We start from the raw sequence: 71326 nt of genomic DNA, 5'->3' as shown, positions 1-71326 counted from the left end.
GCTGCTGAGTGAGCCCTCCACATTTGTTTGTTTTGTTCACGCAAGGCCGCCCGCGTGTGGGTGTGTGTCAGGAAGGAGGTGTCGGGAGTGCATTCACGGCCATCAGGTGTGTGTTTTCTTACCGAGCGCTATCAGACAATTACGTGTGGATGCGAGCTATTCATGGATTTGGCCTTTGTGTGGAAAAAGGAACAAAGATGCCTCTCTAGATACACCCGGTTTGTTTAACAGCCATGCAAACAGGCTCGCGCAGGGCGGGGGGGGGGAATACCCACCACGAGTGATAATCAAAGGCTTGTTATGGTCATGGGAATGCAAATAGAAGTGTGTGCGTGTGTAAATGCGTGTGTGTGTGTGTGTGTGTTAGTGTGTGTGTGCAGGCTCTCCTCGGCTGTCGTGCTAATCCAAGAGACGGGCTTAGACACTGAGACTCTTGCGACCCTTTAAGTAAGCACTAATACTGTTAAACCACAACTGAGCTCTTACACGTATTGAGAGAGCAGATAAAGATAGAAGAAGCTTTCGGTGTGTGTGTGCGCTCTCCTCTCCCTCTCACACACACACACACACACACACACATTTACTGTATAAGCCTCTAATCAACTTCTTAACAAAACAATGGCTTTTCAGTTGCGGCGGCGTCGGTTCTGATCATGTGTGTACTTTTAAGGACCCCTGCGTCAAAGGGGCCGGTCAGGTGGTGCAGTCAGAACAAACAGGGTTAAAGCCCTCATGACACAGGAATCCACTTTGCTTATGTGTCCTTGAGCCAGACACGGAATCCCTAAAGGTTACGTAGGGATGCCGGACTTTCAGTGGCACGTTACGAAAGAGATCGTTATGCAGCAAATAATTTAGGAGACAATGTAATTCCCCCTGAAGGATTAAGAAAACACTGTCATTAAATGTGGAATCATCAATATAAGGGTCCAACTATAAACACCACATTAAGGCTGATTTATGGTTGCACGCAGAGCCTAAGACGTAACCTACACCATAGAGAGCATTTATATTTGTGTGTTGGTATGTCTGTGTTGTTGCCGGTGTTAAGCAGATTGTAGCTGTACTTCCCCGTGGTTAACACGCTGACCTCTTTGGCTATTAACTGATTCCGATTCTTTGGGCTCTGCAGAGACACTGCAAAAACTGAAGAGGTTGGTGTGTTTACTGGGGAATATACGGGACAATCACAGTCCGTTGGGCTGCGGCATAAAACCACGCAGAGGTTACACAATCGACGACAACGGATGATATAGCAGGGTCTTCCAGGGTTGTCCCCGTTTACCCCTTGTAACGTCATTCCGAAGGGCAAGGGAACACCCGAAAACGAGGGGTAAAGGTAAAAATTAGAAGTGGGTGATGAAGGAGGGATGGAGGGAGCGAGAGACGAGAAGATGAGCCGATGGAGAGAGATGAAGGCTGTGGATGAGCGAGCAGACTAAGAAGATTTACTGAAACTGAGTTATTCAACACCGATGTGAAAGAGGCTTATGATTCCTGCATCGCTCCCACCTACACACACAGCCACACACACACACACACAAATGTATGTACACAATGATAGACACACACACACACACACACACACTTGCCTGTCTGTCATCATCTTACTGTCCTCATGACGACCTCAACAACCGTGTGTGTGTGTGTGAGAGAGAATTGCAGTCTTTTGCATAACAGCCGATAGGATCAGTGTGAAGTAGACTGGACTAAGAACTGACCCCTGCACTCAATGTTAATCAGTCTAAGAGAGGGGAAAGTACACACACACACACACACACAGAAGCATGTATTAGCTTTTTTTGCGTTTCCCATTTAATAATGCTCAGGAGGAGTGTTGGTATACTGTGCTACAAAAGTAACACACTACATTACCTGAAGCAGCTACAGAGTTACATAACTTGTTTCTTGCATGATTTCGGTATAACCTTAGCTGCTATGTCTGCATTTTTATAGCACTTTACCAGCCTAACGACAGCTCAAAGTGCTGTACACTTTCGCGCCATACCACATTCACGCCATGCAAGGCGCCAACTGCTCATTTGGCAATTTCAGTATCTTGCTCAAGGACACTTTGACATGCAACTAGGGGGAGCCTGGATTCGAACTGGTGACCTTCCGATCACTAGACTAGAACCACTCTACCCACTGAGCCACAGCCGCCCCAATGTGCTACCACCACAGGATATATCCACACCACGGCACCGCAATTTTTAAATATGCAGGTAGCGAGAAACAGCAGGTACCAAGCGCGTTAGCCTCTGAGTAAAGTCAGAACTCACCAGAGGCTCCAGATGTTTCAGTGCATTGCGTGGATTTTGGCATTTCTGTGGCTCATCGCTGCTGACTGCAGAGAAACATGAGTGAGGATGATTCCACTTTTCACTCTCAAGGGTTTAAAGCATAAACTCTGTGCTCCTCTCGCCTCCGGGTGTTTATTCCTTCAGAAGCTCCCGGCGCCGTCCATGGCAGCTCCAGCAGCTGCCTACCACTAAACAGGGTCACTCGTTTACTTGAACCAGCGGCGTCCTTGTTGACCGACAGCATCAGAATCAGAAACAGATTTATTGCCAAGAAGGGTTGAAGAAGGAAGAAGAAATTTGTCTTGGGGAATAAGGTGCATGCATTTAAGACAATAAACTATAAACAAACAATGACTATTATTTATACATTATGAAATAAACAATATGAACAAACAGAGACATAAGTGTGGGATGATAAATTAAGACAGAATAGAATAAAAATACTTTAACACACAGTTGAAGCCGACAATGCAGCATATTTCACATATTCCTCGCACATGAAGGATCCAAAAGACAATTACGTGCCAGCAAAACTCTGGCATAATATAACATTAGTTGTGTGAAGAGTCTTGAATGGATCACGGTCTCGTCTTGAGGCAAATTTTGTTTGGCTGCATCCCAGTAAAATGGTGGAAAAGCAGCCGGTCTGAAACGGCCCTTGCGTACGTGAGCATTTACCTTTTTATGTAAGTAAAATATGCAGGTAGAGGTTGACGCAGCAAAGAAACATCAAGTCTTTAAACAACGCTGGTCTGTCTTCAGTCATGGTTCAGAGAGACATACAGTACATATCCTCATGTTAAAAGAGCTATGCGCTCAGCACCACAACAAAGGCAAGGGGATAAAACACCAAATACTCAGTGATGTAACACCAGAGACAACACAGGAAATGAGCAAAGCGGGTGGATTTCTTTCTTTTAAGTCGGTTCTTATGAGAGCACGTTATGACACCAGTATCCACAAAGCATGCAGAGGAAGAGGTCTCTCCTTTGACCTTTTGTTCACCTTGCCAACCGCTTTACAGCCTCACAGATCAATGCTAAATCTATTAGGACAGATTAGCATTAAGGCGGTGTGTAGTGGCTAGCCCTGCATCTGATGGGATCTCAGGTGTAAATACAGACTAGCGCTAATGTCACCACCAGCATTAGACCTGCCGTTGGGCCGCTGCTAAAAGCCATTATAAAACCGAGGCAGCTTTAACAAGGTCAGCGGATGTGGGCCAATTATCAAGCTGGGAGACGGTCACATGACAAAAGCGGCAAGAGGGAGTTAAACTGACTGGTCATGTAGGTCAAAGTTCATTTAAAAAGACCATCAGACCAGCGATCGAGGTTTGGGGTTTCTTCTTCCCTGAACACACTCGTTTCCCCACGTTCCTCCTCTTCGCTCAGACAGGATATTGAGCCGTCGAGCTGCGAGACATAAAAGCTGCACACAAACCTTTTCTGAATTAGCAGCGTGTCTTTAATGTGGAGGAGCGAGAGGGATGGACGTGGAGGAACAGACGAGAGGGGAAGAAAAGAGATGAAGGGGAGAATTCGGCAGCTTCGTGGGTTGTTTTTTTTCGAACGGAAAACCACAGTCCAACTTTTCAGCCCCTTTTTTCAACCAGAGCAGTTAACCGACAGCATATTTGTATTTACAGTAACAGCCACAGGGAGGGTTCGAAAAAAGGAAAAAGAGGGTTTCTTTACGAGTTTACACATGCTGTACACATCCTGGGAGGATTCTGGTGATGGAGGCGGTCACGGAGCCTCATAAACAAGAATGTCCAGGCTCATTACCATCGGAATACTCTGACATTTCTTCTTCTTTTTCGAGTTGATTTCACCATCTGATGGATTACCATGAAATTTCTGGACAGATGGATGAATCCTATCGTCTTTAGTGATCCCCTAACCTTTCCTCCAGCACCAACAAAAAGTCAAAAGCATTTGATGTTTTTAATGAAATGTTTCAACAACTGCAGCTGTTGCCTTGACATTCACATCCCGCTAGAAAAGAACTGTGGTAATACCTGAACTTTTAATGCAGTGATATCATCAGGTCAAACATTCACTTTATCCCTAGAATTTGGTTTCTATGAAAATCCCTACAGTCACATTTATCTATCTACGACATCGTGGGAGGGTGTATAAATAGCATGCCACCTTCTACGGCATTTTGCATGTCTTGTCACGAATTTTAGACATTTCTTCGTCATTTAATGTCGTCCACATTTCATGAGCTCTTGACGTACAGGAATACAAAGTCAGGTGACCTTCGTTGTCACGAAATTCAACGTATGGTCGCTGGTTATAGACGGGAGACGAACGCTGCAAGTTCAGGATCCACTTGACTTTGTCCTTATGACATTCAGATGTAAAGCGACATGAGAAAGGGAAATAATTGATTGTGATAACATGCAAAATACCTCAAGCTGAACATATTTCATTGTTAAAAATGTAACGTGCGGTGCAGGACAGAAGCGGCAGCCAGGCAGGTCGTACCGTACGTTCCTGGCGATGCACCTCTGTGTGATCGGACCCCAACTGAGCTGCAAACATGGCTGAAGACTGAGGTTTTACTTTTTTACAAATGTTTGAAATATGACTTTAATGTTTGCTTGCATTTAATGTTTGGGAGAAAATAATCTCGGTTGTACTTTTGTACTTTTAGGACGCTGTGTTTAGGGCTGAACTTTGTGCAATCTGACTGCCAGAATAAAAGTAATGGCAATGTATGTCTCTGCGAAAACTGGATATGTTGACATTTTTTCTACGCTGTGTTTATCGTCTGGTTAGTTTGTCATTAAAAGAAGCAATTATTTTTAAAAAATGGACGTTTATTTCGGAGGTACAACACGGGCAGATCAGTTCAAAATGATTTTCAAGAGAATTTGAAAACATCTAAATGTAATTCCACACCAGCACAAGATTGTTTTAGCAGCACCAGTGAAAGGAGTCAAGGATTTGTCTACCGCTCCGCAGGATTTACAGTTTCAAAGTGACGAGCATCTCAAGTTTTGTCTGCGCGGAGAAAGAATTCCACTTCAAAAAACATCTGCTAAATGATCTAATCTTCTCCTTTATGTCAAGCCCCCGGAGCCGAGAAGTCATCAAGGGCAAATTGATCAAATGTTGTGCTTTTTCACACTCCACAAATTCACTGACAGGCTGAAATTGTCAAACCGAGTGTGACCGAGGGACATAGAAAAGAGACTGTTGACACGCGGCACTTTGACGAGGACGGAGGTTCAGTTAAAGCCCCTGAAGCAAGATGAACAATTTACTCCAGATAACTTTAAATTTTTTTGATATCATTAGTTTTTAGTGCCCATCAAATGTGTTATATAATAATAGTTAAAATCTGACAATATAAGTGGCTGAAAAATCTTACAATCCCTGTTAAAGGAATGCACGCGCTCGATCCTGCTTCTCGAAACAGCTCCCTGACCGGATGTTTACGATCCGAGTTGTCATTTGAAAGCAGCATGAAAACACTCTGATGAAGGAAAACAGGGCGAAGACACGCCGAAAGTGAAAAAAAGATTATTATGAATGCCTAACAGTGATTATTCACGCTGAGTTATCAGCATGACATTACAAGAACACAAAGCGTCTCGGTGTGTCTGCTGTTACTGATCAGTTTCTGATGACTTGGTATTTTCTGCCGCCGGTGATACTGTGAATACCCATTTCCAAGGTCGTGGAGGAAGCAAAAAGCATCAGATGCTACCACTTAACAAACGCAGCCATTGTTCTCGGAGGCTGGAGGCAGAGTACAACTGTTAAACGGTGTGTCAAAGCGGTTTGATTCGCTCGTAACTAAAAGTGGATCGCTGGATTTATTTCTCAATGCAGGAAACAGAGCAGCAAAAGAGAGTTTTGCAGAGGAGAGCTGAGGTGAATTTCACCTCGAGTCTAGTTTCCTGCAGTGACAGTGCATAAATGAGCAACATCCAGACTGTCCAGTGTGAAGAGAAACAGGTGTGATATATATCTACCTTGAGATGAGATTTTAGATTTCAGATACGTAGCTGTGTCAGCGGATCAACGGATGGGAAGCCACAAGGGTCAAAACTACAAAACAGAATGTGTGTTTGTGTGTAAACGTCAGACTTTAACACAGGAGCTGTGTTGACACCTCTACTCTTTGTTTAAACCCTCTTTGTTTAAAAGTTAACCCTAACCCTAACCCTAACCCTGTAACCATGACAACCAAAGTCATTTTAACCCAACCCACCTTGTTTCTCTAAACCTAACCTTACCACTGTATAGCATCTTTTGATTACATTGTAAAATCAATTATCATTCATGAATTTTATTTTTAAGAAAACCTTTCAGTGTCTTGTGTTTACACAAATCCACCCACTGTTTCCTAGAGACTGTGACTGTCACCTCACATTTCCCCTTAAAGCCACATCAATCAATACTTCTTATATCAACGCAATCATTCATGTGATAAACATACAGAGAATTAACAACACATTGTGCAGTCTCCCCTGTAACAGGGGTCGGCCTGTGTGAAATGAACACAAAAAGCAACAACTTCTGAGTTTTTTGAGCCTGATTTAAAACACATCTCTGAGCAGTTGATAAGAGCTTCGCTGCCGATCCGAGAATACCAATAAACTAGCTGGACAGGTGGGTGGCTCAGGTGTTGGTTTGGAGCTGGTGCCCATTGTGGAACCAGTTCTTTGCGTTTTGACCGCCAAAGAACTGGAACTGGGCCAGGAGAACTGGTTCCAGAGAGTCACCAACACTTTGCTGGTCTAGAACAAAGAACCACTGTTGTCAGTGCCTGGGGGCGGGGGTGACCAAGTACCAACTAAAACCACATATGAGCACCATTTAAAAAAAAAACAGAGCCAGTGTAGCGTGTTCTGTATTATCCACAGGGGAATAAATAAAATATTTCTTATATTTTCACTAATCGAAGCGAGAGTGGTCCGAGGACGAGTCATGTTTGGATGCCAGTGTTGGCATGCAAATCACCAGTCCTCACCTTTATTTGAATGCAGGTAGTGTGTTTGGCCTGCCACAGTGCAAACCTGGTAATTTACTTATTTATATTTATCGAAGGTAAATGTTGTTTTTGTTCATCTGTTGATGCGGACAGTCACTGTAGGAACGGCATGATGTATCACAAATCAGACTATGTCGAAGGCATGACCCGCAGATTAGAGACAGACCAGGACGAGTCATTTTGCAGTGGCACCAGTAGCGTGGCTAAACGTTAGCACCAGCACGAACACAATGGACATTTCTTCGCTCATTTGGTCTCAAACTCACCATAATGATATGAATCACATCCTGGTTGCTAATTGTCGGTAATTGCTTTTTCAAACAATCATTCATAGGATCACGTCACGTCACCTCACGCGAACAGGACGCGGAACGACACTCCCACACCCGTACAGCCCTGCGGTTAATCGCAGCAACGCCTGACTCGGTCTGAATGCAGCTTCACAGTTGGGAACAGGCCTTTGTTGGCCAGAGTTACTGGTTAGAGAGCTGAAATGCCGGCAGAATGAGTGTCACAAGAAGGATAATAAAATGCATGTGAGCGAACATGCATGAGAGCAGCATATGTGTGTATCATACTTGTGCCCTGCTGCTGCCTAATCATCCTCTGAAGCAGCAGCTGGAGCAGTAGCTGTACAGTGGTGAGCGCGCGCGCGCGTGTGTGTGTGTGAGCGAGAGACCGTTGCACTTGCGGTAGTTAAAAAGGAGATTTTCCATGTTGAGAACAAAGCAGTACAGTGGCTGAGAGAACGGCAGCGAACACTGCTGACGCATTAAGTGGAGCTCTGGTGTGTCTGTGTGTATGTGTGTGTGTGTGTGTTAAACTCTCTTGGGGGAATTAAGGCCTAATGAAAGTCAGACAGACTAAAGTCCCAGGCAGACTGTGAGGTAGCGTGACAATGTGCTAATGACTTTTGCTGCCCCGAAAACGGATTTTTTGGATTTTTTTTTTTACTTTTTTCCTGAATTCACAGGAAGTAGGAGAGAAGTAGTGAGGGCTGAAAACCCACAAAAACTCAGCCCACAATCTGATAGCTGAGAGTACTTTAGAGGGGCCGGATGGTCGAGTGGTTAGCAACGATGCATGTGACACCGGTGGTGCTGAGTTTAAACATCCCGTCAGTGAAATCGTTTTGCTCCGACCAGAAACGACTCAAGACGAACGTTGCTGCTCAGACAAACCGAAAGGTCCAAATATGACTGACACCGACATCCTAACAGTTTAAAATGATACAGTTTGAGATGCTTCTGTGGAGTTTTGAGAATCAATATTTTGACATCCCGGCTGGCAAAACTGTTATGTAGTGAAATCCATCTTTCTGACTCAACAAAGCTCGCACCCCGGAAAAATGCTATCAAAACACTTCTTATCGCTCTGTGAAATTCTGTCTTAGAGGATGTTGGCAACAATGTAACCTTCAACTTCAAAATGTGGAGTTAGAAGAAGTTAGAATTGACTTTCTTTCACACTAAGTTGCTTATTTAATTGGAAAAAAGAAGCTCAGTTTACATTTAGCAACTGTAGGCAAATGTCTGGGGCTGCGAGCAGGGAAATTAGGCTTTTATTTAAATGAATCCTCCGCCCTCAAGTTCACCCATCAGTCAACACCTGCAACATGTAATCCAGGGTCATTTTTTCTGTTGACGAACTTGTGCAAAAAATCAACCTGCAGGCTGAAGAGGAGATGATGATGTTGCTAATGTCCTTTACAGTGAGGGGGGCATTCAAACAAACAAGGTAAACGTTTGCAACCGGGGAACTTGTTGACAGACGTACATTTCGTGGCTCGACAGGAGCATCTGCGGTCCGGGTTTCTGCGACGTGTCTTGCACCGTTGGCACTAGTCGACCCTTGTCAGTGTTTTTTTTTGGGGGGGGGGGGGGGGGCGATTGAGCGGGTCGAATGAGCAGAGGAGGCATCCGGTGAGAGAAATTACTCCGATTTGGCTGTTTCAAGGGAAATCCTCTTGACCTTGTCACTTTAACGCCCTTCATTTCACCAATTTTGTGAGGTTTCTCCTTATTTCTGTCCTCTGTTTCTTCACTGGTGCCATTTGCAACAGATTATCAGCCATGTTCTCGATTAGAAGTGGCTATATTAGAGAGAGTGTTGTCAAAAAAGTCTGGATTCTTCCAGGTTCCCTCTTTGAATTCTGAATAGAAAAAAATGACTATTGCCACCCGCTGGTTTGGAGAGTTATTTCCCTACTTCGCGGTGCGTTCAAGTGCCAATTTTTGGCCGAGACACAGGTGACGTACGGCGACACAAGCGTCGCCGACCAGAGTTTGTTGATGATGGTTTTGGTGAATTGATATATATCAAATAATAATAAATTTGATGTTCTCAAGAAAGATGTTTCTGCGTCAGCCAGCCAGGAGTGAGGCGGTCCGGATCTGAACCTCGCCGATGTACTTTTTAATCCACCGAGTACACACAAGGTACACAGGCAAACATTTGAACAATGTTGCTCATGTCACAGCCACTTGGCTATGCATATGTAAGTAAGTATATCATGAGCCCTGCCGCAAATAAAGACAGAAGAACATCATCATCAGAGTCTACAGAGGGCCTGATGCCCGTGTTTACTTAGAGGACATAAAACTAATCAAGACCGAATTGAACACTGGAAAAATGTTTAAAAAAAAGCTTTTAATCGAATGAGAAAACCTTGCTCTTGTAGAAAATATACTTTAAACAGAACATGATGCTTTCTGATTCATAGCAGAGATATTTGCTCGTCCTCAGCATCAGTTTTTCCTGTTAAAGAAACCAAAAGCATCTCGTTAAACGCTGAAGCGAAGCTGTGGAGAAGCGAAAATCAGTCACATCTGTGATTAAATAATGTGTCTTTGTTCAATATCATCAAAATAGTTCATGCAGGTGTGTTTGTGTGTGTGTGTGTGTGTGTGTGCATGTTTTCCTGATTGTGGGTGGGCCCATTAGCCCACAACCTCTCACAGCGTTTGGGTCAGTGGTTTAAGAAAAAATTTTCCGAACCACAACCACACACACACACACACACACACACATCATGCACACACACTGACTAACCACAACACACATAACCACACCATCGTGCCAAACTATATATACAGACACACACACGCTGCAAAAACAGCCTGATCATGTGACACACACCATAACAAACCCTGCACACAAAAACCAAACACCCCGTGTGAGCATGCACGCTTGCGTTTGTGTGTGTGTGTGTGTGTGTGTGTGTCGTATGAGTCTCGCTTTATTGAAGTTTTATGATGAAACATGGAGACTGACCCTAATTCAAACCATATGACAGCACCAGCGTTTGATCTCTGCAAGCTCTCTGAGTCACAGAGGGGCTCACGGTGTGTGTGGTCACACGTTCACTTTACACATGTGATGGTTTAATGGTCACACACACACACACACATCCTGACATACACACATAAAAAGACGGACAAATGCAAGTGAAGAGGTGTCCTGGAGCAAAGAGCAGCTTCCAGTCCAGAGACATTAACCTGTAGCTGCATTTTTTAAAGTGTGTACAGAATACTTTCCTTAATTTCACTGCGTATAGTTCAGTTAGGTTGCATTATGGCAGCACACTTACTGCAAACACATGTTGATCTGGTTAGGTGCATTGAAAAACAGTCCCGCCCCCCCCCCCTCGGTTACTGCTGCTGGGTCGGACCAGCTTGACAGTCAGAGACATGGCAGCGCTGGTCCCACTTAGACAGGTTTGATAGAGGAGTACGAGTCACATTTTATGAGCATGGCAAAAACAAAACCAAATTAAGGCCCAGTCATTCCCGTATGAACGACAACAAGAGAGGTAGTGGTTCCGGTTATTGCTAATTTGGCGTATTCTGTTAATGTAATAAACATCATGTTTCTGAGGAAGCGAACCTGGCTGAGGTTGTTGATCTGACATTAGTCACGATGCAACGTTTGCCAACCGTTAGTGATTTCGGTTTTTGGTCAGTTGGTTCCTATTTCATTTTGGAGGTAATTATCCTGGTGTGTCATGTTTACGTTCCACTTCCTGTCTTTGTCTTTCACCCCCTGACTTTTTCTATGTACACCCGTGTCGCACTGGTTTATCATTACTGTATCTTTAAGCCTGTGTTTCCTGTCAGTTCTCCGTGGCCTCTGGTTTGCATTTCCCTTTCGTTTTTTCCCCTTGGAACCTTCCTTTGCCTACCTTGATGGCATTTGGGATTTTGGACTTCAGTTTATCTATCAGCTTATCATTCAAGTTCACTGTTTGTTCCTCAACCGTCTGTAGGCGTCTTTGGCGACGGTCTTCTGATGGTGAGGAGTACCTCGCAGCTTAATCCACCTTTTTACATTGGACAGAATCGGGAACAGAATAAACAAAGCACCTCCCACGCGGTCGGGGTATCAAGTGTCGAGTTTACAGGTCTCCAGCAACGTCTTTCAACTCTCTTTTCACTCTCTCTTTTCGACAGACAAACACGCCACACGGCACATTTAACATCCGGGTACGCAGCTCGCTCAGATGCAACTGGAGAGCAGACTTCGGAAGGGTCAGTTGGCTGTGAAGTGTTCAAGAGCGACGATGAATCAAACCTGGAAGACAAACAATAGTCCAACAATAACAGAAATCAAAAGCATTTTGTACCTGAGAACTTTCTTTGCATGTGAAAAGCTGTTTTACCGCGATACTGCAATGTGTCGTGGCGGGTGTGTCGTGGGGAAGACAGCGCACCCGGGCAGGACACGAGTGACTGTCTTTGTGTGTCCTAAACAAACCAAAGTGTGTTTGAAGATGTCCGTGTGTGTTTTGCCGAGGAAATGTTTGCCCTGTCGACTCTGACCTACTTCACACATGAGAACAATGAGTCCAGCGTTCGTTGTTTTTTTTACCTCTGTTTGTCTTCCCACAATCAAGCAAACAGGCACACCCCATTGCTAATAGTGACAAACCGCGTTATCGTGATGGAGACTTGATGGTACGAGGATGCAAACTGAACACACAGCCTCGGTATTTGTGTTTATTCTTTCACCCCGGAGAGCGCCAGGTTAGGTGTTTGCCCGCTCGTCTCAAGGCGTTATGCTAAGCTAAGCTAACCGCGTCTTTAATTACAGTAACACGAAGTCGCGAGAGCGGTATCGATCCTCTCATCTCGCTCTCACACAGAAAGAAACTTCATGCTCTTCCTCTCTTCCACTGTTCCTCCTCCGACTCATTTACGTCCTCATCCGACCTCCCTCCTCGCTCTCTCCTCCCTCCTTTGCGATTTACCTTGCGTGCCCTGTCCTGCGGCGTCTCTCTTCCCGTTCCTCCTGAGATATCTCCCCCTCTCCGCCTCTCTTTCCCTCCTTACTCCTTCTCATGTTTTCTCTCAGTGTCTCAGCAGTGGTTCCCTCGTGCTGATAGTCCTTTTTCTCGGGGGAAATCTCACAGAGGAGCAGCACAAAAGCTCTAAACCCCCCCGTGACTCTGTCTCTGTTTCCCTATCACGTCCTTACAGGATCCACCAAACACACACACACACACACACACAACACTCACACACACACACCTACACAGAGCACAGTCAGGCGAGGATACAAAGACAGAGACAACACACACACACACACAAGCTTAGTGTTTGTGTGCATGTGTAATAGAGCGAAACAGAGAGAACACATCTATCTGTTTGTATTTATTCCATGTTGACTCTGAGCAACACTGTAATGATGCTTGTCATGTTCTGCTGGGGGAAAATGAGCTTACACACACAGACACACACAGACACACACACACAGACACACACACCTACACACATACACGTATTCACGCTTCGACTGAGTCAGAATCACACACGGATATCCGAACATACAGCCACAGACGCGGACCAGATATGGGAAATTGGATTGTAAATTGGGGTGTTCAAGCCAACAAACAGACAAACACACACACACACACACACACAGTGTGTTTGTACTCAGGCGCAGTTGTCTCACACACAGCTACAGCTTCAAAACCACATGCAGGTTAACGCTTCCTAAAGAACATGGGGTTTGTTTTTTTCACTCAGGAAGGATGCACATTACGTAGAAGTCAACGCTGAGATATTTGTGGTTTTATCTCATTATCTTTGAAGCCACTTTGTGTAACATAATAGCCTCAGTGAAAACTACATCATGTTTCACATAACGCACACAGCGTTCAGCAGGAAGACGCAGGATATGCAGGCTTGCCAAGCAAGTATATCAGATGCTTTTGTGTTGCTTGCTGCCCACTTATACCACCAAACACAGTGTCTTTTGGAAAAGCCCTACAGGGATTGCCAGAAGAAGAACATTTCAAATTCTACAATTTAATTCAGTTTTCACAGGTGGGTTCCTGTTGCGTGTGTGACACACACCTCTGCTGATCATTTTACATCGACTCAACATCGATTGGTTGTGGCAATGAAGTCTGCAGGCTAACACGGTCGTAAACAGTGCATATTTTAAGACATTCATACAAAATGACTTTACAAACAACACAGTTGTTTGGTTCGACATCACCGAATTCAAACACAACCTTTGTTGTTAACAAGAAGTCTCCACAGGGTACCTTTAACACATTGTCAAACAATCATAAAAATAAATGTGTTTTTATTGAGAAATTAAAGATGACCTTTCCTAGCATATTGTTTTGTTTGCAGCATTTGTTGCCCCTGAATGCAACACCATGGCACTCTCTCGTAAGTGCCACTTAGTGTGAAGAGGGTTTCACCTGCAATTTAGCCATCGCTCCATCTCCTATTTTCAGATAAAATGAGTCCGTCATTCCGCTAACGAGACGTAGAGTTTGGTGAGGATGTAGACTTTCTGTAGCTACAATGTCATTTGCCTTATATCACATACACTTCAAAAGCATCTCAAAACTACTCCGACCACAGATGGAAGCATCTCATTTATAACCGTGCGTGTGTGTCTGCACGCGTGCTAGTGCGTGCGTGTACGTGCGTGTGTGTGCGGTTTGTGTGTGTGCGTGTGCGTAACCCTGAGCTGATGAGGGGAGGCATGTGGTGGCCATTTAGAAGGATTAGAACTGTCAGAGACATCAAGCACGACTAATTATTCTGTTAGCACACTACACTGCAGGGATGGAGGGATAAAGAGCGTGTGTGTGTGTGTGTGTGTGTGTGTGTGTGTGTGTGTGTTAGGCAAAGAAGGCTGCAGGCGGGGAAAGATGGAGGGAAAGTCAAGCTCGAAAAAGATAAAGAGAGCGATGGAAGACAGATGGAAATGAATCAAGCCAGACAAAAGAGGGGAGAACTGAGAGCTACTGTTAATACCCGGAGAGAATACACTTTCTGTATGAAAGATGGATTGATAGGAAAAGAGAGGAGGGCAGATTTGGTGGTGTATTAGTGAAAAGCCCTGTGGGGAAATATGTGGAAGGTACAGAGCCGGGACTGAAAGACAAAGACAACAAGAGAAGGAGAGAAGAAAGGACAAAAGGATGATGTGAGGAAAGGAATGGAGATGTTTAAAAGAAGAAAAAAAAAAAAGGAGGGATGAGAGAGAGCGGCAGGGAGGAGAGGGGGTGACCTACCTCATGCCTTCATGGATGACTGCGTTTGTATCCAAACATCCCAACATGCACTGCTCTGCCACTCGGGGCAGAATCAGCCTGCAGCACCCAATCAGCCGTGGCCTTTTACCACCTCGCCGTGGGGCAGAGTGTGCGCGAGCCGCGGGGGGGGGGGGGGGGGGGGGGAGTGTATCTGTGCTCGCGTGTGTGTTTGTTTGCCCGTGTGTGTGCGTCAGAGCGTGAGAGCGCGTACACACATCTGCTTGTGTGTGTTTATGGATACGGACCTCCTCACTACACTGCCTCTCTGATTCATCTTCAAACAGACAGCTCAGCCATCTCCTCTCCCACACCTCCGACTCTCTCCTCCCTCCCTCCGTCCTCCCCCTCCCCCTCCCTCCTCGCCCTCCGTCTCTCTGATGCTCACCACCAATCCATCCATCATCCAAACACCTTCCCTCTCTCAATCTAACCCTCCCATCTCCACTTCCTCTTGCCCATTCTCACTCCCCCATCCATCTCACCCTGCTTCCATCCATCCCTCCATCTGCATTTACTTCCCGCGGGGTAGACAATTTCCTGAATCCCAGTGAAGTGGAAAGATTTCAGATTTAATACGTCCCCCCCCCCTTCACTCATGTGATGTGCTCAGGGGTGAGGGGTTCAAAGGAGAGAGGGAGCTGAAGGTGTTCTGAAGGAAAAGTTTGAGGTGGCTTACGTCACTCAAACGCATCAGCTGGTGTTGATCCTACGAGCTTTTTCTCCGCGCGTGCAACATACTGTTTGTCAATACGATGGCGTCCTCAGTCGTGCTGGCAGCTGCGTTGAGGCTTTGCTTGGACACAGAAGTGCAGTTTAGTGCATTAGCATGCTGACACTTGGTAAAGCGCTAAGCTACAGCTACCACAGTCTGACTCAGCGGGTGTCTATTTTAGGCCATCAGTCTGTTTGGAAAATCCCGTCCCTACGTTTGAATCAACAGCAACCTGTTGTGTGTATGCATGTAACGTGTTCTGTAGCATCCTTGGTTCTGACACTCTACGAGACTATTGTTAAGCAAGATGGGACGAGTAGTGTTTGGACATCAGTGACATTTTGACCTGATGTCGGTGCTCCATTGTCGTAGTGACACGGACCTCTGAAGGACCATGAATCTATCTATGTTAAGCTATTTTACAGGCTAACTGAAGACTTTGACCTGCTCCAGGTGATCGCCAAATCACACAGTTAAATGGTTCATCTTCTGGGGACCAAGAACATCTCTTGAAAATCTCAACTCAATCATTCCAGTTGTTGTGATATTTCAATCCCGATACGTCTTCCCCTCGAGCCGTGCCACAAGCCACGCTAACAAGTGCGTAAGGAAAGCAGCCAAACTGGGTTAATCAGTGAGTCACTTTAGAACCTGGTATCACGCCAAGATGTGTAACTGACCCGCCAGCACACTGTGTCACTGTTGTGTTTGGCCTTGTCTATAAAAAAAAACATGATTTCTCCCACGGCCGAGTGAGCAATAACAAACATGCTACATCCGGGAAAATATTCAAAAAAAAAGCACCAAAACTACTTGGTTAGGTTTAGGAAAAGATCGTGGTTCTTTCTCAAAACAGCCACTTGTTTCTCCTGATGCAGACTTTCTGGCACTTTGAATTGTGTCTGTCCATTTTTGCAGTCATTATCGCTCTCTTCTGGTACTGTACCTTAGTACACGCATGGACATGTCGCGCCTGGGTGAGGCAAACTATCACTTTGACAGGCCGGGCTGCAATTTATAGGTTTCTTGAAAAAATTTCACCTATGTGGAGGCACTTCTTGAGGCATGTGGACAGAGTTAGACGTGTAAAATCAGCACAGGTCCTCTTTAAAAATGCCTCTTTCGTCGCGTTTTCGAATGTTTTTAACATCAGCCCACAAATCGACAGCTGCTGTCAAGAGTGAAAAGTGTAAGAGTCGAGAATCCAGGGGGAAATTTTAAAGGAGCAGTGAGGAAGATATAACCGAGTGACCCGGTGTGTTAAGTAGGAAAGCTGCTGTCACTTTATCCCGTGTTTTTTATTTCCCCCTCTGACAGAGAGACAGTCACTTCACATCACTTACCCTCCCGTCTCGCTTGTCCACTTGTATTTACGTTCGTGACTCTGTTGATGCATTAAAGCACGCGGACGCACGGAGCAGTCACGAGAGTTGAGCCTCTGAGGGACGGCTGTCGAGGTGATGTATAATGGCCTGATCCACCTCAGCACCATCACAGTGGAGACCCTGAAGAAAAAGCAGCGTCGACCAATCACAGCGTCTCGGCTTTTGCCACGTTGCGCTGTGGAAATCTTTGTGTCTAAATATGTGCCGCTCGTCCTAATCAATTGGCCGCCAGCTGCTCCACATCGACTTTCTCCGCGCTGCAACCGCAGACTGCTTTAAAGGTGTCTGTATCACCTGGCAACAGCTGATGTGTATTTGCTTGTTTCTGTCAGCCATGCGAGAAATCGAGATTAAATCACATTAAGAGGTAATTCCCTGCTTTTTCGCGTGACATTCAGGCGGCCTGGGGTGCGAAAGAAAGCTACGGTCACCGCCGCGCAAACACCTGCGACATTACATCCACTCCACTTAAACGGCGGATGAATGAATGGCAGTCATGAGGACAACAGGAGCGTTTAAAAACTTCATGATCGGGTCACGCTAAATAAGGTTTTGCAGCGACTTTGATGTGCAGATTCTGTCCAGAATGTGAAACACGTCACGGTCGCTCCTGTGACTCTCATTCTGTGAGCCTGCGAGGAGCCGCGAATGGGTGAAATTCAATTTGTGGGGCTGTTAGCAGAGTGTAGAGCCATTCATTCCAGATTTACATCGATTCAAAGCCGCCTCAAGGTTGAAACATTGACTGAATGTCTTATGGATTGTGCAACAGTTGAGCATTATCTGGGAGGAGGGATCGCAAAGAACAACTTCTGCAGTTGTTCGCCTGTGCTGGAGTTGACCAGGTGGCTGAATACTAACATGCCATGAATGCTGGGCACAACTCGGCTAGATGAGGTTTTTTTTTTTTCATTTGCAAGAAATGTTGATATAAAGTGGTTCATGCTGTTTAATTTCAAGGTGAAAAATGCTCTTTAAATGTGTAGAATGCCTAGTTATTAGCTATTTTTCACCACCAACATGCTGGATCCTTTCTGCATCATCACACTGCAGTACAACAGGTGTTTGCTTTCAGGCCGTCGTCCACCATAAGGTTTATTTTTTGGAAAAAACATTATTTACATTTTCACATATATGGAAGCATATCCCGAGGCTGTGTGTAGATTTAGCTCAAATCCCTTTTTTTTCAGACGGTTTCATTTTAAAACAAGTCGTGTTTTCAAATGTTGTTAACTTCAGCCGACAAATCGACAGCTGCCGATAAGAAATGATGTAATTTCTACCTCTCTGTGATCAAAGGAATCATTGTTTTCAACATTACTAAAGCGTTGTAACACCAGCTAAGTGGGGAAATTCTCACTCAGAACATCAGTATTTTAATTGTGTGATTACAAGGACTTTTATTAGCAGAGTGGGAGGTGAAAAGGCAAAGAGGGAGGTGGTGATGGAGTGGAGAAGAGGTGGAAGAAAAGGTGGAAGAGTTGAGAATCCAGGGGGGAAGTTAAATGAATCACAAAATGATCAACTCCTCTGATCTCTGATGTCAGTCGGCGCTGCTCGGAGAGTTTATGGGCTGGTGATTACTGCTCTCTGCTGGACAACGAGGGGAGGAAATCCGTGTGGGCACACCGAGAGAGAAGGGCGCGTTACCATGTCCCACAATGCACTGAGTAATTGTGTTTATGCAGAAAGTGTGACAAAGATAACCCCCAACCTTTTCTCTAATGTGATTCATTAGGATTGTAAATTCGGAAGCGAACTCATTTATCACCGTGCTTCTCTCTGCCTCGTGCTAAATGGAAATAAAAAAGATCAAGGCCTCGCAATAAGTGGGCATTTTTGCACAAAGAGAGAGGCATAAAGAGAAATGAGACTGAAGGGGGAATAAACTGACAAAAAAAAAGGAAAACCAAAGCAAGGCACGGACAATAGAGAGGAATGTAAAGGCTGCTCTCCTCCCTCAAGGACGGTTATTTATCTGAAATAGAGGAACAGAGACGACAGAGCTAAAAAGAGGGAGAGATAAGACGGGCAAACAAAGAGAAAAGAAAGATGATAGACAATTAAAGTCAAATTATGGGAGCGTGCCAAGTACATTAGCTGCCAACGCTGATAATTAATCATCATTGTGCTGCTTGTCGGCGGGTAATATTCACATCTGTAATTGGGACAAATTGGTAACCAGTGGAGCATTTAAACTTCAGCATGTGTGTGTGTGTGTGTGCTTTTTACATTCTCATTAGCGTGGAGAGGGTAAAATGCAAGTGGAAAATCAAGGATAAACGCTGTCGACTTTTCATTCCAGCTAAACATCACAGCAGCAGATTTCACTTAACCAATTAGCACGTCTCCAACGACGGAGGAGAAAACATTCAGTGGAAAGTGAGCAGCTGTGTGCAGCAGCACAAATAAAACCGTCTTCACGTCTCTTTGTTAAAGCCTGTGTCGTTTACTCGATATAAACCAGTGCATTACTTCTGTCGTTCATTCATGCAATGTTGTGTTTCTGGCTTCAGCTTTGGCTGCAGCATCATTAGAGAACAATGAGTAACAAACTTAAAGGATAAGTTTGTTATACAGTCGTTATCTATCTATAATCTGAAGTAGATGAGGACTTGATGAGGCTCCCTGTGGCTCACCTAGCGTAATCCAAGTCTTCAGAAGCCCAGAGATCTCAAATTACTTTGAAAAGATGTTATTTAAACTCTCTGATGTGGGTACACGAGCTTGACCATGTTTAGAGGCTGTAAATAACATATTTTTTCAAATTAGTTGGGGATCTCAGATATCCTGGAGACGTGGAATGTGCCGGAGGAGCTGTAGGGAGACATTTTATGTGTTACTTTTTAAAGATTTTTCAGGACATTCTGCTTTTTCTCTCATTTTCCATGTGTTTTCCACGACTGGAAATCTAGTCAACTGTGTTCCAGGTTTTCCAGGATGCGTGGTGACCCTGCATTGGGCAGCAATGATAGAGCAGTGCAGGGAGTGAATAAAAAATATAGTAGTAGTAGCAGTAGTAAAGGTTTGTGCTGCACGATATGGTCAAACAGTGACGTTCTGATTATTTTGACACATATTGCGATTGTGATATAATTCATGATTATTATGGATGACTAAATTCTACATCACAATGCTCATTGTAATTGAAAAACTAGTGAAGTCACGATGATGTGGCATTCTTCCTGGTCTCTGCCAAAAAAACATCTCTTATTACATCTGGGGAACAAGCTTTGGAGGCTAGAGCACCTCTGCAGCATGACAACACGTCATTAAAATACTGTTTTGTGACACATTTTACCTTTATAAACGGATTTTATAATATTGATTGAATGTGATTTGGTTATATTTATAGTCATATTGTGATTTTGATTAATATACGATTAATTCTGAAGTCCTAGTAAAGGAAAAGGTAATACAAGTAGATAGAGAAGAATATGTAGTAAAAAGTGGTAAATTTAATACCTGCAGTTATTATAGTAATATATAATGTAGTAGTCTAATAATAACAATGAACTGTATGGACACTTGACAAACCCCTGTCTCGTTGTACGCATGCGCACTTCGCTACAGAAGTAAATAGAGTGAGAGGCGAGTGAAGTGGGTCGGGGCTCGAAACGAAATCTGAGGTTTGACTCAGGTTTGACTCGCGCTCTGGCTTTGAGGATGTAAGGCTGCACCTTACGGACAACGAAGTTTTGTTTCCCTCCGCCATGTTTTTGTGAACAGCTGGTGAAATTAATGAGGATAATCCAGGAGGAACACAGGATCTGCACAGCCCCACCGCTGGCCCCGTCGGCACGGTAACTTGGTAAAGAGGCAGGGCTCTCCTGCTAGCTGCCACACCAGCTAACTCCAGGTAGCGTACAGTGCTAGCTATTTACACCGCTTTATTTAGTTTGCAGTTAAAAACGTAGCGTTACGTAACGACTGCATCACAACCAACGTGTTGCATGGAAATTATTTTGTTGTTACCAATGGATAAAGTGGTCATTGTGCTGCGGAACTGGTCATGATAAACAAACACGCCTGCTAACCTCGTAGTAGCATGCTACGTTAGCTCGTTTGCTATCAACAATCATCGGTGCTAGCTGATGTTTTCGCTAGGAGGTAGCTAGCGGCTAATCCCGCGTGAAGCGCGGTGTAATGGAAACGGGAAGTTCCGGTGAGACCGCTCAAAATAAGGTCATAGTAAAACCAGTTTCAATTTCATAAGAAAAAATGGTGGCAGCGCTTTTAAAGCACATTGTTAGTAAAGTACTTCTATGTGAGATATAAATATATAGCTGCAGCGTGAATGTTTTAAGTCAAATCAATTTTAATGGTCGCATTAACAGCAAATTTAAAAAGAAAGTTATTATTTATCTTATGAACAGTAATGTTTTGAAGTAACAGTATTGTGTTTGACAGAATTAAGAAAGTAAACCAATTATAAACAGTCAATTATTTCAGCATTACTATTGTATAATCAATGCTGTGCAAGGCGGCGTGTGTTTATTTGCCGTTTGTAAAGTTTTGCCGTTTATTTTGAAGACAACGTCGCCGTACTTCCGGTTAGCTCTACCAGTTAGCCGTAGCTTCGCGCAGCTTCCCTGAATTAACTGCAGCCAGAGTGGCGCCGCTAGCTAGCTGAGGGAAGACGAGCGACCACAACTACCTAAACTTTATATTAACCATCGCACAAAACACGTTCTTGTTTTTCCTAAACTCACCTACAGCTGTAACAAATGCTGCTTCGTCATGTCATTTGGTCGTTGGTGAGCTAGTGTTGGCATTAAACCGCTAACAACTTGGTTAGCTTGAGGTTTACAGTTCAGTGTGGTTCATGCCTTCTGACAACCATCGGGACGTAACACTGAATAATTGTGTGGTTATGGGGTTTTTGCTTGGTGGCTGATGTGGATTAGCTCAGCATTAACTTACGGCACAATAGCAACATGGTGTTAACCGACAGCTGCTCTACTCAGAATAACAAAACAGGTAGACACAGCCTGTTTCTCTACGTTCAGCTGCCAGATTTTTAGACACCTAAAGCTACAGCTGAGACTGTCATCTAATACCACATATAATGAATACATATTTAAATCATTTATCTTGCATGAAGATTAAGATTACAATCATCAAAGTTTTATCAACAACTTTCATCAAAAACCTGCATCTGGTCCCCTCTATTTAGATCTGAAGATCAAGATCATCGCCGCTCCAGCTCTCTGATTATGTGAAACTGTGCCAACAACATACATCCTCTCAGAAAGTGAAGTCAGAGACAGAAGTCAAGATGTCCATTACCAACACACCCACCAGCAATGACGCCTGTCTGAGCATCGTGCACAGCCTGATGTGTCACAGACAGGGCGGCGAGAGCGAGACGTTCGCCAAGCGAGCCATAGAGAGCCTGGTGAAAAAGCTGAAGGAGAAAAAAGACGAGCTCGACTCCCTCATCACGGCCATCACCACCAACGGGGCCCATCCCAGCAAGTGTGTGACCATTCAGAGGACGCTTGATGGACGGCTGCAGGTAGATGATGCTGTTATCTGGATCATTAATTTAATGCACACAGCTTTTGAGAAGCTCAGGCCAATAATCCATCTGTTCATGGCTTGAAATTATTTGTGTAGTCTGTTTCACCTGAATGAATTATCCAAACCTCGGATTCAGCTGCTATTTCATTCAAAGAGAACCATTATATACTACTGAAAGCATCATGTTCCTTGGGACAGATTAGTTTGTATGACATGTTTGTAATCAAATGTCATATAAATGAAGAATGCCCGTTTTAATTTCCCAGGCCTCAGGGAGATATCTTTGGTCTTCATCATCAGTTTACTATCATACATTGCAATGAAAAGCAGAAAATCCTCACATATCAGAGGCGGAAACTAAACATGCGTCTCATTGTTTCAGCTCTAATGGTGTCCAAAATATGAGATGAGACACCTGCCAATCTAAACATTGCAAGCTGTGGTGATAAAACTGAATAATTATTAACTCAGCAGCCTAAATCTGTCAATACTTTTTTTTCTTTCACCACATCACGTATCCATTTATAAGCAACTCAACCAAATTCTTGTATTTCTGATCACTTTCAGGTTGCTTTACTGCACAGTTTGAATAATTATGTACTAAAGACGTGAGAGGTTTGATGTTAATTAATTGTTTAAATGTTATTTTGTGATTGCTAATCGTAGCAGAGCCCTGACTTTGAATAAAAATCAGTCAGGACCTTTGAGTAATATGTTTGAAACCTGTGGTCTTATCAGATCCTGCCATTCACTAGGCAATGAGAAAACAATTTGCATTCCAAGCATCACTGACCTCAGCCGTAAGGACCGTGAGTTTACAAATGAATCACCTCTTGTATTCTCTCTCTGCTCTGTGTTGTTGTTCCCAGGTGGCTGGACGTAAAGGATTCCCTCATGTCATCTATGCCCGGCTGTGGCGGTGGCCCGACCTGCATAAGAACGAACTGAAGCATGTCAAATACTGCCAGTTTGCCTTCGACCTCAAGTGTGACAATGTGTGTGTCAACCCCTATCATTACGAGAGAGTGGTGTCTCCTGGCATAGGTGAGTAATGGGGTCGAGTTTTCATCGAGGGTTTAAAAAAATGGATGACAAGGTAAAAGTGGCGCCTCAAACCATTTTACACCAAAGTTAGTGTGTATATGGAGGATTTCTTAAACCAGTGGGCAAGTTTGCTTTTTGTTTTTTGTTTGTTTCTTATGTTGTGTGTCATGTTTGTTATCACATAAATCAGATGTTAGTGGGTGTTTTTTATGTGAGACCAAACATAACTATACTGAGTTTAGTGTCAATGTTTCAGTTCTCTGTTTGTTATCATGTATTGCAGTGAACCGAGATAAAAAAAAACGCCTTTTAAAGGGGGACATATATTTGAATACCTTGTTATAGCAGTCATTCTTCTATGCCATTTGTTATAGTTCAACCAACGAGGATATTTATTAGTAATGTAGATAAGAAGTTTGCATTGATAGTAACCTGTTCCCCCTGTTTTTTAACCTTTCCCTCGGTCCACAGACTTATCAGGACTGACACTGACCAGTTCTGGCCCCAGCTCAGCACTGATGGTTAAAGATGAGTATGATTTTGACGGACCGCAGAGTCTGCCCTCTATTGAGGGAGGCCACTCGATCCAGACCATCCAGCACCCCCCTTCTGGCAGTCGCCCGGCCCCCTCTGAGTCATTCGCGACCCCAAACCTGCTCCCGCCTGCTGAGGCCTCCACCTCCTCCTCGACGGCGTCCTTCCCTGCAATCGCTGCTGGATCAGGCAGTAAGTTATATTTGTGATATATTCTGATGTGTGTGTTTATTCGTCAGTCATACTTCTGTTTGTACGTGTATTTGTACTTATGACTCACTTCTGTGCTCCTTCTCTCCTCAGGTGCCAGTTCAACCTGGTCCAGGAACAGCAGCTTCACCCCCAACATCCCTCACCACACCAACGGTCATCTACAGCACCACCCTCCCATGCCGCATCCTACACACTACTGTGAGTACAAACTGTTACTCCACCTGTAAAAAATAATCCCTGGAAAAAAAATCACATACATATGAAAACATTTTTGCAGTGTGAATGATCGCTGACATTACTGTCTTTGTGTCTGTCAGGGCCTGTGCATAATGAGCTCGCCTTTCAGCCTCCTATATCCAATCATCCAGGTGAGAACACGCAACAAGCACGTATGTAAAACCTGGACAGATTTCTTGCAGCCGTGGTATTTTAGTTCAGTTGCATTTTTGTCAGTGTCTGTAAGTCTTTTAGTATTTTAGCTTCAATAATGGGATTTTTTAAATCAAACAAAAAATGACAGTCATTTGTCAAATGAAAATATTAGATTATAATAGCTAGGCTTTCACAAAATTGGATTGTTGTTGTTTTCCTGGGTGCGACGAGACAATTTTCTAAGGTAACTGACATCAGGTCCTTCCACCTGTTTCAGCTCCGGACTACTGGTGCTCCATTGCCTATTTCGAGATGGACGTTCAAGTCGGAGAGACGTTTAAGGTGCCCTCTTCCTGCCCAATCGTGACGGTAGACGGATATGTCGACCCCTCAGGAGGAGACCGGTTCTGTTTGGGCCAGCTCAGCAATGTACATCGCACTGAGGCTATTGAGAGAGCAAGGTCAGTGACCCAATTAATCTCAGTCGCATAGAGAGAAAAAAAACTTTTACTGCTAGTCTACTTTCTGAAGCCACGGTATTTGCAACAACAAAGGACAGAATCATAGAGCTTTTATTTTTTTAAAGGAACAGGTTTCACGTGACATCGCTCTTGTTGGTGGTGTCTTTAAATTAATATTTTAAAAAATCAAAATAATCAAATATATTAAAGGAAAATTTCCATGTCTGTCTGTTTTGTTTTGAGTGTGTACATTTACACATTTAAGATGTGAGAGCCTCAGAACAGCGTCCGTACTATCAACACATCACATCAGAGGTGCATGTTTATTTATACGACAAATCACACTCACGGCTTCGTTACACTTGGTTCCTTTTATTAAAATGATATTTTTATTTTCTTTAAATGCATCTGGGGAGGAAGGATGTAAAAACATATGGGGCAACTGATTAAAATTGAAGTGCTGAGTGTAAACAACTCCACATGGCACTTGTTTTACTTCCATTGTTTCCCTGTTTCCTCTTGTCTCCCAGGCTTCACATCGGCAAAGGAGTTCAGCTGGAGTGTAAGGGCGAGGGAGACGTGTGGGTGCGATGCCTCAGTGACCACGCTGTGTTCGTTCAGAGTTACTACCTGGACAGAGAGGCGGGCCGAGCCCCCGGAGACGCTGTTCACAAAATCTATCCCAGCGCTTACATCAAGGTAGGGACACGGGTCACTGGACTGTAAAAACGAGTTCATCACTGAAATTTGACATTTCATAGAACGTTCTTTTTCCTCTCGGAAAGTGAAAGCTGCAAAACATCTGTTTCCGTGCATCACCTCAGGCTTTTTGCTCTGTGTTGACATTGATTTTATACAGTTGTGTGTATTTCACAAAAAATGTTTCCCATACTGCCAGAGACTCCTCTCATTAAAGGTAATCATAGAGCACAGCTCTTACTGAGGCTCTCTCTGATTGGCAGCCTGTGGTGCTGACATTTCTCCTGTGCAGGGGAGGTAATTGCTGCTGAATGTACAGTGTTTCATGTCGCGTCTCTCCTGCCAGGTGTTTGACCTTCGTCAGTGCCACAGACAGATGCAACAGCAGGCTGCTACAGCTCAAGCGGCAGCAGCAGCCCAGGCAGCCGCTGTGGCTGGAAATATACCTGGACCTGGATCAGTGGGAGGGATCGCTCCAGCTATCAGTAAGATACTGTTACTGCAAATACAGAAGTACATTTAATTTACTTCTTAAATGTAAGGATTTGCTGCTTTTCTTTGTAATTTATGACAGTAAATCTTTGGGTTTTCACCTGTCGGTTGGACCAAAGAAACAATTTCCCAATGTGTCAATTAATGGGGAAAATAATTACAAAATTATGCAACAGTGCCAATAATTGTCTCCGTTCATCTCAGGTCTGTCAGCAGCAGCCGGTATCGGTGTCGACGACCTCCGGAGGCTGTGTATTCTCAGGATGAGTTTCGTCAAGGGCTGGGGGCCCGACTACCCCCGCCAGAGCATCAAGGAGACGCCCTGCTGGATCGAGATCCACCTGCACAGAGCTCTACAGTTACTGGACGAGGTTCTGCACACGATGCCTATAGCAGACCCACAACCTCTGGACTGAGATCTTCATAGCTGCAGCATCACACTGCGACATACAGTGGCAATGGAAAGTCTTCCTCTGTGAACTGTTTTGCATGGAGAAGTCAGTGGAGCAGCTGATGAAAAAATACTTACAGGTGTGTTTGAGGCACCTTTGTGCACTGTGGCCCCTACTTTTACTTTTGACCAAAGCCGTATATTAAAGATATTTCTCTGTATTTTTCATATATGGCTTTGATTTATAATGACTGGAACAATGAACTGTAGGACTAGAAAAAGATATCATGTATAACTACATTTTAAACATGCACATAGTTGATCTGCAGATCCCATAAAACTGGAATGTAAACGGACTACTCCGTGTCTCTGGAGTCCATGACCACCAACTACTGAGAGACATAAGATTGACTGAACAATACGAGGACAGCTCTACAGCTGGGGGATGAGAGGTGCTCATACCCAGTGTGTAGCGCTGGTTTTCTGTTGTGTCAGTTTTCAGTAAAGCTGTTAACACCTAGGATGACGAGCAGCTTCGGTCCACTGTCAGGCTGAAGAGAAAAGCAGCAGCACTCTGTGGAGAATCGCTGCTCTACATCGTCAGCTACTCAACAGGGTTAGGGACCACCCAGCTGGATCCGGTTATACTTAACGTTAACAAATATCACAGGAGAAAGAAATGACATGCACCATGCCTAAATCCGACTCTCAACCTCTGAGCTGAAACAAGGTCAGGTCTAAAGATGTTATAGGTCGGGTGTTGGCAAACTACAGGTGTGGACCTTAAACTGGCTGTGGGTTTAGTAGGTGTCCAGTAACAATTCTTGTGGTAAAGGGTACAAATGTTTATCATTAACTAGTTGATTATTTGCATGCATCTTAGTAGCACTTTGGCTCTATTAGTCTTCATAAAGCATGTATGAATGCTTTATTTTGCATAACCATATTCTACAGTTTGAAGGCCATTAGCTAAGAGCTTTATAATAATAATGGTTGTTATCCTTTAATATCACTCAAGTGTTGAGTGTGCTAGCAGTGAAAACACAAACACTCATGCTGCGCCACGCTCCCAGTCCAGACTGCTGGCTGCATGGCTAACTGAGCTGGGAGAGGAGGACTTATGCACCGTTTTAATATAAATAAGCAGTAATTAAGGGGTTATTGGCCTGGTAGTTATCAAATATGTTCATGTAGAATAAGGCATTAATAGCTTTATAAGAACTAATAACGAGGAAATATGCTACTAACATACATGCTAACAAGCAGCTTGTTAATGGTGAATATGAGTACCCTAAAATAAAATGTTACCACACTCCACACCTGCTCTAATTAAACAAGACTTGGACTAAAGGTAGAGCCCCTGTTGGAGGTCTTGGACCGGACAACAAATGTCCCTCTCCCCATATCACAGCTACATCAGGGGTTTCCAAATTCTCCAAATCCACAGTAAGATATAACGTTCGATTTTAAGTCCACGAGTCGATTCAATTACCAATTTAGGGAGAAAAAAACTTTTCAGTAAATCTGGATGTGTTAAGATGTCATTTAGATTTTCAAAATTCCTCTTGAAAAAGATAAGGGCTATTTTACAACCAAAGTTTGCATTTATCTTGGTTTGACAAAAAAGCCACCCTTCAGTGATTCAACAAGAAACAATAAAAGTCCAAAAGGAAACTGAAAATCTTTCTTCAATTCACCTTTTGATAGATTTCCGATTTAAACCCTGAGCTACACGAGTGCAGTTTTTTTGTGGGTGTTGTGACATACAAGGTTGAGTTAGTCATTGAAGATACAATTCATCTATTTTCACTGACTTACTGTGGTTTTAGATTTTTGCTCAGTGAAGTGATCATCACTGGTCGCTCTCCAGCATGGTCGCCTCTTGTCTGTTTCAGGTTTGGTTGCAGTTTTTTTTGAAGAACGCCCTCTTTTATGCTGCCACAAAGGATGAGTCTCATGCACGTTCTGCCAACGGTTTGCCTTTTTTTGTTCACTTCTCACTGAGAACTGCTTTTGGTTCAATAGGATTGAAACAAGAAAAGCAGAGAAGAGGCAGACAAGTCGGTGTTGGACGTCTGAGGTGTTATCACAGTATCATGAACAGGGTTTTTGGCAAACCAAAGTCCTAACTGCTCAGAAACAAACTGTGAGTGGAGTGATCATGAGATGCTGGACTGTGCCCCAGTTAAATTTGGAGGTTTCTTTAATTGACGTTTTAATCGTACCTGTATTCATTTGAATTTTATCGAGTTTTTAATCCCCACACATACCACAGTCTCTCCACTCTAGTTTAGAAGTATTGTACAAAAATATGGTATGACTTGCAGCCCACTTATATATTACTTAATCCAGGCCTTTTGTGTATAGTTTACTGACAAAGATGAGAGAATTTAAGAGTGTTCCCAGCAATATTGATATATTTTTTTCCTGGTTTTATTTTGTTACTTTTATTAATTGATTTGTATTACATTTTTTAGCACTTTACTTTTTTTTTTCCTTCTCGTTTTTAATTCAGTAACCTTTTCTTTGAGGTGGTTTTCCTGCGACATGAATAAGGGAGTGAATAGGTTGGTTTATATTTTCTATAGGATTGTGAGCAGAGGCAACATTGTGATGCATTTGTACTGAAAACATTTGTAACACTAAGACACATTTTTAAAATCTGCTTTTGCCCTTTCACTCTCTAGACATTTACACACATCTGTAGGGTTTTTCTTTGTGGCTGTTCTGGTTTGCAGTCATTTTCTTTTTTGATTGCAGGTTTCTTTTCTTTTTTTTTCTTCTTTTTAATCCATGTAAATAACTTTGTTTTTGAAATGCATGTCAATGTTTGCATGACTTTTATTGGCAGATAGACCCCTTTATCCCCACCCCTCTCTTTTAAAATGGAGTACTTCCCTTGACCTGCATTACACAGGGAAACTGGACTTTCTAGAGGAGAGTAGAAAGCAGCTCCGGCTGTATACTGACGTGTTGTTTTTATTAATGCAGCATTAAAGGCACACAGGGGGAAACAGGATGTAAATTAACCAATGTTATAATATGAACTCTTCATCTTGGCTGCTAAAGAAGGCAACGTGCCTCTCTAAGCCTACAAACAGTAACCCAGCAGTTGTCAGTTTGCAGCCTCTCTTTAAAGCAGAAATAGCTGAACTTTTCAACTTGCCCAGTCAGAGTGTTTCCCTGTGGTATTACTGGCAGCTCTGCAGCTTCAAAGACAGTGTTAGCATGGCTACCGCTAACAGGGCAACTGTCTGAGGCAGAAAACAACCGTAGGATTTCCAGTTTGACCTAGAAATCCTGATCTCAGCGCCATTTTTAAAAAAAAAGGCAGAAATAAACACCCGGTTGTATTAATAAGTCGGCAGGTTTTGTTGCTGATTGATCCGGTGGAAAAAAAAACCTGGTTTTGAGCCGTAGCTAAGGAGGAACACGTATCAACAGGGTAACAGACTTTGACACAACACCAGCTTGCTCTCCATCAAGTCAGTGCCCGTCTGTTCACTCTTATTTCACCTCGGTTTGTAACTCTCCCTCTTCACCTTCTTTGCCTCCTCCATCAGCGGGGTTCTTCATCTTTTAGCAGTGTTGTTTCCAATTATTCCAGTTGTTTAACCATTACCAGGGGAGAGTAACCAGGTAAACAAGGCCTGCTCCAGTTTTGAGTTGCTGTAATGCCACTTTCATTTGCGGCGAAAAGCATTGCAAAAGCGAGGTTTATATGCAGCAGATGTATACACACAGTGTCATTTGTTTTACAGCCGTTACACTGTGTTACTGGTATTTACTCCTGAGTGAGTTCAAGCGAAAAAAAAAGTTGTCTATTGCCAGTTTAAAGTAAAATGAGAGGAAGCATGATACTTTCTTGAAACGGTTGAAGATGATTTGAGGCACAGAAATAATTTCCCCTCCTCTGCGCCCGCGCTGCATGTGATACACTGCTCTGTGGCGCTGTTTGTCGTCATCGATTACACACATTGATTAGGAATCCAGATGTCATTCACTCAAACATCCGTTCATCAGGCTTCTTTTTCATACCAGACTGTCACAGAATTTTTTATTTTTTTTCTGTACTGTTTTCATGTTTATGTCCCTAAACAGGAGTGTTATTTTTACGGTGCTGTCTTAGTCGGTTACACAGACAAATTGGATTTGTTTAAGGGTTTAATTGAAATTTGGGGTTTGTCACAGGAAATGATCCACTCTGCTATCCATTTGCTTTGCCCCCCTCCTTCTCTGTCATATCTTGGATTTATTTCACTTTAATTTTAATAGTATTGTCAAGAAAAGTTTATCCTACATCAGGGATTGCTTCACACAAATATGCATCCGATTAATTGAATGGCAGGAAACAGAATATTTTCTGATTATATGTTACTGAAAGAACTGATGCTGAATCCTGTCTGGATAGATAATCTGTTTATATTCTGTTGTGCTTCAAGGTGGACAGATGTTTTTATATAACTTGCAGTTATTATAGGAGCCTAATGACACAGCTCAGATGAGTTGATGTTGACTACTATGACAGATTGCAGATATAAATTTTACCTGTATTTCTTATGTGAGAGTCTGTAATTAAACATGGAGTGGTATTCTCTACGTGGTGACCCGTTTATTTTCTCGGCATGTTAACAGGGATGACGTGCGTAGAAATCACCAGACCTGAAGACTTTTTTCACAGCAGACGTTTTAATCACACAGGTGATTTAAGTCATTTTGGTCGGACGTTCACTCTCCTGTCAGTTATACCTTTATCCTCCACAGAAGACATTTTGTGCTGCTGTGAAAAAGTCCAAATGACCGCTGGTGACTCAGTGTGAGGCCAGCATTGCTCCGCCCACCTACAACCTGTGAGAAAGTCTAATCAACCCCGAGCAAAACCACCTGTGTGGGTGTGCAAGGCGTTGAATGACGGACTCTGCACACAAAAGTCGTAGCCATGCAGTGTGTTCTGCTGTCCACACTTCATCTACAGGATACGATGAGCTTGGACTTTATTGTGAAGGAGCCAGCAATTAAAATACTCGGATTCTAGAGAGGGAACATTTTTATTTTCTTTACAACATTGTATTCTATGCTGTCTGTGGTTCAGTTCCAAGCTTCTGTCCTCATGGCTGCCACACAAATGTAATATCTGGTGGAAAATGGCCGACAAGGTGTCCATTATAATGTAGATGATTGATCACTCAGATTACAAGGCTCGCGCTGCCACCCTGTGGTTATTTAAAGAAAACACACAAGTGTTTCCTCTACATTAACTGATTGTAATAACTTGATAATTAAACAAAATAAGAAGCAAAAAGGCCCTTTAAAGCTGCACTATGTTGTTTTGGCAAAGACATTTTAATCAGATTTCTTTACGCAGAAACAAACTCAACAACACAATTTAATGCCGTTTTACTTTGTGTATATGTGGCGGACCCTGCCACCTTTCTAGCTCCAAACAGTTTTCTGGGGACCTTATTATCCTCTGAGAAGAGCTTGTTTATTCAGATATAGAAAATCTAAAAATGTCTGAATTTCTATTATTACCTCATTAACATTGAAATACTGAGTTTATGTTATTCACCCAAACTACATTGTGCCCCTTTAATCATGATCAAATAATAAAATATAAACAATAGTGCTGCAGTCACATGTAGCACTAGAACTATTACTAAGACCAACATGGACGCAGAACAAATACCGAAGAAATGACCCTCCAGCAACCACTGCTACAAAACGATGACGGAGGAAACACTGACACTGCACCCATTGTCCCAGCCGGTCCAGCTGATGGCAGTAAATATCAAACATGTCTGATTTAATCACTGCAGCTCCATCTGGAACAGTGAAAAGTCGACACGGACAAATTTGTCAAAGCGTTGTCAAAGCCAAACTCTGATGTTGTATCATCCTGCCCCGCACCACCACTTGTCGCTAGTACAAGTTGCTGCTAATAGTTACATATGACTTTATAGACAGGGAGTAAGGGGACACATACATTTTTTATTTAAGAAGTGAAGTCAGATTTTGGTAGACGTGATAGATGTAGATTTGGTTGTCTCTCTGCTGTTGCCACTCCTGACAAACTGTTCCAGGCAACTTGCAAAAACCAAAACAGTGAGACGAAAACCCCTGTAAAACCCTCAGCCAGCTGATTTACTATTCTGTTATTATCCAGAAATCCTGAGGGGCTCCAAAGATAAGATCGTTTTCAGCTAATCACAGAGGGAGCCAGAATATCAATGCCTTTTTTTTACAACTGCAATAATAATAAATTATAGTTTTAAGCATCAAATTTTCAGCCTATTAAGAATGTACCTCCTGGCTACAGAGACTTTTTCTTGACGTAGGAACCGTGACCAAAAAAATCCCAAAACAGAACAAGGAGCCTCTTAACATGAGTGTTTTGCCGGCTCTGTTTACAAGATAGAAATGGCGGCAGCAACATGATCTGAAGTCATACAGGGCGCTCACATTTTATGGCGTCAGTTGCGTCGAGTGTGGCGCTGGTTTTTATTTATGAAACATGTCAAAATGAGCAAAACAGTTGCAAATGTGCTGAAATGTCTCCCTGATTACTTGAAAAGCTGAAGATCCTCACATCCTGAAAAGGATCCTGCAGGATATGGAACGTAAGTGTAGGTATAAACATTAAAATGCTATTTTACATAAGGCCTACTGTGAGCACCTACTGACATGCAGACCAGGTAAATCGAACCGGCGACCTTCCGATAACAAGATGCTGGCTCTAACCTTGATCCACAGCTGCCCCACTCAGACATATTAAAGTTTCACCCAAAAATAAGTCGTTATCTATTCATCACTTATCTACTTCAGTCAGCTAACACTATTAGCTTTGCAGCCACAGGGAAGATTTTTCTGCTTTAAAAGGTGAATTGGGGCTCCTGGTGACGAGCTGTAAGGAGTCATTTTATGGGTTCTTAATTTGGTGTTTGGGAAAATGCTGCAACACCGTTTTGCTGTGAAGCTCCAGAAATGTTTTGTGGACTACAAAACGTCACCTGACTTTCCATCCGTGTGAGGGTGAACAGATATGACTGACTTTTGGGTGAACTTATCCTTTAACGTTACCCTTTAATTGGCTGTAATATGTGTATTGTTTGTTCGTATCTGTATTGACACACAGAGCAGAGAATGAATCACAACAATCCGACATGGCTTTAAATGAAACCGTCTTTATTAAGTAACTTTAATATCAGAAAAATAAAACTCTTAAATTCTCTTTACAGCAAATATATAATATCAGTGCTTTGGCCGCAATAACTTAAAAGGCCGTTATAAAATATAGTCTGCTTTTAAACTCCTGATCAATTTGAAGAATTTATATGCCATAAGACTCCCCCTACATATACAAAACAAAAGTGTAGTAAAATTAGCAAATACTTTGAACTGTTGGTACAGCTTAACAATATATGTATTTATATATAGATAATCTAAAGATACATTTTACAGTATACCGTTCTTAATTTGGTGGCGTACAGACATGACAGGCAGCTAGAATCCTTGGCCTTTTTACAATTGCAGTGTGACGTTTTACATTGGCGGTACATTATGAAGACATGCTCGTGATGCACATTCCATTTTTCCACTGGGTTAAAACGGCAGCTATCAATACTAATATCATCAATACTGTAAACTAATAACTAGACTACAAGCGGATAGCATTGACACCCTCCTGCAACATTTCTGTTCTCCAAATCTTCATTCACTTAATCACTCAGAGAAAAGTGAAAAAGAAAAAAAAATTAAAAATCTTATTGTAAACATTGTAATATAGATATATTTATGTATATATATGAAATGTAACAAAATAAAAATAATTCTGTATATTTCAGTCATTAACAGTAATATTATATAATACATACACAAAAATGTCAAGAGATTCATGTCAAATAAACTGAGGGCCGACAGTGTATTGCATTCCCTCAGAGGGAGAAAGAGAGCAAAGAGAGATCGACCCTTTCGTAGATCTGAGAAGTCAAATAAAAAGGACGGAGAGAGGACCACAGGGGGCAAGAAGCAGGTGGGGGGGATCTTTTTTGCACTTTGGGGACTCGTTTGGTTCCGTTTCCTCAAGACGGCTCAATGAAAGATATTCAGCGATATTCAGGAAACAGAGCAAAGCGATGGAATAACTCCCAAATACTGTTTACAGCTGGAATGCTGGAGTCCAATGTCCACAGAGTAAAGCAACAGTATTGACCTCGTGTAGTGTCAGCACAGTCCGAGATTAACTCATTCCAGCTGCTTCCCCCGTTCGAAAAATAAATGTCCATCAAAACGCGTTCAATCCTGTAAAACAAAGTCTAGAGACACTGGTGTTTAAAGCTAAGATTTGAGATGATTTCCACCAATTTGTACCTTTTCTTCGCTTTTCAGGCGGAGGAACGGACAGATGTACACGTGGAGAGGGGCAGGCGGGGGGGGGACAAGAAAACAGAAAATGGTGTTTTTGGTGTCCCGTCCAGTCAATAGTGTGATAAGATATGGGGAGCAACTGTGCTTAGTAGGGCACAGGACAAAAGCAAATGAGCTGAACATGAAAGTTTGTACCATTGAAACATCTGATCATCGCATCAGAGCACGTGATGAATGTTGACCCCGACTGAAATGTAGCAGAGAAACAAAAATAAGTGTGTCCGTCTACAAGTTTATGCCCGAGATTGTTGGAGCTCTGTAACAGAAAACCAGAGTAGTTTAACTCGACTGGTTATCATACGGAGACTATTTTTGCATAGGCCTCGCTGACAAGACATGGGATTAAATAATAGCACAGTAAAGCTATGGGTGGCCTTCCAATTTTTGCATCCCAATGGAATTATTTCGCCGACAGCTTCCCAACAAGGACACAAAATGGCTGCAGGCTGGGAGCGGTTCGAGTGAAAGTTGAGATGTCTGTACAGTACGGGGATTTGTTCCAGATTACAGCCGTCTTTCATAGTTTCATAAGATATCAGTTCTTTTGGCTCCCAGGTGAGGCCTAACTACTAAGTAGCCATACAAAAAGTATCTGCAATAAAATGGGAGGAGGAATGTTACCAAAGGTACGAGTTGTGCATATCTTTCTAGCTGAAAACCAGCAAATGGTTTCCCAAACAAGGATGTAATCGAGATATAAAAAAAAAAAAAAAAAAAAAAAAAGGCAAAAAGAAAAACAATAAGAGAAAATGTATGAAATGAACTAAATGGGAGTGTAGGATGCTAAAAAAAAATTTAAGCAAAAGGTGGTAAATATTTGAGAATAGGAAGCAAAAGAAAACATCCCTGTGATATAAGCTTTGTTCTAACGAAATTCATTTAAGAGACTGAACTTCGACAAATACATTAAGACCTCAGTCTGTCAGCTTGTGTTCCTTTGAGCAAAAAAAAAAAAAATATCTGGATTTGTAGATAGTGTTGTCAGAAAATTACAGGCTTTCCAAAAAGGCCACAAGTTTGTTTTAAGACAGAGCAACACCGTGTGTCCGCGGAACCAGTTGTTTCTTTTTGTTTACTCAGAACGGAATTAGGCACAAGTTTACCGTAAACAGTTCTTTTTTTTCCTTTTAAAGTAGAAATTGAAAAGCAACGTGGCGATACTGTAGTGGTGTAACATCCTAGTATAAAAAGGAGTTACGCGCTTGTCGGTTATAATGTGGGAAAGTAAGAAACCTGAGGCAACAGGAGGCTGCCGTTGGAGTGTGGCATCTTTGCAGTTGCGGATTTGACCCACTCGGTTTCGAAACCCTCTGTGGGTGCGTTTGAATGTGTAACAGCGATGCACAACGATTCAGATTTATGATCCGGAGGGTGTAAACAACAAATCCTGTTTAAGTCAGATAACGATTACGCAAATCATCTGGGATAGAGTGGCATTTGCTGTGTATACATCTAGTTTACTACAATAGGCATTTAAATCTTGTGGTAACCAGATCACTACTAATTTATACATATTCATATGTGGGACTCACTATATGTAAACATGCTCACCTCTTCTTTTTTCCTCATAGTTTCCTGCTGTGAGCACAATAATAGAGGCAAAGGGGGGCTGGGCCATTTTTCAGCACATAAAAACAACTGTAGCAGCAAAAAAAAAAAAAAAAAGACTTAAAAAAAGGATAAAACTTTTGAGATGTAGACAAATAAAATTTTGACCCAAAAGTCAACATCATGTATCTAATAGGATTCAAAGTACATTTAAAAAATGTAATAAAATATAGGTAGGCAGATACTGATAACTAGATGTTTAAGGGAGAGGAAAATGTAAAACAAAAGTCATGATGAGCAAAAATATATATATCCCACCCCACCCAATGCTACACAGAGGGTTTCCAACCCTCCCTTTGATCAATCATTCAATCGAGGAAGAAGACTTCACAATAACAGGCACATGAATGGGCTGAACATCCTAACCCATGCCCTAAATACAGATCATTCCTTATTCACCTATTCTTCCTCACCTTTGTCAACCAAACACAAGCTTGGACAAAACCAAGGTGAGGAGACACCTACACACTGATTCGGGGTCAGTTTTTTAATTTCCCTACACATGTTATGAAGTGTTGGGGGGCTGATCCCTCTTCAGCCATCAAGGGTAATGGAGTAAAATCACATATTGCGGAGCTGAATGGCCTGTGTGACTGGGGACAGGCACACAGGGCAGACAGCATCTGGACCCTGGCATATGTGGGTGGCACAATCAAGACAGAAGAGATTATGGCCGCAGGGAACCAAGGCAGCGATCACCTGGTTATCCATACAGTGGATGCATATCTCCTGTCCTCTCACTGCTGATCCGAGCCCTGGTCGATAGGAGAGGGAGGATTCAGGAGGGGAGGAAGAAGAGGCGGTGCTTTCACTGGAAGAGGAGAAGGCCGAGCTGTAGGAGGGGAACCTGTGGGCGTCGAGGGTCCCGGAGGAGCCAAGCGGCCCTCGAAGAACACGCTGGGCCTGAGGGTGCTCCAGGGCTTCTGTGCCGGAGAAGGTTGGAGAGAGCCGGGGCGTCCCAGGCTGACTGGTCTGAGACATAGATGACAACATTGATTAGATGACTACCATCATGAAAATAGCATCTTTAAAGCTCCCGTTTAAGACTCAATAAAAATGTTTCTTAAATATCAACGTGATGGATCATGAGTGCATTTTCTGTGCCGTTGGCAAGCGAAAATCACTGCAGCGGAGAAATGAAGCTGTTGAAATTGACATACCTGAGATTGACGAGCATCAAAGGCCTGGAGGGGTTGGTGGTCAACAAAGGGGCTCCAGATTTGTGGCTGTGCACCAGGATGCGGGGCCTGGGCAGTGGAGATGGTTAATGGGTCAAATCCTGATGAAGAGCTTCCCCCTCCCAGGGTGACCAGCTCCTCAGACCCAACAGGAAGAAGGCTCTCACCAAACCAGAAATTTGCGTTACCACCATTGCTGTTGTTGTTGTTAGCATTGGCGTTAAACGCACAGGTTGGACTGAAATCTGGCCGGTTACCGTTCCCACTGCCGTGGAAAGAATCAGCTGAGCTGGAACCGCTGCCCAGGGAACTGGAGCTGTCATTGCGATAGGTGGAAGACATCCTGACACCACTGTTAATATTGCTATTGATTCGCTGAGTACCACTGATGCCCATTGGCAGCAAGCTGCCACCACTGCCACCTCCACCACCACCTGGTGATGAGGCACCAGCATGAAGCCAACCAGCCTCCCCCAACCCAACCGCTGCTGCTGCTGCCGCAGCCGTGTCAAAGCTGACGTCTGTTCCGTTGAATTGAAAGTCGTTGTTGTCAACACCAGGAGCCTCAACTCCTCCGCAGGTGCCCGTGCGGAGGGCGATGTGCGCCTCTATCTCATCCCTTGCCCGGTCCACATTCTCCGGCATCCCGGTGACCTCGAACACTGGCTCTTTGTCACGACTCGGTGTTACAATGTAGGTGTGGGTCTGCTGCTGAATACGTTTGATGGTTGCCCCTAAAAGATAAGATCAAACAAACTGTCAGCTTAAAAAACTGCTTTGGTGACACAAGACTGTCACAAACACATCTCCATAAATCGTCTTAAATCTTAATTATATAAGATGTTTAAGTGCTGAATCTCAGTCCGAAATGTTTCCAGAATTGGTCTTTTTTATGTAATTACTTTATTTAATGTGCAAGAATATATCTTCTCTGGATGTGTGTGATTTCAAATTCATGTATAAACAGTATGTATGTGTTGACTCTGAGGCCTAGTAACTGAGATGCTTTAAATATCTGTTCTGATGTAACACATTACACAGTTTTGTAGGACTTCAAGGTTATCATGTAATCTTATTCAAATGGATGCATTTAATTTATCAGCAGCAGGCTGGTGTTGAAACAAAGGGGCTGGCTTAAGCCTCATGACAGCATTGATCAATCCCTGAGTGTCCATTAGCAAAACACTAAAATACCAGCTCAGTGGTGACTCAGTTGAGCCCGCACTTTGACCTTTTGGTAGGGGAAAACCAGGCAATATACATTACTCTCTTAGTGAGCCAGTGGATTCCAATACTGACGGTACTATTGAAACCATATACTTATTGAACAGCAGACAATCCAGTGCACCATCAGATTTAGTACCACACATGACATATGTGAACATCTTAAGAAATATAAATCTGAGCATAAACAAATGGCACACTGAAGAAAAGCAAGAAGAAAAACAAAATAGTCAAGTATTAATAGTGCTGAATTGGCTGTAGAAAATCACTGCACTTCATTGTCACCCAACTACAGCGTGACCCAATTGTGTCAAGTTGATGAATTAGCTCACGCAAAATAATACTAAAGACTGCAGTCACATTCACCGCATTTGACATTTTCAGTCGTTACACTTGTTTTTTTCTAACAATGATATCTGACATTGAAATTGGAAGACGCACAGCTGTGCAATAATTATAGCCCTGAACTGGAGGCTGTCCCGGTGACTCAGCTGGCTGAAACACATACCACCCAACCACAAGACTGTGAGTTTCAGTCGAGTGTAGGAACGTTCTCAAATGTCATAACTAGACACTGGAAAAAAGAATCGGTGTCTTACATTTTCTTTAACAGAAGGACAGAAACAAATCCTGGTGAGCGTTCGCAAAATCAATGTGCCCCAATGCATAGGCAGGCAACTTATCACAGTGCTTGTAAACACCAAATACTGAATATTCGAATTCCACACTGTCTCTTGCTCCGACTGCTTACGTCATCCTCTCCTTAATGGCTTTAATGGCACATGGTTGAGAACGGCTGCATTTCAATTTACAAATCAACCCCAGGGCTTTCTGACACCGAGGTGGCAATGTCAACAGGGCAAGAGGTTAAAGACTCAGCGAGAGCGAAATGTAACCTTCTAGAGTAAGCCTCAGCGTGTTACACATGATGAGGGAGTGAGAGTTGTTCTGCTGTTATGAAACAAACCTGAATTTGTAAATGTATTATTAAATCACAAAACAAAACAAATGCCCAACCCTCTTTACAGCATGAAGTCAAATGAAATACAGAGGATGAAAGACCTACCTTTGGGACCCACGACCAGCCCGACAACACGATACGGTACCCGCACCTGTAGGGTTGAAATGACACATGGTCAATGACAAACACAACCAAAAACATACAACTCAGAGAAACTCTTTGAAATGTGCTTTTGTGGTAACCTTCACAAGTCTTCCACTCCATGTGATTCACCAGATAAGAATGCCAGTTTCATGTCTTTAACCCTGGATGTCACGGTGACTCACACTCCCTTGCATGTACTGACCTGAATGGTCGTTTGTCCAGGTAGAGAGGGGGTCCCGGGGCCGGTTACAGCAGACAGAGGGCCCGTCTTGTTCCGAGAGGCTCTGATGAGGGAGAAGTGCTCGGCCGCAGAAAGGATCTCCCTCTTCGCCATGGCCACATCCTCCTTGCGCCCTGTCACAACAAAGACGGGCTGCTCTCCCCTCACCGGTGTCTTAATGTAGGTGTTGGTCTTGGCCCGGAGCGCCTTAATCTTACAGCCTGTCAAGGGCAGGTTAAAGAGGGACAAGGAGGACAGTTGTGTTATTTCCGATTCGGTTTGAAAAAATTCAAAACACACTGCATCAAACACACGAATTACACTTTAATATTTAATACATCCAATTTAAACTAATAAAAGCTCACCACGCACACAAGCTCAGTGTGCAGTCACTAATGCCATTTAAAAGTTGCATAGCTTATAAATTAAATATTCCTTTCAGCTGTGGTTGAGAGTCCAACATCATTACCAGAGCCATTTCCTGTTGTTGTCAACACTGCAGTCTGTGCACCCTCCCCCAACTGCTCTCCAATCCGACATAATAACAGTCTCTCAACCCTACCATTGAGCTATGTAAAGTTTATGTAAAAGACCAGATAAAGGCACGGGGTATCTAAGAAAAGCCAGTCGTGTTTAGTGGAACACAGAGGTCCTGGTTATGTCAGGGGAGCTAACTATAACCTACAGCTGATGTGGCAGAGCAATGGTGCCTGACTCTTCATGTTCTCCGAGACAAAGACGAGCCTAGTCCCGCTCGAGAAGGCACGGACAGGCTCAGTGGCAGTGAAGCACAGACAATACATCCACAATAAAGACGACTTGTCGAAGCGAGAAGACACTCAGGGACCTTCTCGCTCATAGCACTTGGTGGTGGTGACAACTTTTGTTGGAGGTGTTGGACGAGGGTGGTGTTGACCCAGTTAGGAGGAGCGCTAAGCTAGCTTAGCTGATGTCGGACTAACGTTGACTGTCGTAACAAAGCAAAGAAGTCGAAGTGATGGTGTGACTTGCTTACAGATTGTTTTAATGTTCAACCATTACATAAGTCTTCAAATGCCCCAGATAAGGAATATAACGTTAATTTATAAAACTAATTACGTAAAATAGCGCGTACAGGTTAGCTAACACGGCCAACTGACAACAAGTTACCAGTGAGCTAACGTTTATTCCTCACTTGCGACAAAATAGACTTCAACTTAGCTTCTTGTTTTATCGTAATTTGATGTTTTCTTCAAATTCTGACATTATATCTTCATATAAAAATATTTTATTACAACAACTGCTCGGTTTTATTCGTGTGCACACATTATTTTTCGCCCACTTTACTTCTACTTATTCCCGAGAAGTTTCGCCCAAACTCCCATTAGCAACCTAATGTTAGCTTACGAAACAAACCAAAACCATCCAAAAATATACCAACGACTCACCCTGCCGGCCGACAATCTCCGCGACGTGTTCCGAGCTCGGCACGGCCACGCACTCGGTCGTGTTGACGCTCTTTCTCCGACTCAACAACGATGGCTCGGCCTCGTAGCCCGTCTCCCCGTACACGCCGGGCGGTAGCATCGCCATGCTGCTGGCCGATGGCAGGGCGCTGCCGCCGACCGCAGGATCATCCCGCTCGTCTCCGTTGTACAACAAGACCGTCTCGACGTGCGGGGGCTCCATCCCGGACGGCATCACGGAGCCACCCGGCCCCGATGGGTGGTGGCGGTGGACGTGGGCCTGCGCTAGCAGCGAGCTACCGGTGCAGCCCGAGGAGTCGGCTGCAACTTCTGGCTCTTCGTCCTCGGGCGCTGCCGTCATGTTGACTTCATCTCCCGAGGGCGGCCGATGCAGAGGCAGGGGCTTCAAGTCTAGGACCGTACCGAGGAGTTTGAAATGAGGGACCGCAGGGAGATGATGGTGGTGATGATGATGGTGGTGGTGGTGGAAGGAGAGGCTTTCGTCTGCTTGTTCGGGGGTCTGGCTCTGGGTACCGTGGTGCTCCTCAAGGCCCATACCGGCGAAAGCGTGCACTAGAGGCGGCGGGACCTCGGACTCTCCCTCTTCGGCCTCCAGCAGGGATGTGCTACTAGGCATGGTGCAAAACTTTTATAATGGTGCCGTTAAACGGTAATCGATACGGGAATTTGATCAAATTTTTCTTGATTTTCAAAAAAAAATAAAAAGCGACCAGCGCCTGTTGGTTGAAATGTGTGGCTTTTGTTTTGTCTCTCCAGATCTCCATGCAGCCCTCCCACACTGTAATCTCGTAGATTCACGCGAGACTTTGTTTTGGGGGTCAGGCCCTGGGTCAGACGTGTGTTCAGAGCCGTCAGTAAGACGCACTCAATGCGCATCATGCGGGGACGGGACAAATCACAGCAAGATAAGATAAGATCATCCTTTATTGATCCTCAGAGGGAAGATTCAAGTGTTGCAAGAGCACAATGACAAAGTAACAATTGGATTTTTTTTATTTTTTTTTTTTAAATAGGATAGATTGGATTAGAAACAGAATATAATAGTGAGTTACTACAATTGTTAAAATGGCACATTAAAGTGGCAAGTAATGATCTAAAGTGTCATTGGTAGCAGCAAGTTATGTAAACAGCAGAGTACAGTATAGTGTACATTTTAGTTTGTGACAGTGTCACAGTCCTGACTTTGACAGGTGCTGTGGGGATGTCTGTGTTTGTTCGGGGGTGTGAGGGTGTGATCAGTGAGATGACAGACTGTAACTTCCACTGCTGTTGTACAGTCTGATGGCAGTGAGTACAAAGGAGCGCCTGAAGCGTTCAGTTTTGCACCAGGGTGAGATGATGCCGATCTATCGCTGCTCGTTGTGGAGAGGGTGAGAGGGGTTTTCCAAGATGGCTTTGATTTTGTCCTTCATCCTCCTCTCAGCCATTGTCTCCAGACTGTCCAGTTCCATTCCAACGATGGAGTGGGCCCTCTTCGCCAGCTTTGTTTAGCCTGTCGAGCTCAGCAGTCTTGATGCCACCTCACACTAACACACCGCAGCTAAGAAGAGTACACTGGCCACCACAGACTGGCAGAAGGTCTTCAGGCGCTTCAGTCTCATTGTGAGACCAGTCCAGTGGTTACAAGATTTGTACTTGTATGCGTACACTCTCCCCACTTCCTCCCCCTGGATGATGACTGGGGCAGGGTGATGTTGACCTTCAGGTGGCTGCTGTTGCAACATGTGACAAAAGCTTTCTTTCGGTCCTCTGTAGTCCTCCTCCTTGCCACCATCGTCAACATAATAATATGTTTATAGCTTACAATTATGTGCCCTCTGTCATGGGCTACACTATGGAAGCCCATTTCTGCCAGTTAAAGAAAAAAGATGAAACCTAAACCCTATGAGAGAAAAGAAAAAAGTTATGTTTTTGTTTTTTCTGTAAAGGTAGCCCAAAAGGATGCTATACCTTCTCACAAACTTGTTTAACTGTCAGAAATAGGCTTTCAGAGATACCATATTACACTCCTTGAGCACTGGGGCAGAGGATTCAGCTCAGCCTTAGAATAGTGACAGTCATTCTGGCATTTACACTCTGTATAGAGTTGTATTAGGAGAGGTCAAGATGAAGGCATATATAAGTTTTATTATAATTCTTAGACTGGGGCACGGAAAGTATATATTAGCCATGCAGAATAAGCCAATAGACCAATGTGTGTCCGACTCAATGTCTCAGTTATACCAAGGCTGCATGCTCGGGCCATATGATGTGTAATGAGGAAGATCATAAGAAACAGTGTTCCTGATTGTCTAGGCCATCTTGGTCATAACTGCAGTGTATATTAATTGATAATGATTATGATTATCTGCCACAGTCACAAATTAAATAAATTCAGATCCTATATCCGTATAGTTTTGTTGATTAAAAAACTTTTTAATTACACCTGCAGTCTCAGTGAAATGACGGTATCTTCTATCTAAACTGACTGACACATCATGTTCAGGTGCAGTGTTACATGTAACCACAGCCACGTTGGAGTGTATTTGGAAGATACGTCTCTCAAGTACGTGGACGTGTCCCACGTGATCTCACAAGCGCTCCTCCAATGAGAGAGAGCAGAGGGCGGGCTTTTACTGCCGACAGCCAATGACGTGTCACGTTTGTAATATGTTACTTAGCATTAGTCGCATCCGGGTGAGCGTCTTGTGGTGAGTAGCTAGCTAATACTGACTGAGACAAAATAATGAATTAAGACATGTTAACATATGAATTTATGTTTATTTCAATAACCTTGATGCGTCTATGATACATTAATACACTAGTCATAGGAAAATATTACAAATTCCAAGTGGATTCCTGTCACGAGTATAAAAAGACCGGCCAGCTAGCTAGCTAGTTAGCTTCAAGCTAACAAGTTAAGCTAATATCAATGTCCGGGTTTGCTTTGTCACCATTTTTATATTTTTGCCACCGTCAATATTGCTTTTAGTTTGATGTCTGCTAATGTTTATTCCCACAGGACCGCTCAGGTTTTACTCAGAAGCTTGGCTTTCGATCTTCAGGATGTACAGATCCTTTCGGGTGCTACTGCAGGTGCTGTGGGCCCAGCTTCTCTGTGGGTGGGTGCTGGGCTCCGAGCTAACATTTGAGCTGCCAGACAACGCCAAGCAGTGTTTCTACGAGGACGTCATCGTCGGCACCAAGTGTACACTGGAGTTTCAGGTGCGCTAGTCCTCTTTTGGGCCGAAGTTGACATTTGTAAAGAGTAAACATAAGTCTGACTTTCTTCTTTCAGGTAACATTTGGCTGCAAATGTTAACGCCCCAGAGCTAGGAGCAGCTTGATATCTGCAGTAATCAGAGTGATCAATAAATGACAAACCTTTTCCCCGATTGTATTTATTGGTGTAACATGAGCAAATATTGTTGGCTCAAACAGGTAGATTATGTTTGCATAAGCCAAATGTCCATATGTAAATCTGAATGTGCGCCAGTAAGGAGAATTGTGTGTATTATTTTATTACAGTTCACCGTAAACTATATTTTGTACAGGTGTCCTCATCTATATTGGTCTGAGGTTTCTCTTCATTGTTATGTGTAAGATATCCTGCAGTCCTTATGCTAGTGATCTTAACAGCACAGTTTAACATGTATTGTTACAAAAGGAAGTTGCCAAACAATTAAGACAAGGTCCCCCCCTTGCCACTGTGTTTCTTCTTTCTGTGTATTAATTCATGTTGTTTATAGTCTATTTGTAAATCTTTTTGTGACAAAATATGTACAGTTATACTGTGTATTGTATATTCACAGTTCAAATCTTAAAATCTCTTACATCTTAAGATATTAAATACTTGGAACTTATTTTTTTTGAAAATTATTAGATGGGTTTTATAGCAGATGTTGCTTCGGGGAATACTGTATATCTTTCTCTCTGTACAACTGTATTGATGGTCCTCCTGTCTGTATTTTTCTAGGTTGTGACCGGTGGCCATTATGATGTGGACTGTCGTTTGGAGGACCCAGATGGAACAACTCTCTACAAGGAGATGAAGAAGCAATATGACAGCTTTACCTTCACAGCAGCCAAGAACGGCACCTTCAAGTTCTGTTTCAGCAACGAGTTCTCCACCTTCACACACAAGACAGTTTACTTTGACTTTCAGGTTGGGGATGACCCTCCACTCTTCCCCAATGAGAACAGAGTCACTGCTCTCACCCAGGTAAGCTGTGTGTGTGGAGATGTACAGTACAAGCTTATCAGTGTTTCCCACGCAACAATGGTTTCTGTGGCGATCAAATGAGACAGCCAACAGTCTTTCTCCAGAGTCGCTTTAAAAGATTGCCGACATAGTGTTGCTTTAGTTGTCCACCTTTTTAGGCACACGCTGGCCTCCCTGGCTTCTTTCTATTTCTCTCTCACACTATGTGTTTGCACTTTCTTAGTTAGCAGTATGTTTATAAACGTGTCCAAAAACATACACCTCAGCTTTTGGATTTTTTTCCCACCCCAGGTCCATTTTCACAACAGTAGTTAAGCCACTTGTATGATATTTTTATTTTTTTTTATTTTTTTTATTTTTTTTATACCTCTGCCAAGGAGGTTATGTTGATGAAGGTTCTCAGTCATCAAGGTCATTGTAAATCTAAGTGCTGTGTCATAGGCAACTTGACTTGTTTCAAGCAAGTCAACCCATTTGTTGGCTGGTCGGTGGGTATGTTGATTACGATTATTATTCAGTCTGCATTGTTTTGTTGTTCTTGTATGGGGCTGTTACACATCTGGTGATCTTGAATCATGGTTAAGCAGTTATGGGTGGTTTAAAATTTTGAGTTACACAGGGCTATCCAGTTTGATATTGAATTAGGCTTGATTGAATTAAATGGGACTATTCGGTCTTGGTGGAGGTATGTGCTGTACTGAGTGCCATTCTAGTTTTGTTAATGATGCAGCTTCCCAAGATGATAGAAAACAATTTAGTACCAAACACCAACCAGTAGTACTAAAAAACTTTTACAAAACAACAGCATACATAGGCATACATTACAATAGGAGAGTCTGGAATCACAATCGGTGCACGGGGATGTGTTTCTGTCAGAGCATCTGCGATGTCAGTAGACAGAATGAGACCAGATTGTCCACTAGTTAATCGATTGCTAATGGAATTATACTCCGACAGATCTAAAAATAAAAGAAAAAAATGGCAAAATGGCTCGCCAAATATACTTGGGCAGCCTTTAATACATCTGGGCAGCCCGCCCAAATACTGTCTGCGTGGGAAACACTGCTTATGCATTTGCATGTTTGTGTGTTTAGTTTGAACATTTTCGTTGTAAATTACTGTCATACAATTGTATAAATGCTCTGACATTAGCCCAGATTTGTTCAGTTTTATCTAAGAAACTAAAGGCGCATTTAGCAGATGGCATGTGATTCAAAATGAGATCATACACTTTTCCACATCTCTCTCACTTTAACAATTAAATTTTTGTGGCCTGTGCGATTTCCCAGCCGGGCTCCACCTGAATATAACCTGAAAAGAGGTTTAACCTGCTGTAATGACTGGAACACCCGTCTGGGTACTAATCGTCTCATTGTCCTCTTGGGCATCGAGAACTTTTACCTGCATGGCCATGTTCAATCTTTGGTATTGACTGAATGTTTTGTCATTTTAAAAGCTGGGGGAAGTTTAACATTGGATTTTTTTTTTGTTCCCTCAACTTTGTAAATCAAGTTAAAATTGTCTCCTCCTTAGTTGGTCAATCATAACTTTCCAGCCACAGTCTAAATATCTATTTTTGCCTTTGCTTCCAATTACCATTTCCAGTGTGAGTCAGCCTGCGTGTCCATCCATGAGGCCCTGAAGTCAGTCATCGACTACCAGACACACTTCCGCCTCCGTGAGGCCCAAGGACGCAGTCGGGCAGAGGATCTCAATACCCGTGTTGCTTTCTGGTCTATTGGAGAAGCCATTATCCTTCTGGTGGTCAGCATCAGTCAGGTGGTCCTGCTGAGAAGCTTCTTCTCTGACAGGAAGACGACTACAACGCGCGTCGGATCGTAACAGCCTCTGATCCTGGATTCATCACTTTCTTTATTCGTACCTTGGCGTGTGTGCTTAGAGTGAGTACGAATATCAGTGCTGAACTAAAATTGGATCATATCAAACTTCCAGGTAGTACAATCTGACATGTTATCCTTGTTCAGCACTGGCATTCTAGCAAACTTTATGCAAAAGAGGTTTGGGTAAAAAGGTTATATGTGTTAAGAATGTTTTTGGGGTGGTAAAAGAGGAGAAGAAAGAAGAGATGCTTGCCTGTAACTATCTGTATTGGAGGCGGCTCAAGCAGCTGGTCACATAGTTACAGCAAACTTACTTTAAAGATTTGAAATGATTTCTAAATGTTTTCTTATTTTATTTGTGTCCTTTACTCCCACCCCCCGTCATCTCACATCCTCTCTCCCCGATCTGTTCCATTTTTTTTTTTTGCCGAAACTGTGCACTGAAATAACCACGGCAGTAGAAGTTATGACTAAATGTTTGAAGTAGGGAGAGCGTTCGGTCTCTAAACCCACATTGGCAAGGCAAAGGATTTGGTTATGAAAAATCTGTGGCATCTTTTTCTTTGTTATTAAATCTCACTGTATAAAGTGAGAAAGGCTCGATATTGTGTTTGCTTTTATCAGCTCTGTCATTTCCGATGAGTTATTAGCAGGGGGGGGGATTTTACAGAGAGTCAGCCATCTTGTAATCTAATAATACCATGAAGCAGTTTGTATTTGGGTTGAGGGATAGAATTTAGAAGTGCGGATGGTTTCCTGTTAGTGTCTGCAGCCAATTCCTTGAATTGCATTTTAGACTCCATTTGCCCAAAGATGCATGGAAGCAAAGACGTGCTTCTGTTTGACCACACTTTAATACAGGTTGGGGCTTCTTTTTGACATCTATGTGACTCAATGCGGGACACAAAAAAATAACTAATATTATTCTTGTGTTTTGAAAATGACACATTTTGTGTGTCAAGTGGCAATGCCAGCAATTTGAAGTGCACCACCTTGTTAAATGTCTTTGTCTTTCACTGGTTCCCTTGCAATGTCATGTCTAATTCTGCCCTTGCTGTTTGAAGTGTAACAACTTATTTATCTTGTGGGTCAATATAGTCCTCCTGGTTTTATACAGCACTGTTGTAATATTCATGTTTTGTTTGCAAAATATTGCTTGAATGTAAGATAATTCTCGTAACTATGAGTCGTAGTTGTAATTTGTAATGTTATCCCGTCACTGACCACTTAATTTTCAAAAGGAAGATTTTGACAGTTTATATCTAATGTCTCTATCTGTTTATTTTCCATTGTGATTGTTAATTTTCCCATCATCTTATTCAGTCAGTAACACTCAAAGAAAAATTCAAGATATAAAAGGTTAATTCTTAAGATTTTAGCCAGACATTTGAGCAGGTAGCGCTAAATATGATAGCTGCAGGCTTGGTTCAGCCTGGTAGTGTCTCTTAGGCCGGGATTCGCATTAAAGTTGTCCTTTCTCAAAATCTGACAGCTCTTAGTCATAGTCATTTTGATTGTTGTACTTGTTTATTTGTACAATATTCACAGTGTACGACATCTATGTATGTGACTGAGATCTGATCACCTGTTGACAAAGCCAAGAGACTTGATAACTCTGCCATAATTGTGTGTTTTGTACGAATGAAAATGACACACGTTGACATCTAACCCATTGAAACACACAACGCTTCTTCGACTTTATACTTTATGTGGAAAACAGCTAAAACACCTGTTGTTATTGCCATTTATTATTTCTGGGCTTGACCGTTCTTCCATTGTCCTGCTTTCCCCCTCTCACCATATGCTCATTGATAGTTTTGTTAAGTGGTGCACTTTTTAAATTAGGTCATTTTTGGGCACAAGTTCAGCTTTGAGGTATTCTGGGAATTTGTTAAGTTATTGGGATGGCTGAATAAACTTTCTGTTAAAAATGTCTTGGTAGTCTTTTATTTAACTATCATTAATAAAAGCTTGGTATTCATTGAGGGGATGGAAGTTTTTTTGGGTAAAATATCCTCGTCATGCTGCTTTTTTTCCTGTAGGGAGCGATATAATCAAGGCTATCACAGGCAGCTTTGCATGGATTCAATTTTTCAAAATATGGCTTCATCTAATAAATACATAAGTGATATTTTAACTATTTTTTCTGCTCTCGTGCTTATTATTTCTTCATAAAATCACAGGCACTCATAAATCAATAATGTGTTTTTGTTGTTTTTTTATTGGCCACGTCACTGTCTAGCAGCTCTGTGATTGGTCGCTGGCACGTCAATCATGCGCGGCAGCGGAGAAAAAAGACTGCGTTGGATCTCCGATTTGACAGAAACTGAGTCGTGATCATCCGGTCGAGCCGTGGGTGGATAGCCTTCCCTATTTGCCTTCCCCTTCGCTGAGACTATCGTCGTGCCAGCTTGCTGAGTGGCTACATGGACGACTGTTATTCGCCGTTTTGGGGGTAACGTCTGTCCGTTTTCTTCTCGACGTGTGTGTGTGTGTGTGTGTGTGAACGGAAAAAAAACGCCTCGGATTCTCGGGGATATCCCCGCTTGTGAGGTCGAGCCAGAGACCGAACGTCGTTTTTCCCAGGCTAAGCTAGCAGCAGCACGGCATTACGGGTGGGGGTGGATTTTTCTATATTTCGGCCCTCCGACAGCAAATATAAAAACGCCTCAGGAGTATGTCGTGGAACAATGACAAGCACGGGAAGCGGAGCTAATGGAGGAGAGCTTCTCGGAGGGGAGGAAGTGTCAGCGGATGAGTATCGGTTTAACGGTCAGTGAAGAGCAGTGAAGCTAAGCGGAGCTAGTCGGCTAGCTATCGATCAAGGAAGTTGACTAGCCAACCTTGCTAACTCGGCGACAAATGTATTACTGGACCAAGGGTCGCCTCAAACGTCTGAGTTATTAACAGGGTTAGACATTCACACAACGTAACAAGCTGGTGCCAATATTTGAAAGCCGGAGTTCTGTGAGCTTTGAACCAAATAAACGTTGGCTAATTGGTTAACCCTTTAGCTAGAAAGTGGGAGCTTGTTGTAAACAAAGGGTCCCGAGCCGCTCCGGTTCACACTGACGTTACACCTCCTGCTGTCGTTGACCCTTTGTTTCAGGGACAGCGTTGCCTTTTTTTTTTAATTTAACAGTGAAATAAACTCTCAGAAATGGATTTAAAGACGGCCGTTTTCAACGCAGCCAGGGACGGTAAGCTCCGTCTGCTTCAGAAACTGTTGGAGAACAAAGATGGGCACGAGGTGACCAAGCTGATGGGCGAGAAGACAAACGGGGCCACCCCGCTCCTGATGGCCTCCCGGTACGGACACCTGGACCTGGTGGAGTACCTGCTGGAGTGCTGCAGCGCTCCGGTGGAGGTCGGTGGATCGGTGAACTTTGACGGGGAGACCATCGAGGGAGCGCCCCCTCTTTGGGCGGCCTCGGCGGCGGGTCACCTTAAAGTGGTCCAGTCCCTGCTGGGTCACGGTGCTTCTGTCAACAGCACCACCCTGACCAACTCCACTCCCCTGAGGGCAGCCTGCTTTGACGGGCACCTGGACATAGTGAAATACCTGGTGGAGCACAAAGCTGACCTGGAGGTGGCCAACAGACACGGCCACACGTGTCTGATGATCTCCTGCTACAAGGGACACAAAGATATAGCGCAGTACCTGCTGGAGAAAGGCGCGGATGTCAACAGAAAAAGTGTCAAAGGTGAGTGGGTTCATACTCACAGCTGTCAGCTCCAACCCAACAGAGGCCTCCCTTTTTTTATTCACATGATTTCTATGAAAAATATAACAAAACTACCAGCAAATTGATCGATTTAAGCCAGTTGATTATGCAGAGTCCCACATTTAAGCCTTTTTATAAGGTTTTAATTCTCTATTCCACATCAACCCTGACAAACGTCAGACAGATGAGTAACACAAGTAGTCAGCGAGTAAAATACCCACATATATCACAGGCGATCTAAACGTACACTTTGCTACAACCAGCCGACAACACGAGTTAATAATTAAATTGTTAACATGTTTCCTTTTGCAGTGACTCAGCATAATGACATGAACGTCTGGTTTCACAATGGAAAGCACAATGATGACTGTCAGCTTGAACACACTTTGTGGGTGTGTCTGAAAGATCTCATGTTCCCCTTAGATGCTCTTTTCTAAACACATGACATGTCTTTTTATATTACATACAGATGATAGGATTGCTTGAAAAGAAAAACATTAGAATTGAATCCTACATTGAAATCATTTTATGTGTCAAACGCATGACCACTGTTGACGTCTTAGAAGGATGGAAACCACTGTAACCAATCTATCATACTTTATCATATGACTATGTATGTGGTACATCTTTATTTACAACCCTGTCAAACTTGGAAGCAGGCACATGTATTGGTTTGTACAAAATTTGTGGGGTCCACCTCCTACACATCCACCGGTGAGAACAGTGTTCTTCTAGCTTATCTTTGGTTCGCCTAGTGAACTTGACTCTAAGCGATTTGTGGTCGACACTTCATCAACATCCGATCACTTAGTTCTCCTGATCAATAGAGGAGCAGGTGGCAGATGCCATAATGTGCTTGAACTACTGTGAGGCCTTTAAAAACAAGCCGTCATGTGGTGATTGCGGTTGAAAGCACTCTCAGTTCTCCAGACTGGTGCCTTTCACATAACAGCTGAACCAACAGGAATGAGTAGATGTGTAATATTGGATATGAAGTGGCAAAAAAAAAAAAAAACATGGACATTGGGCTGATGGAAGGCAGGCAAGCTTAGAAAAAAAATGGTCAGCAGGGCACCACTATTGCAGCCACTTCTCTTGCCCTTAAATTAGCCTTAATACTGTTTAGAGGAGCGTAATGAGTATTTGGCTAATCCCTGGCTGTGGAAAGGATTTCCCAAGTTTCTGGATTAACTTGTTTTGGTAGTGGAAGTAAATGTATTATTATCTAGACAAGCAAAGATCAACACATTTCTTACACCAGGTAAAATGTTGAACACACCCCTTAAATTAGGCCAAATGTCAGGTCTGGTGACAGGTGGTTTTAAGGAAGAGCCAAAAGAGACATTGTGGCAAATTTATGATAACATGATGATGAAATAGGATAATATTCCTTTTGGACAGTGTTAGATGTATGAAACAAATTTGAACATGACTGTATAATCACTACAAAGGATTTATCCATCCTAAACCATAACACCAATGCCAAAAAAACAAAACATATGCAACGTTAACACAGCTTGTTCTGTCTAGCTCTGATAAACGGGAGGAAAAGCTGCAGTGCTTCTGTCCCCATGTTTCTGTTTTTAAGAGCATGATGACAGAAGAATCTGATCTGTGAGGTTTTGGCAGAAACTAAACAGTATAAATAATGGTTAATCCCTGACTAACCCTGTTCTCTGGTCTCGTCTACTTGAATATGGATTAGCCCCAGTGCACTGAGAGCAGCCAGGTGAGAGGCAAGCAAAGGTGAAACTGAATTACACACAAGTGTTGTGTTGAAATTAAAGGCCAGAAAGGATGGACTTGACTTGTTTTGGAGGTGTTCACATGTATGTGTGATTTCTTTTGAACTTTTATAGAATTAGTAAGTGCTCCCCTAAAACAACAACTGCCACGTGTTCGACTCCAGGAAGAACCAGCTGTGGAAACCTTCTGGTTTACAATGCTCTGTTGATGATTGACCCTGAGGGGCTGGGTGACCTGTTTGCAGGATAGGCAAGACATGTTTAGGCTAAGTAATATTTAACTGCCAATCTGTTTCATTTGTGTAACAAATGGTATGTACCAACATATATATATAATCAAATGTTATGTAGCTTTTTCTGGATGCATAAGGTGTTCTAAAACACTGATGTCTGTGTTAACATGTGTTGACTATTAAAGGAATCTGACTGCAGGAATCTAGTGTGTAGACCTGCTGCCTTAACTTTAAGAAATCAAGTCTTATCTGTGATCAATTGTGAGAACAGGAAAACCTGCGTTATAGTTCAAAATATGCTCCTTTTATGTACAGATAGCCGCTCAGAATACAATGCCTTCAATCAAGGCCTCGTCTGGTGCCCCTTCTTTGTTTTTTTTTGATGTGGCACACCCACCAAAATGAAAGCAAATAACTCGGACTGTTTCAAAACATTTCATTGTCAGAAGAGGCCATATAATTTAATGGAGATATCATTGCACAAGCACAGGTTTGCTGCAGCTGAGCTGACATTCCCACTCGACAGCTTCTGTTCAGCCGGCTTACCCACTGTACTAGAACTACAGACAGCATGACCTGAGCCGCACCTGAATGGGTAATCATTGAGTGGAAGTGAGCGTCTAACAAAGGGCTCAGTGGCAGCATCCACAATAATCCTGATATCAGCTGATCTCCAGCTATTTGGAATATATTTTCATGAGAGAGGCTAGTGTACAGGGTATACAGCTGACTTCTAGTTCTGCTGTAACTCTCTGGGTCTCTAATGTAGTGATAAGAAATTGTTGCCCATTTTATTTTAAATACACTAAATGTAATGATATGCTAGTTTGTAGACGGTGCTCCAATTAAGTAGCGTTAAAACTCAAATGAACAAACTGTCTCTGAATTCTCCTAAGCCCCTGTGTGGAGACATGTCTTCATCTGGGTTATCAATGAATATAAAAAACACAATCTGTAGCTTATTGTAATATGTGTCCCTCACCGTTAACAGGCAACACAGCACTTCATGACTGTGCGGAGTCGGGCAGTCTGGAGATCATGCGGATGCTACTGCAGTATGGAGCCTCCATGGAGCAGGACGGCTACGGCATGACGCCCCTGCTCTCTGCCAGCGTCACAGGCCACACTAACATCGTAGACGACTTGACAATGCACCAGCAGGTCAGAGTTGGTCTGCGCGGATGTTCGTTTGAGGCCATGGCTGTTACATTTTGAATCCATTAAGTATTTATCTTCGAGAAATATGACAAATGTTGTTCCTTTCTGTGCAGACAAGCAACAGGGAACGCATCGATGCCCTGGAGCTCTTGGGAGCCACATTTGTTGACAAGAAGAGAGATCTCCTTGGAGCATTAAAATACTGGAAGAGAGCAATGGACCTCAGGTACACCGACAGTAACAACGTTGTCCATAAACCAGAACCCAAGCAGCTGATCATGGCATATGACTACGCCAGAGAGGTGAGTATCTGTTTGAGTTTGTTAGTTTTCTCATCCAGCTTTGGTGATTATTGCATTGCATTAAATGCCTGTGAAACGTTATTATGTCCATTTTATTGCACAGAAATAGGCATAAAAAACCATATATTACCATATGCATATTTACATTTATCAAAGAAACTAGTGCAGCTGTCTGGAGTTTTTAGGAGATAACGCTATCTGCCCCTGAAAACTCTTGACTTCATCGCTTGTGAACGGAAACACTAAACTGCTGCACCCTGCCACTGTCCTGACCCTGTAATCCTCTTCCCAGGTAACGAATGGAGAAGAGCTGGACGGGCTGATATCTGACCCGGATGAAATGCGCATGCAGGCACTGCTCATACGTGAAAGAATCCTCGGCCCACAACATCCCGACACGTCTTACTACATCCGCTACCGAGGTGCTGTCTACGCAGACTCTGGGAACTTTGAGCGCTGTATCAATCTTTGGAAGTATGCTTTGGACATGCAGCAGAGTAACTTGGACCCCCTGAGCCCCATGACCGCCTCCAGCCTGCTGTCGTTCGCTGAGCTCTTCTCCTTCATGCTGCAGGACAGAGCCAAGGGCCTTCTGGGGACATCAGTGTCATTTGAGGACTTGATGGGGATCCTTTCCAAGAGCGTGTTGGAGATTGAGCGGGCAGTTAAACAAAATGGACCGATGCCCCCGGACCCTGCTCAGCTCAGCAAGGCCCTGTCAATCATCCTGCACCTCATTTGTCTTTTGGAGAAGGTGCCGTGTACTGCAGAGCAGGACCACTTCAAGAAGGAAACTATCTATAGGTAGGTTCAGTGTAAATGACTTGCGTTAGAGTTCATATTGGATTTTTAGGGCTGATGCCAATATAAGGAAGTAAAGAAAATTCTGACATCTATAATTTGGCTGACATGCACACATCTTTTGCAGTGATTCATTGCAGCACGATATTAATACAGATTAATGCATTTTTATTGTCTAAAATAACATTGGTGACAACAGTAAAACAGTCAACCTCACTCGGAAATTAATAGTTATAAATATCTCGGTCTCCAGTTATCTCTTTCTATTAGAATATGTGAAAAAATAAGGTTTTCATATTGGCACATGTCGCAACATGTGATAGGCCAATATTGGCAGATAATATATTCCAACTGATGTATCAGGCAGGCTCTAATTTGTCACTGTGTACTGGGAGGTCATCCACATATGGTAGTTTTCAGGGAATACACTGGTTTTGTGGTGAAACTCATTTGACCTCATTTCTGCAAGTCTTTTTTTAGCCCTGCCGTTTATTTGTAGCAGTGTAAACTTGCATCAGTCAGGCTGTCGAGGCGTATTTGCATCCCCTTTTTTGGCAAACAAGAGTCAGTTGAACTGAAGAATGCATTCCCCATCTGCCACGCGCCATTTGTGAATTTGTCTCAGTGAATCCGGTACTTTGATGACTGCCATAATCTGTGTCAGTAGCTCAATCAAACCTGAAGCTAGTTCAGACACTGTCCTTTACTTCAGTAGTGCTGTTACCTTGATGTTGACATTTTTCCAAATCTTCACAGATTCCTGAAGCTCCAGCCGTGTGGTAAGAACGGCTACAGTCCACTACACCTGGCGGTTGACCGCAACACCACCTGCGTGGGCCGCTATCCCGTCTGCAAGTTCCCCTCCCTCACAGTCGCTTCCATCCTCCTTGAGTGTGGGGCAGATGTTAACAGCCGCGATGAGGATGACAACAGGTTTGTTTGTTTGCAATTTCCTTCTTCTCTAGTGCCAGCTCTCATAGTTTGCTGTTCTTTCCCTATCCTGGTTTAATTTTCATTAGTCATTTTGTTAATAAGAAGCAACATAATAGAAAAATAAAGAAATTGTGTGAATCCTTCTCTATCTACAAACAAAGAAGCAATAAAGTTGAAAACATGTTAAACCAGACCAAAGATAACATCAGTCTAATCCCTTCCATCAGCCCCCTTCACATCGCAGCATCCAATGGCCACCCAGACATCATGAACCTGCTGATTTCATGCGGGACCCACTTTGACAGCACTAACGCCTTCCAACAAACTGCATGCGACCTCCTGGACGAGAAGGAGCTGTCCAGGAATGTCATCCAGCCCATAAACCACACCACCCTGCAGTGCCTAGCAGCCAGGGTCATCGTCAAGCACAGCCTCGACTACCGGGGTAACATCCCCGAGAAACTAGAGGCCTTTGTTTTGCTCCACAGATAATGATTGTGAAGGAGTGGAGGGGAGTGGATGGATGAAAAGAGGAGGTGGTGTGATTACATCGAGTGGACTCGACGGACTGAGGAGCACTAAAGCTCAACACCTGACCCACAAGGTGTTTGAGGAGCCCGAAGACAATTTTTGTGGGTTAGGTTTGCAAATTCAAACTCTTTGGAGGAATGAACTTGAAGATTGGCGTGAACAAAAATGTCCTCATTTAATCAGGATGAACTGAAAAATTATCTGGGCGAACAGAGGAATGAGTTACCATTTGCGTCCTCTGTTTGCCGTTTTGGGATGTATTGCGAGTGGATTGCAACATTGACACACACACACAGTTGTATCTCCAGATGAAGTGAGCGAGGGGTTTACGTATTTTGCTTTAGAAAAAAATGTTGTTTTTTGCATATTCCACTATGCTATTTATTGAATGAAACTTGAGAGATTTTTCTCCATGCTGGCTCCAACTGGCCTCAACTTTGCCTGCTTCTCTCTTCGCAAAGCAAGGATTGAGGCGTTTCTACATATGCTGGGACTTCAGGTTTATTTTTTGTTTGTCCCATCACTGTTGCCAACAGTCATGGACCCTTCCTCAGTCATCATTAGGGTGTTTTCTTTTTTTTTTCTTTTTGTACCTTTTACAATACATTTTAGTTATTGTCATGCAAATCTGGATATCTGCCCGAGGGGTGTGGATTCTAGACTCATTTTTTCGTTCCCACTTTAGTGTATAAACAAAGCTTTACGAGAAGGGTTTAATGTCTGCGAACACCATAAGTGCTTTATTCTTCCTATGCACAGGCTAGGCTGTTGGAAAGAGAGACTGTTGTATTCTGTGCCGGCACTTGTCTGTGCAATATCTCTCATGAATATTTGTGTTTACCTCATTGCTGCCGTTTCCTTCAGTGTCCCCTTACTTTACTCAGAGAAGGTGGGGGGATGCAAAACCATTTTACTGATTGTTGTAAGAAGAGTGAATGAATTTGAGTGACTATGTTCATAATGTGTGAAAGAATGTGAACACCACACAGTGTGTTTCTTGAATGCAGAGTGTTTGGGTTTTTTTTTTTTTCTTTTTTTTTCTTTTTTTTGGAGCTTACACAAATGATTGAGGACAAGAGTTTGGTGAAGTGGCACTCATGGAGATTCCATATTGCACATGACTGCCACTAGAAACAACCGCTGGAGTGTGCAGGCTTGTACACAGAAGTGACCTCTTAACATTCATACATGGCCGACCTTTAAATGCAGTCCCTCTTTTTAATGATCCCGATCAAAAGGCAAAACTCATACCATCATCGGCCCACTGTGCATGTGCAGCAGCAGCATATCAACCAACCAGTCACTGCAGAAAACCTTTCATAAGAACTCCTAGACTTAGACTACAGCTAGGGTAGTTCTGCTCATTTTGTACAACTGTCGTCCAATTGTATGAGAACTGAAGACACAAACGAGTGGGAGGACGCCGTAAAGTTTGTGAGTTATCTTGTTTGCACATTAGCTTTAGATGTGTGGGTTGAAAAAAGGGCTTTTCATAAAATCGTAGGTTTTTCATATTGCAGTCTATTAAACCTGACAGTTAAAAACCAGACATAGAAAATGTATGAGGACTACCAGGGCAACTTGATTTGAATCTGCACTTTACTACAGCGGAGTTTAAGATTTGATATGGCATTAATCAAGTTCATGTCTTAATAACCAGTTTGACAATAAACCCATGTTGCACATGTCTCCTCGTCCAGATGTCTTTATTTTTCATTTTCTGCCTGAGGGGTGGGGTGTGGTGGGGGCTAAAGATGGGAATGCTTAAGTTTATATGAGATGATGTCGTTCATCCCTCAGTTTTAAACGATGGAAATTTCTCATGGCCTAATTTGAATTTAATGCAGTCAAATGACGTGTATTTCAGGACTGCCAGGTCTTTCCATGGAATCAGGCAAGCAAGAAAACAAAAGCCCACAGACGCACATTGGACGTGCCTGTACTCTCTGGTGCCTGACTCATTCCTGACTCTGCTAGTTAGTCAAACTACTAACTAGCTAGCCACACCTGGAGGAAAAGTATTTTTTTCTGTTTACCAACAGCCTAAACCTTCTGCAATCTTAATTCAGCAAGTACACAACCATTAGTAATGTGTGTGTATATAAAGAAAAGTTATGCATTAACAGGATAAGGTGTATCAGTTGAAATAAGGTAAGCAAAAATACAGTTTAGTTATTTGACATGTTCATAACAGGAACAATGGCAACAGTAAATGAAGAAGCCACAAAGAAGATTTAGTAACAATGAGGATGTGATTAAAATATGGCATTCACTACGGTAATAACATTCATGTTTTGTAGGCAGGAGGACGAAGGACAAGTGAAGAGAAAACAGAAAGCAAAAACAAGGTTAGTTGAGTCGGTGTCTTTGTTAATACACTATCTACTTACATAAAGCTATTTTAGGACCAAAGTGAAGTAACTGTTGAGAGAGAACTAGTCCAATAGCAACCTAGTTGGACTGAAAAAGCAGTACATGCTTTGGAAAGGACACATTTTGTGTTTCCATACAGACTTGGCAACGACCCCCATTAGAAAGATTGTATTTCTTAAGAAAAGCGTGACCGGAAATTGCTCTAAAGACACTGAAAATCTACTTTGATCAGTGTACCCAACATGTATTGCTTTGAATGGCTCCAAAAATGACCAAAAAACATGTCCGTTATAGTCGTTAAACTGGAGTAACTAGTGTCAGTTTCACCAAGTCATCTTTCGAGCAGTTGTGGTACTGAGCTACTGAGCGGTCGACTCATTCCAGACACTTGAGCTTGGAGCGGGTGCACGCAGGACCCCTCCGGACTGGAATGTGTCCAGAGAAACCTTTGACGTCGCTCACGCTGGGCATCCAGTCGCTTCCGAGAACTGTCCCAAATAAAAACCTGCTGATTTGTGGCATGTTTGTTTAAGACTTGTGGCTTAAAGCAATAAACTATCAGCGGCGGCCGACAGGGAGCTTTGAAGAAAGCCGCGACTGTTTTCTACCTTATCGAGAGATTGACTGACATTATTTTTTCCACTCAGTCAGAGGAGCTCACCAAATATGTTTGCTTTTGGCTGCAGTACAAGAAATGAGAAATAAGAAAAACACTCCCCAGCTTTTGGCAGGTGCTCAGCACAGACATCTGAACAGTTGTTTCTATCCGGTACAGTAGCTGGTAAGATCAATACAACCAAATCTGATAAAGATAAAGAATGAAATTATAACACAAGTGATATTCTTACTTCACTTTTTGTCAGCGAATCCAATGAAAATACCAAAACCAGCAATGAATTGATCCTACAAACACTGCAGCTGACACAACTTTAGAACCATCACTATTTATTTGCTTGCAGGTAATTAATGCCATCCACCATCTTGCTAATACTTTTAACTTAATTTACGTGTTCCTCTTTTGATGACGCATCCTTGATTACAATGTGATGGTTCGCTGAAGAACACCAAGGCTCCAAGAATCCTGAACAGAACCAGGTCCAGAGCCAGAGCTCGTTTGGTGGAGAGAGAGTGAGATGAGTTCAAGGAACCTAAAAAAGAAGGAAGTCACTGCGAAGTTACTAGAAGTTACGTCACTAAATCTTGTTTCGGTGGCAAACTTGGTGTCAGCTGTATTGGAGTCTACGGGAGATGCATGGAGAAACACTAAAAAAACCAACATATCTACATCGTAAGGCTTCTGAAAAATGCCTCCAGAAAATGTAAAAACACACCTCAGAGAGAAGATAGCAACATTGCTGCTCCGTCAAAGGCTCCTGTTGGCAGAGTAACTACATCCTGATCAGCGATGTTTGGTCAGACCGGCCCCGTTTGGCCACAGTCAATGTATCCCTGTCAATCATTTAGGGGGGGAAAATCTGTAACCTACTTCCTGAAGTGTGTTCTTTCATTTTCCGAAGGCATTTCTCCGTCAGAAGTCATACGACAGAAATATGTTGGGTTTTAGTGTGTTTCTCCATGCATCTCCCATAGACTTCAATACAGCTGACACCAAAGCAAGATTCAGTGATGCAATGACCCTTACTTCCCTCTTTTTAAGGTTCTTTGGATGGGGTAAAGGAAGTCACACATTGTCAGTTTTTAGACATGTAAGCATCATGGATCCACCACTTTGGTGCTATTTGATGGATTGTCATATGATATTCATGCTCCCCAGAGGATGAACCCCACTGACTATGACGATTCTTAAACTGGTTCTCTAGTGCCACCAGCAGAGCGATATTTTCCATTTGAGTGCCATTTTTTTGATAACTATCAGATGGATTGCCATGGAATTTGGTACAAATATTCATAGTCCCTGAAGGATGAACCCCTGTGATTTTGGTAATTCTCTGACTTTGCCTTACGCGCCACCAGCAGGTCAGATTTTCTTTTTGTGAAATACAATTTTTACAGACATCTGTGGTTGCTGGTCTTTTGGTGGCCCATCAGTGCCACAAGTAGGTTCATATGCTGTCACAACATGATCCAGATGTTAGAGTCGATTCAGATGCCGGCTGTATTTTTCCCTCTGCAACTTAAAAGTTACCCTTTAAAAAATAAAGATGAACACCAGCCTCATTCTTTAGGCAGTTCTCTGCTGTCAAAAACATTTGCTTGGTTCATTCTCCATTCACCAGGTCTCAGGTCAGATCATCGTTCTTCTTTAACATTTTGATGAAATGCTCTCATCCAACAATGTGATGTTGAAGCTCCCTCATACGCAAAGATAAGAGGAGCCGAGTACTGTGTTGATGATGCATATATTACATTATATAAAAGCCGCAGTGGGAAAATGTCTCGATCATCAACTAATTCAAATGCAAAGATGAATTAGTTTCTGTTTTTCCCACCCCCTCCTCTCTCACAGTGAGAGTCTCACCACCTGTTTCCTCCACATGCACAGCAGCAGCAGCCAGTCGGTCCCAGAATCTCACACCTATCCTGTATGTTCCCTCATGAGTCACCGACCGGATCTCTTGCAAAGAGGAGAGTGGGAATCTCTTAATGAGTCACGATCACTGGAGGTATGTTGCGCGGGGCAGCTGAGGCAGAATGGAGCAGGTTTGGGTGGATTGTTGGTAAGTGGGTCAAGAGTCCATCTTGTGATCTATGAAGAAGGATTTAGCGACAGAAACTGTTTTGTTTTTCTTACGTAACAGAACAGAACAGAACAGAACAGAACCACAGCTGCGTTCAACCAACCTGAGAAAACCAGCTGTAAATCAACGAAGGTGACGCTGTAAGGAGTGTCACTGAACTGTGCTGTTTCACTTTTTCACGGCCACACCCGTAATTACCTGCTAAAAATAGCACAGAAACGATTTGAAGGAGGACACACGGTTATTTATTTTGACCCAGCGTGAGGAGAAACATATTTCCGCGAACTGTGTCAGCCCCGGAAAAAATCAATCTGACTTCACCCACAACCCGGCAAGGCTTCCTTCTTTCCGGGCCTCTTATCTCAGCAGCGTTAAGCTCAGTTAACCTAGATTTTTCCTCCAGCAGGGAACGTTAACGTCTCTCTTTGATGGCAATTGTGAAGTGTGTAGCGTAGGTGTTTCTGGGTCTCAGGGCCCGGAACAAGTCGAGGCTTGTCAGAGCACAGTGTGAAACGTGAGTGCTTCGTGTGGCGCAGGCCCACTAACTCCGGCACCGGAGGTTAACAGTGCCATCGGCCCCACTGTCGAGCTAGATGTTGACATAACGAGGGAGAGATAAGAAAGGGGTGTCAAGAGAGGGAGAGAAAGGAGTACAGATCAAATGATGTCTGTGCCTCAGGAGGAAGGTGTGCGTGTGGGAGGGCGATGTGTGCTTGAAAGCCAGATTTTCGAGAGAAAAATCACTTGTCAGCTCAGCAGGGAGGTGGTGTAGTGAGTCAGAGGGTTGCCCGTGAAGATGGTGTGAATCTACCTCGCTGACCTATCACAGAGCAGGAAACAGACTCCTCTACAGCTTCAAGAACAGGGGTCAGTTTTCTGTTCTTGGTTTTTATCACACTCACAGGATGCAGTGGGTATCATTCAGAGGCAGGAAGTGTGAACCATACATGGTGCAAACACATCGATACACAACGCACGTCAACCAGGATAGAGTTGCATTTTTTCAAGTTTTTAAGGATAAGTTCACCAAAAAATGAATATTCAGTCGTTATCTACTTACTCCCAGGGCACTGGAAAGTTGTGTGAACTTTAATCATCCACAAAAAAGTTCTGGAGCTTCACAGGAAAAAAACGCGTGGCAGCATTCTCCTAAACAACTGAAGTAGATGGGGACTTGTTGTTGACTTGGTCAAAAAAACCCAGCGAAAACGGAAACGTAAAATGTCTCTGTGGAGATCCTCAGTTGTAATCCAAGTCTTCGGAAGCATTGAAAATAAAAGATGTTATTTAAACCCTTTCTAAACAAAACATCTTCATTGTGGTGCTAAGCTGAATGTGTTCACGCTCCTGTCTCTTTAAGCGTAAAGAATAATTTGTCTTTATTTGACTTCATGGTGATTTCTTGTGTTTTGTCACTCACGTTTTCTACACATTGTGTTTGAAGGTCAGACAGAGACGAGGATTAACTGTACGAGTGCACACATTAAACCCTGATCCTCTAGATGATATTCAGACATCTCTGTCTCAGTCCTCACCAGCTGTACAAAAGGCTCCACATTATGGCTTATTTTCGTGGCCTTTTGGCAGCGCTGTTAGCTCAGCCTACTTCTGTCCCGTCTATATTTAGGGCCGAATAATGCCCTGTTGGAAAGCTGTCCTACATTAGGCGAGCGTCTCCATCTCTGAATACCTGCAGGTGAGCTGGGCCTCAGTCACCAGACATCTGCCTTTGTCCCTGCCCCTCCGGCTGTCTCCACGTGGAGCCCCGGTGAGGACGTACCGAGGAGCCGAGCAGCAACAAAGCGGGGCGTTTTGAATAAAGTCTATTTTAAAGTTGTATTACTTTTTCAATCTCCCATGTTCACCTTTATCTGTCTCTGTCACTGTCTGCAGCTCTCTGTCATCTTCCTCTCTGTCTCTGTCTTCAGTCATCACGGCAGCACGAGAGACATTTTTGCTCTTTTTATGGATGAACTCCCAACTTCATCATCATCATCGGATATGGACTCATGGATATGTAAAGGTACATTCAGCAAGTTTCATTGATAGTATTCAGTCAGAGAGTATATCTGCATCAGCACTGAAAGGGACAGAAGCTTAAAAATGAAGTCCCTCTAATTTGATTAGTAGTAATGTGTTCAAACACAGTAAAATTAAATACTAATCCTGTGTAAATCTAGTTTATCAGAGTAGTTTTCTGTCTTCTTTGTTGAACTGTTTTGGATCAATGTATGAACTTAAGGATGCACAATATATCTATTGCACAACCAAAGTTCAGTAAACTGTTTTACCATGATTGCACAAGTCAAAACGATGTTGCCAGTGAGTCCGGTGTCAACTATGTACATAAGTTGCAACTTTGAGTGCAGCTGAAACACCAGAACCTTGGCCTTTGTTGTCATGGTAACAATATTAAACACGCAACTCAATGTTGACTTTTTCGTTTCAAACGGGACACAATCACACGGTGTCCTGGGTGAAAGTCATCTTAACTGGTCTGTGGACTTTTCACAGCACTTAATGAGAAGGAGTAGCTTATCAGCTCCATGCAACATTTGACCCTGACGTACTCACAGAAGTTGAAAGTCATGATATTTGGACGCACGTTAAAGTGATTTGTTATTATCTTGGGCTCAGAGAACTTATGACAGACATTTTTATTTATGTTTTTTTCAGATTTTTCAGAGGCTTAACAATATTTCTTTTTTATTAAAACGTTTTTAATTCCGTGCAAATCCTAAATACACTGCGGCAGTGCGCCTTTCACCTTCATCACACTGACCTTTCTAAGATTTAATACCTGCCTGCTGTCAGATGTGAACATCCACAGCTACGCAAGTGATGAAAAACCAGATGTTTCAGTGCTGTTTGCTCTCCTTATCATCACATTCCTGTTCCTAAAGAAAACATATTGTCACTCCAACTTCACAACATGACTTGAGAGATGATCCAGACCCACAAACTGTGCCCAGTCAGTTTGTGTAGGTAGTTTCCTCGGGATGAATACAAGCTGAACTTAGACCTGTGCTTTTCCTTTTCTTTTTTTTTTCTTTCTCTTGACCGCCTGTGATTTCTTTTCCTCTCAGGCCAGGGACACTAAATCTGTCAACACCGTCCTCCTAAAACAGAATGTAAATGGAGACGGATCTGCTCGCTGCACTGATTCACCGGAGGACTGCGCTCTGTTTGCCTGTTTACTTTGATGCTCTGACAGTGCAGCACTCTGCATGAGAGGAGCACCTGCTGAACGTAAAAGAAGACGGCGGTGACCGAGAAAGTGGTGTCGGGGAAAAAACGTGACCGATTGCATAAGAGCCCCTGCAGCAGCTAAAATAGATAGGAAGGGTATTAACATGGGGATCACTGCGGTCTGAATGTGATACTGGTGTGGACTGGACACCACTGCGGGCTCGCCCTCACACACACACACACACACACACACACATCCAAGACTGGACCAGGGGCTGCTAATTGTGTGTGTGTGTGTGTGTGTGTGTGTGTGTGAGAGAGAGAGAGTGAGACTTTCCATCTCCAGTCAGCTGTCAAAACAAGGCTCATATAAATAGAGGAAGAATTAGCTGGCATGGCAGTGATTATGACAACAAATACACAAATTCAACACACACAAACAAACACACACACACACACAGAAAATTAGATCCTCTTTCCAGTGTGGATTAGACACTTGTCACTCAAGCCAATAAATGCACAGAGTTCAATCATGAGGAGTATTATTAACACATATCGACACATTTATGTTTGATTCTTTTTAATGAGTACATTTTTTAACTTTATATTAAGGTCCCTGTAATAAGCATTAAGCCATTGTAAGTCCTTATAAGATGCTTATTAACATTAATAACACTATATAAGCATTCATAGCATAATTAGCATGATTATTGTTAGATTATAAGACATTTACGTACCCACAAACCCTTGTTTTTCTTAAATAAAAAAAGCTATTATATCTGACATATTTACTTTATTTTCATATTCTATTATTACTTCAGCAACGAGGACGATTAGGAGCGATATCAGGTGGACTCTTTGACATCAGGAAAGCCTGTAATGACCATAAAAGGCACGATCAAAGTAAAAACAAACACATTTCAGTATTATTTACTTCAGAGCTTATCCCTCTGCATCATCAGACAGGTGCAGACGGTGCAGGATGATGCATGATGTCACCCTTTTACCAGCCGAGACTTGTTCCCTTCAAACAAGCGAGGGCACACACACAAAAAACCTCAAATAAAAACTTAAAATAATGTGATCACGAATGATCCCCTGACTCAAAGTAAGAAGCTGTTTGAGAAAATAACTCTTTGGGGTCTTAAAATGTGACATGTGACGACGCTACTGTAAACACCCCTGTTGCCTCACTCGATCTTCGTTGCGAGAGGATAGTTTTCATTCTGATGAAGGCAAATCAAGAGCCGGCCAACGCTTCTCTACTAAATATAGTCAGGAGATGACACACAGGGATGGATGCTCTGCGGCTACGTGGGGGGCATTCAGGGTCACCTGGGCAGATGATGTTTGTGGCCGTCCGGACACGAACACCCTGAGACTCAAGTACCGCTTGAAGTCGGAGACGGCGATCGGACCCAGAGGCCATTTTACGCAGAGATTAATCCGGAATTTGTTACTTCTCGGTCCAGAAACCAGGTGCTGGGCATTTACAGCGTGTGAAGCTTAAGACTTTTACTTTGATACCGAGAACCGTAAACTAATTTTATCAGCTATATTAGTGTATCTGGGTTTATCACATCCGTCTCACTCTCACACAGATCCGAACGCTTGTTGATTTGGAAGAACCAGTCCAGGGATTCACTTACCTCTGGTGGAATTCGCGTTTTAAGGGTAATACCGCTCTGTTTGGGCTCTTGGCAACGTGAAAACCTGCATTTCAGATACATTTTTGGGAAGCCTTGAGATCCCCAAAATTCCTACTTGCAGTCGAGCTTGCGTTAATGCCGTTAGCTTAGCGGTTGCAATGAGGGTGAAAATAACATCTTTTCAAACCAGCTCGGTTTGTTTGGTCGGCTTAGCTGTGTTGACACGGTGAGGGTTGCAGATATACAGTGATAAAGCAGTGACACTACAGGTTGTTACAATAAAGCAGGTTCGTGTCCGCCTTTTGAAGATAACAAAGTGTTTGGCAGGTGAGGTGACATGACTCAGCGCACACGAGTGGACGAATACCAAAGCGTGAGCCGGTTGCCTTATCAGGAGGCGCGCCGGTCACGTTTTGCTGGAGGTGTAAACCACCGAGTCGAAAACAAAACCACTCCTGTCATGGCGGACAAGGTGTTTTTCCCCCCTCATTCCAACGCACTCACGTTAGTAGGAATGCATTTCATACAAGACCGAGATAACGCCGCTTGTATTTTCCCCTCATTCAGAATGCACCTTGTACGACAACAATCCCTCTCGATCGGTCTAAATGTTTGGCTGTGCCCACATTTGTTGCCGGTGCCAAACCATCTGCCACAAAGCAACACTGACTCATCAGGGCCCACGCCTACGCTCCCTTTTTTCAGAATCCACGATTTTCCACGAGGTGCCTCCTTCTCCATCTAATCGCCGTGTGCTGTGCTTCTCCCCCCTCTCTGTTCCTGCGGTTTCCAACACGGGGCCTGGAGAATGTGTGTTTGTTTTTGTGGCCGTGCCGTGCGACAAACGCGTGAACACGTTATGCAAATTCCATGTCAGACGCTCATCCAAATTTCTTGATGTACATGGAACAAGGTCAGATCATCCATTCTTTTCTCCCCCGTTCTAGTCTATTCTGGTCTATTCTGTTCCTGTGCCTTGTCCTGTATTGTGTAGTTTGGCATTATGTCATGCCTCCAGCGCTCAGACATGCGCGAAAAAACACACACACACACACACACTGTCTCTCTCTCTCTCTTTTTTTGTCCTGGAGCTGATCAGCAGTTGATAATTTACACAAAGAGCGTCGACAGCGTTTGCTCTGGTCCGGAGCTGCCAGGGACAGGCAGGGACAGATCCAGTGTCCAGAGGATAAACTAGATGCTTCAACCTGCTGGTGTCCATTACTCATGATCACACCGATACAGCTGATACCTCAATCCAAGCCTTTACATCTCTCTCTCTCTCTCTCTCTCTCTGTGTGTCTCTCTCCGTCTGTTCGTCATCTCTCTTCTCTTAAATTAGCTCTCTGTTGCAGAGCACAGACAGCGGCTGGGCTTTAAAGGGCAGCTCCAACCATTTCACAAATCAAAGTCCGTTGACAGGTATTTGCGAGGAGGCTGTATAAAGGCTTTCCATTCATCTCCGCCTGAGGCCACATTAGCCGCCGTCGATCACAAACACACCTGAGTCTCCGACAGAACTGTCAAGCGGCATTGTGGGTAATGTAGGCACCAGGTGAAGGTGTGAAATTTGATGAAAACATCACGGAAAATGGACACTTGACACTCGTTTTTCTGAGGACATATCCTCAAAATCCCCCTACTTGGGAGTAACAGGGGCAAAAACATATTCTAGTTCTTCATTTTCTTATATTTGTTATATTCTTAATGAACATATAATAATGAAAAAACATGCTAATGTAAACAATAAAGCTACTTGCATAATTTTGAGGGTTAGGGCTTTAAAACTTGATATAAACTATACATATTGCTGGATTTGAAATCTCGTCATCAATCAAGTGGATGCTGGAATGGCCCTCAGTGGAGTGCATACCTCCGCCAAGGCCCAACAGTTCCCTTTAATGCAATTAAGCCTTATCAGTTATCAAATAAAACATATTCAAATCTGCTTCAAGTGTACTCACTCACAGATACCAGTCACCTAAAAAAGCCTGATATTCTTAATCAAGAATGAAAATGGGAAAAAATTCCTGGATCCGTCCCTTCATCCATATCTGCACCGGAAGTTGAAACCCACCCTCCATCCAGGTTTCATGTAATTCCGTTCTGTAGTTTTTGTGTAATCCTGCTGACAAACCAACAAACCAACAACCAACCAACAAACAGACACAGGTGAAGGCACAATCTCAGAAATCGTCAAATGTAATAATCAGCGTTCATGTGTATGAATGAAGTGTCTTGGTATGTGAAAAGGAATTGACTTTTTCAATGAATCTGATGTGGGTTCACAAAAATGTTCCCATTTATCAGCGACTGAGATTACTGAGGCCAGAAAATGACTCATTCTGTCATTTTAGAGAGAAGATCTGCAGTCAGCGACAAGAAGCTTGACCACAGACGAAACCTACTGGGCCAAAACCGCGTCCGTCTCCTCGGGATGTCTGTCCGTAGTAAGAGCATTCATCCTTCTACACCCAGACGTTGGTGTTGACCTGACATCTCCCACAGGCAGCGTCTGAGAAGTTTATCTTCAAGCACTATGATAATCAAGGGCGGTGCACTAAATTACAGCGTTGATGGACGTAGTCTTTTTTGTCTGTTTGTTTCGCTGGGGACAAAGAGTCAGAGGGAAAGTCATGCATGTGGCAAAGGGAGGGGCAGGAGGGTTGATCTGCCCACATGCCAGAAATGAAAGTAGAAATCCCAGTTTGGCATTGGAGCGCCTCACAATGCTTCACGCGGCGCTCTGAAAACTTTCCTCTCCGTGGCTGATGTGTCGGCGCCTCAGAAGTCCTTAAGGCACGTGGGATCCTGCAGGCATGAAAAAAAAAAACACAAGAAGAACCTCCAAGGGCTCCTCCGATACAAGCAAAGACAGGATCAAACTTTAAAGGTGCTCCAAAAAAATAATGAAATAAATCATTTTTAAGAGGCGAATTTTCCATCTGCGAAGGAGTCACCGCGTTATCCCTCCTCATAAAAACCAGGGGTAAGGTGACAGCAGCGGCCTTAGACTGAAGTGGCTAGTCTGCTCATTAAGTCACACACACACAAACACACACACACACACACACACACACACACACACACACACACACAAACACACACACACACACGCATGTACACCCTGTGAACCCTGAGTGGCATGCCTGCAATCAACCCCTCTCTAAGCCCCCACAGGTCAATCTCTGTAACGTTAGCACTTCCCTCTCCTTATCTCCTTCTCCCTTCATAGCACACACACACACACACACACACACACACACACACACACACACACACACACTCAGAAACACAAAGAAGGGCGTAAAGTTAACTGTGTTCAGAGACGAAGCTGCAGAAAACTCCCTCCGAACAGCCCTCAGGTTCCACGTGAGCTTTTCCGTTCACTTACACTTAATCAACTTGTCGAATACAGACGGGGTAGAAGTCCACAGCTGCAGCTCATTATTCCACAAATGCCGTGACATTTTACTGTAATATGATTTGGCCGTCTGTGCCGTTCGGAAATCAATGCACTGAACTTGCAGCAGGGAGGCAGGTTCGCAAACACTCGCGCATGACTTTGCTTTACTGTATGAATTTGCTCTGGGAACAGCTGCACTCCTGCTGTTTTTAAAGGTGCAATTTGTAAGAATGTGATGGGAATTGGCATGAATGAATCAATTTGTTTTGTTTTCCGATGTGTAAGATAACTTAAAAATCAGTCTGTGGTTGCCCTTGAATGCATCTGGACTGATTTTTTTTTTCCAGGAAAATCTAAAAGGGTGTGAAGTTTACACACACTCAAGCACTGAAGCCAACACTAGCTAAAGATAGCTTAATGTAATAAACACATCGGCCCACAGATGACTGACGGGTGTCTTTGCTCCAAACAGCCAGAATACTATAATGCACGTACGTAGTAAACTAGCTAGCAAGCACTGAGGGAGTGTGTGATTGCATTCAGTTGACCATCTCAATGAACTCAGCACTCACCAGAGACTCCGGTTCTTTCTCCCCTCTCCTCTGTACGTTCATGACATAA

At 43.2% G+C, this 71326-nt stretch overlaps 4 protein-coding genes across 4 annotated transcripts; 3 read left to right on the top strand and 1 right to left on the bottom strand.

The window, feature by feature from the left end:
* Positions 1-20539: 20539 nt before the first annotated feature.
* LOC115581951 (mothers against decapentaplegic homolog 4) lies at positions 20540-31293 on the top strand. Its single transcript, XM_030417554.1, has 10 exons — positions 20540-20824; positions 22142-22483; positions 23358-23532; positions 24004-24258; positions 24370-24477; positions 24597-24647; positions 24929-25112; positions 25643-25811; positions 26158-26296; positions 26508-31293. Exons 2-10 carry the CDS (start codon positions 22244-22246, stop codon positions 26717-26719), a joined length of 1533 nt encoding a protein of 510 aa, XP_030273414.1. The 5' UTR covers positions 20540-20824; positions 22142-22243; the 3' UTR covers positions 26720-31293.
* Positions 31294-33855: 2562 nt separating this feature from the next.
* Positions 33856-42712, bottom strand: LOC115581512 (RNA-binding protein MEX3B-like). Its single transcript, XM_030416651.1, has 5 exons — positions 41881-42712; positions 40436-40674; positions 40195-40240; positions 37887-38638; positions 33856-37698 (listed from the first exon to the last, which is right to left on the bottom strand). The coding sequence occupies exons 1-5, from the start codon at positions 42533-42535 to the stop codon at positions 37288-37290; spliced, it is 2103 nt and encodes a 700-aa protein (XP_030272511.1). The 5' UTR covers positions 42536-42712; the 3' UTR covers positions 33856-37287.
* A 1767-nt stretch (positions 42713-44479) lies between these two features.
* tmed7 (transmembrane p24 trafficking protein 7) lies at positions 44480-49896 on the top strand. Its single transcript, XM_030416652.1, has 4 exons — positions 44480-44609; positions 44921-45123; positions 45875-46120; positions 47726-49896. Exons 2-4 carry the CDS (start codon positions 44965-44967, stop codon positions 47960-47962), a joined length of 642 nt encoding a protein of 213 aa, XP_030272512.1. The 5' UTR covers positions 44480-44609; positions 44921-44964; the 3' UTR covers positions 47963-49896.
* Positions 49897-50263: 367 nt separating this feature from the next.
* Positions 50264-59076, top strand: fem1c (fem-1 homolog c). The gene is made up of 6 exons (XM_030417619.1): positions 50264-51665; positions 54656-54825; positions 54936-55124; positions 55417-55928; positions 56682-56858; positions 57086-59076. Exons 1-6 carry the CDS (start codon positions 51122-51124, stop codon positions 57348-57350), a joined length of 1857 nt encoding a protein of 618 aa, XP_030273479.1. The 5' UTR covers positions 50264-51121; the 3' UTR covers positions 57351-59076.
* Positions 59077-71326: the final 12250 nt, after the last annotated feature.

The sequence above is a fragment of the Sparus aurata genome, chromosome 5, assembly GCF_900880675.1.
Source record: "Sparus aurata chromosome 5, fSpaAur1.1, whole genome shotgun sequence".
Taxonomy (NCBI): Eukaryota; Metazoa; Chordata; class Actinopteri; order Spariformes; family Sparidae; genus Sparus; species Sparus aurata.
The sequence above is the reverse complement of the archived record's forward strand: the minus strand, read 5'-3'. Positions and strand labels throughout refer to the sequence as shown.

What these genes read in the sequence shown, in the direction of transcription:
- LOC115581512 (XM_030416651.1), bottom strand. Translation starts at nt 42,535, where the DNA reads ATGCCTAGTAGCACATCCCTGCTGGAGGCCGAAGAGGGAGAGTCCGAG. An exon ending in GGAGATTGTCGGCCGGCAGG is followed by an intron (nt 40,675 to 41,880) that starts GTGAGTCGTTGG and finishes TGCCCTTGACAG; the next exon opens with GCTGTAAGATTAAGGCGCTC. An exon ending in CTGGACAAACGACCATTCAG is followed by an intron (nt 40,241 to 40,435) that starts GTCAGTACATGC and finishes TCAACCCTACAG; the next exon opens with GTGCGGGTACCGTATCGTGT.
- LOC115581951 (XM_030417554.1), top strand. Translation starts at nt 22,244, where the DNA reads ATGTCCATTACCAACACACCCACCAGCAATGACGCCTGTCTGAGCATC. An exon ending in AGTGGTGTCTCCTGGCATAG is followed by an intron (nt 23,533 to 24,003) that starts GTGAGTAATGGG and finishes CTCGGTCCACAG; the next exon opens with ACTTATCAGGACTGACACTG. An exon ending in ATCCCAGCGCTTACATCAAG is followed by an intron (nt 25,812 to 26,157) that starts GTAGGGACACGG and finishes CTCTCCTGCCAG; the next exon opens with GTGTTTGACCTTCGTCAGTG.
- fem1c (XM_030417619.1), top strand. Translation starts at nt 51,122, where the DNA reads ATGGATTTAAAGACGGCCGTTTTCAACGCAGCCAGGGACGGTAAGCTC. An exon ending in ACTTGACAATGCACCAGCAG is followed by an intron (nt 54,826 to 54,935) that starts GTCAGAGTTGGT and finishes CTTTCTGTGCAG; the next exon opens with ACAAGCAACAGGGAACGCAT. An exon ending in CATATGACTACGCCAGAGAG is followed by an intron (nt 55,125 to 55,416) that starts GTGAGTATCTGT and finishes TCCTCTTCCCAG; the next exon opens with GTAACGAATGGAGAAGAGCT.
- tmed7 (XM_030416652.1), top strand. Translation starts at nt 44,965, where the DNA reads ATGTACAGATCCTTTCGGGTGCTACTGCAGGTGCTGTGGGCCCAGCTT. An exon ending in AGTGTACACTGGAGTTTCAG is followed by an intron (nt 45,124 to 45,874) that starts GTGCGCTAGTCC and finishes GTATTTTTCTAG; the next exon opens with GTTGTGACCGGTGGCCATTA. An exon ending in GAGTCACTGCTCTCACCCAG is followed by an intron (nt 46,121 to 47,725) that starts GTAAGCTGTGTG and finishes TACCATTTCCAG; the next exon opens with TGTGAGTCAGCCTGCGTGTC.